This window comes from Bubalus bubalis, chromosome 8 (genome assembly GCF_019923935.1).
Source record: "Bubalus bubalis isolate 160015118507 breed Murrah chromosome 8, NDDB_SH_1, whole genome shotgun sequence".
NCBI lineage: Eukaryota > Metazoa > Chordata > Mammalia > Artiodactyla > Bovidae > Bubalus > Bubalus bubalis.
This window is the reverse complement of record NC_059164.1, coordinates 105,801,116-105,872,631: the sequence shown is the minus strand read 5'-3', so window position 1 is coordinate 105,872,631 and position 71,516 is coordinate 105,801,116. Positions and strand designations below refer to the sequence as shown.

At 44.1% G+C, this 71,516-nt stretch overlaps 2 protein-coding genes across 2 annotated transcripts; one reads left to right on the top strand and one right to left on the bottom strand.

The window, feature by feature from the left end:
- The first annotated feature begins 43,879 nt into the window (after nt 1-43,879).
- On the top strand, nt 43,880-69,166 carry KEL (Kell metallo-endopeptidase (Kell blood group)). The gene is made up of 18 exons (XM_006051540.4): nt 43,880-43,988; nt 44,299-44,443; nt 44,701-44,877; nt 46,827-46,951; nt 47,256-47,402; nt 52,631-52,690; nt 52,784-52,972; nt 53,203-53,351; nt 55,921-56,050; nt 64,450-64,560; nt 65,631-65,729; nt 65,965-66,042; nt 66,718-66,818; nt 66,973-67,083; nt 67,231-67,298; nt 67,531-67,700; nt 68,054-68,149; nt 68,882-69,166. The coding sequence occupies exons 1-18, from the start codon at nt 43,941-43,943 to the stop codon at nt 69,041-69,043; spliced, it is 2,166 nt and encodes a 721-aa protein (XP_006051602.3). The 5' UTR covers nt 43,880-43,940; the 3' UTR covers nt 69,044-69,166.
- Nucleotides 69,167-69,269: 103 nt separating this feature from the next.
- On the bottom strand, nt 69,270-70,676 carry LLCFC1 (LLLL and CFNLAS motif containing 1). Its single transcript, XM_006080872.3, has 2 exons — nt 70,447-70,676; nt 69,270-69,898 (listed from the first exon to the last, which is right to left on the bottom strand). Exons 1-2 carry the CDS (start codon nt 70,589-70,591, stop codon nt 69,720-69,722), a joined length of 324 nt encoding a protein of 107 aa, XP_006080934.2. The 5' UTR covers nt 70,592-70,676; the 3' UTR covers nt 69,270-69,719.
- Between the last annotated feature and the right edge of the window lie 840 nt (nt 70,677-71,516).

Below are 71,516 nucleotides of genomic sequence, written 5' to 3'. Positions count from 1 at the left end.
TCTATCCCTCACCATCTCCCAAAGTTTGCCCAAATTCTTATCCGTTGTATCGGTGATGCCTTCCAGCCATCTCATCCTCTGATGCCCTTTCTCCTTCTGCCCTCAATCTTTCCCAGCATCAGGGACCTTTCTGATGAGTTGGCTGTTCACATTAGATGACCAAAATACTGGAGCTTCAGCTTCAGCATCAGTCCTTTCAATGAGTATTCAGGGCTGATTTCCCTTAAGGATTGATTGATTTGATCTTGCTGTCCAAGCAACTTTCGGGTGTCTTCTCCAGCACCACAATTTGAAAGCATCAGTTCTTTGGTGCTCTGCCTTTTTTACCATCCCATTCTCACAACCATTCATGACCACTGGGAAGACCATAGCCTTGACTATACAGACCATCCTCGGCAAAGTAATGTCTCTGGTTTTCAATACACTGTCTAGGTTTGTCATAGCTTTCCTGTCAAGAAGCATCTGATTTCATGGCTGCAGTCACCGTCTGTAGTGATGTTAGAGCTCAAGATGAGGAAATCTGTCACTACTTCCACCATTTCCCCTTCTATTTGCCATGTAGGGATTACGTGGGAAGTAAAGGATTCCCTGGTAGCTCAGCTGGTAAAGAATCCTCCTGCAATGCAGGAGACCCCAGTTTGACTCCTGGTCCAGGAAGATCCACTGGAGAAGGGATAGGCTACCCACTCCAGTATTCTTTGGCTTCCCTTGTGGCTCAGCAGATAAAGAACCCACCTGCAATGTGGAAGACCAGGATTTGATCCCTGGGTTGGGAAGCTCCCCTGGAGAAAGGAACAGCTACCCGCTTCAGTATTCTGACCTGCAGAATTCCATGGATTGTATAGTCCTTGGGGCACAAACGTTGGGTTTGACTAAGCGGCTTTCACTTTCACTTTCAATGGGTGCCGGATCCCATGATCTTAGTTTTTTTTAATATTTAGTTTTAAGCCAGCTCTTTCACTCTCCTTTTTCACTCTCATCAAGAGGCTCTTTAGTTCCTCTTCACTTTCTGCCATTAGAGTGATATCATCCACATATCTGGGGTTGTTGATGTTTCTCCCACCTGTCTTAATTCCAGTTTGTAACTCATTCAGCCATCTCTCCTGATGTGCTCAGTTCAGTTCAACTCAGTTCAGTCGCTCCGTCATGTCCAACTCTTTGCAACCCCATGGACCACAGCATGCCAGGCCTCCCTGTCCATCACCAACTCCCAGGGTTTACCCAAACTCATGTCCATTGAATCACTGATGCCATCCAACCATCTCATCCTCGGTCATCCCCTTCTCCTCCTGCCTTCAATCTTTCCCAGAATCAGGGTCTTTTCCAATGAGTCAGCGCTCCCCATCAGGTGGCCAAAGTATTGGAGTTTCAGCTTCAACATCAGTCCTTCCAATGAACACTCAGGACTGATCTCCTTTAGGATGGACTGGTTGGATCTCCTTGCAATCCAAGAGACTCTCAAAAGTCTTCTCCAGCACCACAGTTCAAAAGCACCAATTCTTCAGCAGTCATCTTTCTTCACAGTCCAACTCTCACATCCATACCTGACCACTGGAAAAACCATAGCCTTGACTAGATGGACCTTTGTTGGCAAAGTAATGTCTCTGCTTTTTAATATGCTGTCTAGGTTAGCATATAGGAAAAACAAATGGTGACAGCAGATATCCCTGTCATACTCCTTTCTCAATCTGAATCAATCAGTCCTTCCATACAGGGTTCTAACTGTTGCTTTTTCACCCAAATACAGGTTTCTCAGGAGGCAGGTAATATGGTCTGCTATTCCCTTCTATTTAAGAGCTTTCCACAGTTTGTTGTGATACACACAGTCAAAGGCTTTAGTGTGATCACCTTTGTAGACCACCAAAAATAAAGTAAATAGACAATGACAAACCAAGAAACATGACAAACCAAGAAACCATATCATAGGTTAATTTGCCTAATATATAAAGATGTCCTACAAATCAATAAGAAAATGTATAACAATCTAGTAGAAAAAAATATTCAAAAAATAAGAACATGAAAGAATAACTTCATCTTCACTTAAAAAGGTACAGTGAAAATTAAAGCCACACTGAGATACCATTTCCACTTATTAAATTGGCAAATATCAAGGGTTTATAACATGCTGTGGGAATATAGGTAATGTAAAGTGAAATAACCTGCAAACAGGGCAATTTTGTAATTTGTAATCTATCAAAGTTACAAATGTACCCTGTGATTTAGCAATTCCTCTTCTAGGAATTGTTATTCAGCTATTCTGACATGAGGACATGAATTCTATATTTGATTATTAAATGCATTGGTTGTAAAGGCAACAAATTGAAAACAACTTAAATATTGATCAATAAGGAGATAAATAATGGCACATCCATATGGTGGAATGGTTTGGAACCATTGATAAAGGAAAAAGAAAAAGAGGGATCCTTCCATGTGTGGATATATAGTAATTTGCAAGATATGTAGCCAGATGTTTGCGCATGTGTGCTAAGTCACTTCAGTTGTGTTTGACTCTTTGCGACCCTACAGACTGTAGCCCACCAGGCTCCTCTGTCCATTGAATTCTCCAGGCAAGAATACTGATGTGGGTTGCCATGCCCTCCTCCAGTGGATCTTCCTGATCCAGGGATAGAACTGTTCTGTCTCCTGCATTGGCAGCTGGGTTCTTTACCAAAAGCACCACCTGGGAAACCCATAGCCATGTGTAGGACATATGTTTAATATACTGCCATTTATACAAGAAAGGAAAATGTGTTTGCATGTATTTGCATATATATGCTTAAAATATTTCTGTAAATGTACATTAGAACCTTGATAACACTGACGGACTATGGGGGATGGGGAGTCAAATGGATGGGGACAGATGGGAAGAAAAATTCTGAATTTTGAACCATGTGAATATATTATACTCTGATGCTTTAATAGTTGAATATGGTTATATCTTCCTTTGATATTCTGACACTTAAAAATTCTATGTTTGGTATATCCTGTAATCCTAGTTCTCTAGGTTTGCTAATTTATATGTATAGTAAGATCTTATTCATCCAAAATTCAACTATAGCTTCAGATTTGAGCTATGATCAGGAAATAGAAAAATAAGCCATCAAGCAGGCAAATTAGATGTCCGAGTCTGTGTACGAAATAAAACTGAGGCACGTCACTCACCAGAAGTCTATTAGGACTCCTTCATTCTATCAGTTTAATGTATTTCTTCAAGGTAATTATATCAAGCTTGATAATATGCTTTACTCATGGCAAATTGATAGAAAGGGACAGGGTCTACTGAAAGCCCTGAGATTGTTAGCTCACATTCCAAGAGGCGTGTTGAAAGGAAAAGCTCTACAAAGCTAATCTCAGGACCTAAGACAGCAACATACTGGTTCATTCTGTGCAGGGACAAACTTTGGAGATCAAATCTTTGTGATGATGAGCTTCTAATGGTGGTCATGAGAGACCAAATCACATTCAGGTACTCTTAGCAGGATCTGCTGAGACTGGTTTTCATACCTGCAGTTTAAGTGAAATAGAAAAGCTTTTGACAATAAAGAGTTTAAAAGTTAGGCTCTTTGGAAAATGAGATGGTAGATTTCATATTAATAGTGTTTGGAGTATATTATTTAAAAATGCTTATTCTGTCATCAGAAAGGCATAATAACTGGTCAGAGATTCCTTTTTATAATGAACACAAGAAAATTCTAACAGAAATTCTCAACCCTTGAAAGCATCAATATCTAAAATTCACAGTGGATGGGCTTCCCTGGTGGCTCAGCTGGTAAAGAATCCACCTGCATTGTGGGAGACCTGGGTGTGATCCCTGGGTTAGGAAGATCCTCTGGAGAAGAGAATGGCTACCCACTGCAGCATTCTGGCCTGGAGAATTCCATGGACCTTAAAGTCCATGGGGTAGCAGGGAATTGGACATGATTGAGCAACTTTCACTTTCATGCAAAAATGAGGCAAGAACAATAGTCTAGCACAGTAAAACAGCTGCATAATATGTAAGAGCCCAGAAGAAATTCTAACTTCTTTGTAATGGAATGACTTCAAAAATCATGAAAAGTGTATGCAATGGAAACCTCTGAGGAAAGATATGAGAGGAGTTGTAGCAGTCATGAAACCAGGGCAGGTTAGAGATAAGAAGCAGAAACATAATTATTAACTATCATAGGGTGATTAAGAATATTACTGGCATACTCTTTGACCTAACTATCCATTTCTAAGAATTGCTCTTTTAGATATACTTAAACAAGGGTGCAGACATATGGTCACAAGGATATGTGTGCCCTTGTTGGAAACATACATATCCTTTGCTTTGGAATAATGAATCTAGGATAACTCGGCTACTAACTGAAAAGGGGCTTTAAACAAGTTATGCTTTGCAATAACTTTCAATATGGAATACAATAAAATTGTATTGCAATATACAATACAATATATACAATAAAATTATACAATAAAATTCCATGTAGTCATTAAACAGGGAATACTGTATTTACACTGATGTATAAAACTAAGCACTTTAAAATCAAAAGATAAGTTGCAGAATATTATGTAAAACAGTAGTATGTTAAAAAGGTACATCTCTGTGTGTGTATTGTGTGTGTATGTGCCCATACACTTGTGTGTTAGGATATGAATGGGAAAAAACTTAGATACATACCACACTGTTACATCAGTTGATTGGAGATTTGGGAGAATGGGCAACATACCAGAAACTGTATTTTATTTTACCCATAGCAATACTATTTGATTTTTAAAAATTATTTTTAAGTGTTTAGAAAGAAGGATGTTGTTAACTCTTAAAAGTTCAATTGATGGAATAGATTAGGAAATTAAACCCAAACTATAATTATAGTAGGATGAAGTAATAAAAGCAACTGAGCTTGAGAATGGTGTATAATAATATGTCTTGGCTTTAAAAAGAATTCCTGAATAGGTGGTTTTAAATCAGTTATTGTTGTTCAGTCACCCAGTCATGTCTGACTCTTTGCGACCCCATGAACTGCAGCATACCAGGCTTCCCTGTCCTTCACTATCTCCCAGAGTTTGCTCAAATTCATGTCCACTGAGTCAAAGATGCCATCCAACCATCTCATCCTCTGTCATCCCCTTCTCCTCCTTCCCTCAATCTTTCCCAGCATTAGGGTCTTTTCCAATGAATCGACTCTTCACATTAGGTGGCCAAAGTATTGGAGCTTCAGCTTCAACATCAATCCTTCCAAAGAATATTCAGGTTTGATTTCCTTTAGAATTGACTGGTTTGATCTCCTTGCAGTCCAAAGGACTCTCAAGAGTCTTCTCCAGGATAATAACTTCTCCTTTAAATCAGTAGAAGTTATTATCATGAATAGGATTGTTTAGTCTGCCTAAAACTCCTCCCTCCTTTCTTTGAGGCAGCACCTCTTTCTCTTGGTAAATGTTTCTTTCCCTTTTGCAAACATTTGGCTTAAAAAATATGCAATTTTCTTTCCAACTTCAAGCTCCCCACAAACATAATAGTCAGTCCAAAAGGTAGGTATCTAATCCAAACTGAGTCAATCATGTAAGCAACCACCTCACCCCAATTATAATTAATCATATAGGTATCTAGCTGACCCTGGCAAGACCAATCACAGCTCTTTTTCATCACTTTTCAAACTGGACTTGGAGGAGGAGAATCACTCCTTCTTTGACAGTGAGAATTAAGAGACATGCATCCTTGGAACTGTAACTACCCATGTGAAGGAGGCCAGGCCGCACAAGATCACGGAGCCAATATTAGAAAGAACCCATGAAGAAAGATGGAGAGCAAAGTAATCCAGCTATAACTACTGCTTTGCATTCCTTCTTACTGTTACATGGGGGAAATTTTTTCCTTTTTGATTAAGTTAGTTCAAGCTGATTTTCTGTCCTTCACAACCAAAAACATACCATTTTAACTAAAGCAAAACAAAACAAAAAAGAATGGGCACACTAATACATTTATTTGCTTCCAACTTCATTTCATTGACAGTGTAGTAATGCTAAGTTGCTTCAGCCATGTCCGACTCTTTGCGACCCCATGGACTGTAGCCCACCAGGCTCCTCTGACCACGGTATTTCCCAGGCAAGAATACTAGAGTGGGCTGCTATTTCCTACTCCCAGGGATCTTCCCAACCCAGGGATCAAACCCACATCTCTTATGTTTCCTGCATTGGTGGGTGGGTTCTTTACCACTATGTAAATCTTAAAAGGAGCTGATAATATTCACAAGTCTACAGATTTGGATAACTATAACTTTTAGAATCTAAATCATAAAATTCTGGAATAGGAGAGTATTTGTATATTCTTAAAGAATATCTGTTTCCCCAAAGAACATTTTTCTAGTTGAGTAATCAATCATTTGATGAAAAATAGTAGAATGAATATTCACAGGTTCAAAGACCGGGGAGAGATCTGACCACATATCTCATCTATAAATAAATTTAAAAGTTATTTTCAGCAGCTTACTGTGTGAAAAAACTAAGTTGAAAACAACTGCTAGGTGATTGCTATAATGCTGAGCTTTAAAGAATGTATGAGATCAAAAAAGGGAATAAGCAAAACACACATTTAGACATGGCACAGTTAGTGCAAAGCTTCGTGTCAGAGAATGGAGTCCAAAGTTCCTGTTTCTGGTGTTTAATGTGAATAGAGATAAGAATGTTTTTGTTGTTTAACCTTTTAGAATTGAATTAAATAAAGCTATCTTCAACCCCTTTTAGAAAATAGTACATGTAAATGCAGTCTATGTATAAAAAGGCATAATTGTTAAAGCAAAACAAAATGACAAGTAGAGAAGGGAGAAAAACAATTTAGTAGAGTGGATTTCTGGCTTAACTACTAATTTTCAAAAAGATAAAATTCACTTTTCAAGAAAAGTCTCATTCTATATTTAAAAGCAAAGCCAATTTATAAAGTTTAGAAATAGAAAATGCACTAAGACCTCACTACTAATTTATAGAAAAAGTGTAAATGGCATTCAATATACTAGAAGACAATGCATAAATTATTAATCATAATAGTCACTGAATACATAGTGAAAAGGCACAATAAAAAGAGAACATTTTAACAATTTTACATTCAGTCAATGTAAGCTTTAAAACATGTTGTTGTTCAGTTGCTAAGTTGCATCCAACTCTTTGCAACCTCATGGACTGAAGCATTCCAGGCTTCCCTGTCCTTCACTGTCTCCCAGAGTTTGCTCAAACTCATGTCCATTGAGTTGGTGATGCTGTCCAAACATCTCATTCTCTATCACCCTCTTCACCTCATGCCCTCACTCTTTCCCAGCATCAGGATCTTTTACTGGCACTTCAGCTTCAACATCAGTCCTTCCAATAAATATTCAGGGTTGATTTCCTTTAGGATTGACTGGTTTGATCTCCTTGCAGGCCAAGGGGCTCTCAAGAGTCTTCTCCAGCACAGTTTCACTAAAGGTAGCAAAATACCTCCAATCCAGCTCAGCTTCCTTATCAGACTAACTGGACCCCTCAGACTTACAAGTGGATCCCCCTTCAAAAAAAGGCTTGCCAATTTCGAGGAATAAATGCTATCACCCCATCAACTGTTCTATATATAATGTGCAGAATTTAATTTAAAAACTTGAGACTGGGATGTATTGAGAGAGTAGCATGGAAACATATACACTCAGTTCAGTTCAGTCGCTCAGTCGTGTCTGACTCTTTGTGACCCCATGAACCGCAGCACACCAGGCCTCCCTGTCCATCACCAACTCCCGGACCCATGGCCTCCCAAACCCATGTCCATTGAGTCGGTGATGCCATCCAACCATCTCATCCTCTGTCGTCCCCTTCTCCTCCACCCCTCAATCTTTCCCAGCATCAGGGTCTTTTCAAATGAGTCAGCTCTTCCCAGCAGGTGGCCAAAGTATTGGAGTTTCAGCTTCAAAATCAGTTCTACCAATGAACACCCAGGACTGATCTCCTTTAGGATGGACTGGTTTGATCTCCTTGCAGTCCAAGGGACTCTCAAGAGTCTTCTCCAACACCACAGTTCAAAACAATCAATTCTTCGGCACTCAGCTTTCTTTATAGTCCAACTCTCACATCCATATATGACCACTGGAAAAACCATAGCCTTGACTAGACGGACCTTTGTTGACAAAGTAATGTCTCTGCTTTTTAATATGCTGTCTAGGTTGGTCATAACATTCCTTCCAAGGAGTAAGTGTCTTTTAATTTCATGGCTGCAATCACCATCTGCAGTCATTTTGGAGCCCAGAAAAATAAAATCAGCCACTGTTTCCACTGTTTCCCCATCTATTTGCCATGAAGTGATGGGACCAGATGCCATGATCTTAGTTTTCTGAATGTTGAGCTTTAAGCCAACTTTTTCACTCTCCTCTTTTACTTTCATCAAGAGGCTCTTTAGCCCTTCATTTTCTGCCATAAGGGTGGTGTCATCTGCATATCTGAGGTTATTGATATTTCTCCTGGAAATCTTGACTCCAGCTTGTGCTTCATCCAGTCCAGCATTTCTCATGTGGTACTCTGCATATAAATTAAATAAACAGGGCAACAATATACAGCCTCCGTGTATTCCTTTCCCTATTTGAAAGCAGTCTATTGTTCCATGTCAAGTTCTAACTATTGCTAGAACAAGAAGACCTGCATACAGATTTCTCAGGAGGCAGGTCAGGTGGTCTGGTATACCCATTTCTTTCAGAATTTTCCACAGTTTGCCGTGATCCACAGTCAAAGGCTTTGGCATAGTCAATAAAGCAGAAGTAGGTGTTTTTCTGTAACTCTCTTGCTTTTTCCATGATCCAGCAGATGTTGGCAATTTGATCTCTGGTTCCTCTGTCTTTTCTAAATTCAGCTTGAACATCTGGAAGTTCATGGTTCACGTACTGTTGAAGCCTGGCTTGGAGAATTTTGAGCATTACTTTGCTAGCGTGTGAGATGAGTGCAATTGTGTGATAGTTTGAGCATTCTTTGGCATTGCCTTTCTTTGGGATTGCAATGAAAACTGACCTTTTCCAGTCTTGTGGCCACTGCTGAGTTTTCCAAATTTGCTGGCATATTGAGTGCAGCACTTTCACAGCATCAACTTTCAGGATTTCAAATAGCTCAACTGGAATTCCATCACCTCCACTAGCTTTGTTCATAATGATATTTCCTAAGGACACTTGACCTCGCATTCCAGGATGCCTGGCTCTAGGAGAGTGATCACACCATTGTGATTATCTGGGTCATGAAGATCTTTTTTGTATAGTATTTTGTGTATTCTTGCCACCTCTTCTTAATATCTTCTGCTTCTGTTAGGTCCGTACTATTTCTGTCCTTTATTGAGCCCATCTTGCATGAAATGTTCCCTTGGTTTCTCTAATTTTCTTGAAGAGATCTCCAGTCTTTTCTTATTTTCCTCTATTTCATTGCACTGATCATGGGGAAAGGCTTTCTTATCTCTCCTTGCTATTCTTTGGAACTCTGCACTCAGATGAATATGTCTTTTCTTTTCTCCTTTGCCTTTCACTTCTCTTCTTTTCACAGCTATTTGTAAGGCCTCCTTAGACAACCATTTTGCCTTTTTGCATTTCTTTTTCTGGGAGATGGTCTTGATCACTGCTTCTTGTACAATGTCATGAACCTCTGTCCATAGTTCTTCAGGCACTCTATCAGATCTAATCCCTTGAATCTATTTGTCACTTCCACTGTATAATTGTAAGGGATTTAATTTAGGTCATACCTGAATGGTCTAGTGGTTTTCCCTACTTCAATTTAAGTCTGAATTTGGCAATAAGGAGTTCATGATCTGAGCCACAGTCCACTCCTGGTCTTGATTTTGCTGACTGTATAGAGTTTCTCTGTCTTTGGCCACAAAGAATATAATCAGTCTGATTTTGGTGTTGACCATCTGGTGATGTCCATTTGTAGTCTTCTCTTGTGTTGTTGGAAGAGGGTGTTTGCTATGACCAGTGGGTTCTCTTGGCAAAACTCTGTTAGCCTTTGACCTACTTCATTTTGTACTCCAAGGCCAAATTTGCCCATTACTCCTGGTATCTCTTGACTTCCCATTTTTGCATTCCAGGGCCCTATAATGAAAAGGACATCTCTTTTGGGGTATTAGTTCTAGAAGGTCTTGTAGGTCTTCATAGAACCATTCAACTTCAGCTTCTTCAGCATTACTGGTCCAGGCATAGACTTGGATTACTGTGATACTGAATGGTTTGCCTTGGAAACAGAGATCATTCTGTCGTTTTTGAGACTGCATCCAAGTACTGCATTTTGAACTCTTTTGTTGACTATGGAGCTACTCCATTTCTTCTAAGGGATTCTTGTCCACAGTAGTAGATATAAAGGTCATCTGAGTTAAATTCACCCATTCCCATTTTAGTTCGCTGATTCCTAGAATGTCGATGTTCACTCTTGCCATCTCCTGTTTGACGACTTCCAATTTGCCTTGATTCATGGACCTAACATTCCAGGTTCCTATGTAATATTGCTCTTTACAGCATCAGACTTTACTTCCATCACCAGTCACATCCACAACTGGGTGTTGTTTTTGCTTTGGCTCCATCTTTTCATTCTTTCTGGAGTTATTTCTCCACTGATCTCCAGTAGCATATTGGGCATCTACTGACCAGGGGGGTTCATTTTCAGTGTCCTATCTTTTTGCCTTTCATACTGTTCATGGGGTTCTCAAGACAAGAATATTGAAGTGGTTTGCCATTCCCTTCTCCAGTGGACCACATTTTTTCAGAACTCTCCACCATGACCCATCTGTCTTGAGTGGCCCTACACAGCATGGCTCATAGTTTCATTGAGTGAGGCAAGGCTGTGGTCCATGTGATCAGATTGGTTAGTTTTCTGTGATTGTGGTTTTCAGTCTGTCTGCCTTCTGATAGAGAAGGATAAGAGGCAGAGAGGGTGACGAAACAATGCATTTGAATTGTATTTTATATTCAGTCAGTACTCAGTACAGTCAGAGTGCAAAGTGTCAGGACACAGGTGACTGGCAAGTTCAGTAGCAGGCATGCTAAAAGCTCCACGTGTTAGATGTGGCAGCAGAAGGCAGCGACTTCACAACCTAGTGACTTTCCAAGGTGGGTAGATCCCCAGGCAAACATAGATTTGGGGAAGCAGAGTTCAGCACTTTGAGAAGGTCCCAAATGGGGCCTCAAATGCAGGACATGTTAGCACCAGGTAGTAACCAGGGACACATAATGGTAATTGGCTCATCTATTCATTGAGAGCTGAGGGTTCAGGGAGCAGGATCAAGCTTCCCAGGGAACAGCAGTCTTAGTGGGGGGAGGATCACAGACAGAAATAGACACAGAAGTTCTATGGTATTGGTCATTGTAGAGGTCACAGTAGGAAAGTGATGACCCAGGAAGCTCTGTTAGGAGCACTCCTCACAAACTCTCATAGTACAAACACCTGTATGTAATCTTATTGGTTAGGATTACCTCACAGGATGGTGATTCTTAGAGACAGGAAAGGCAGAGATGGACAATACCAACATTATAAAATAATAAATGAAAATATTAAAGATGTAGAGGGTCCAATTATTCAGGCAATTTAAATAAATGCTTATGAAATTAGATGAGAAAATGCAGAATACACTTCTATATACTGTCACCAAAAAAACTGTAAACAAGCCATAGATGTATTTTTAAAATATCAGCCACCAACTTCCTAACAGAGGGAATTTTGCTAAGAAATTCTCTAACCATAATCCATTTGAAGAAGAAATGAATAATAAAAATATTAACAAATTGTTTAATTTCTTGGCATACTAAAAAATACTTTTAGTAAGTAGTAATTGGCTTAGAAAAGAAATTAAGAATGCAATAAAAACTATTTTAAAGTAATAATAAACATAATATTCTGTATTTCAAAATGTGCTGGGATGTGGCCAGAACAGTGTTTAGAAGAAAATGTACTCATTTAAAGGTCTTTAATAAGAAGAAATGTTTAAAAAGAGATATTAAGGGAAAAACCATGATATGGTAAAATTCTAGAACAGAATGAAGTTTCCATTTAAAGCAAGATAGAAAAATAATGTAAAAGTATAAATGAATAACATGGAAAATAATTGGTGTAAATTATTTATAAAATTAAGAACTAGCTATTTGAAGAGGGGAAAATTAATAAACTTCTGATAAATTAAGACATAGACTAATTCTAGTGCATAGAGAAATCTGGATAGATGCCCACACATCTCCTGTCCCATCGCTTAGATTGTTCCAACATCTACCTATTAAAAATACCAAAGCACACATACACACGAGGGCACAAGCACACACACAGATGAAGAATCATAACATTCCCCCCCCAATTAATCTTCTTTGTTGGCTTCTTCTCTTTCTGGTCAGCAAGTATTGGAGAGGCCCGTGCTCTCATCTCTTAGATCGATCCCTGTGTGATGTCTTCTAGTCTCTTGGCATTAAAGGTAGTCTTTTAAAATTCAAATTTCCAATGTGTTATCTCTATCTTTGACTTTTCCGTAGATCTCTAGATGTTTATATTTAATTCCCTACTCAACATCTCAACTTCTACGCCTAATATCTTTCTCCAGGCACCCACTCACAGTTTGTTCCTCTCTCAATGCTCTTTCCCTTAGGAAATGACACCACGATTCATCCAGCTATTCTGGTATCAGACTTAGGCATTATGCTTGATACATCTCTCTCTCTCTCTCTCATTTCATTGCACATGGAATCCATCAATTCATCTTATTGGCACTGTCTTAGAATATATCTAGATTTCAGCTGCTTCTTACCACCTCCATTGCTATGACTTTAATCCATATCTTCAGCATCTCTTGCCTGGAGTTTGCAATGATTCTAACAGCCTCCTGTTTCTATTCAGCACCACCTCCCCCTGGAGACTGGGTGACTCTTTAAAAAACTTTCCAATGTCTTCCCATCAGACATAAAGGAAAATTCTAAGTCTTCCTTCCAGTTGCACAAGCTGACTGACTCCTTCAATCTAATGCCAGAACACATTATCAAAAAATGGAACTTCATCATCACCCCCCATCTCTCTCCAATCCCTTTTCCTGCTTTATTTTTTCTCACAGTTATAGCTACCAAAAACAGTAATAACAGTTATAACTACCTACAATTGCAGTATTTACTTGTATATTGTTTATTGTCTGGCTGGCTGTCCCTCTGGGTGCCATAGCATTGCACACACCCTGCCTCTGCCCCATCTTTAATACTTAAAAAAAAAAATCTAGAAACAGCAATTTTCAAAAACAGGCAGAAGGGTGGCATGGAAATCTAGAAGGTAGTATATGGTCTGCAGCTGTGGGAAGCCTCCATGTGTCATGGTCAGCAGCTGGTGAAATGAGCACAGTAGTTTCAACACACTCTAGAGGTTAGAGTTTTTACACAAAATTAAGAAGCTATGACCTCAGTTGAAAACAAGTGTAGTAATGAATACCTGCTAGAAATATAGGCAAGGCCTGGAAGTGCTCCCTGCAATCCATAAATAAGAGACTTGGAGCTGAAGGTCATTGGCTTAGATTTTCTAGTTCCTAGGTCACTTCATGGCAAATAGATGGGGAAACAATGGAAATAGTGAGAGACTTTATTTTGGGGGGCTCCAAAATCACTGCAGATGGTGACTGCAGCCATGAAATAAAAAGACACTTACTCCTTGGAAGAAAAGCCATAATCAACCTAGACAGCATATTAAAAAGCAGAGACATTACTTTGCAGGCAAAGGTCCATCTAGTCAAAGGTATGATTTTTCCAGTAGTTATGTATGGATGTGAGAGTTGGACTATAAAGAAAGCTGAGTGCCGAAGAATTGATGCCTTTGAACCGTGGTGTTGGAGAAGACTCTTGAGAGTCCCTTGAACTGCAAGGAGATCCAACCAGTCCACCCTAAAGGAAATTAGTCCTGAATAGTCATTGGAAGGACTGATGCTGAAGATGAAACTCCAATACTTTGGCCACCTGATGCAAAGAAGGAAAAGACCCTGACTCATTGGAAAAGACCCTGATGTTGGGAAAGATTGAAGGTAGGAGGTGAAGGGGATGACAGAGGATGAGATGGCTGGATGGCATCACTGACTCGATGGGCATGAGTTTGAGCGAGCTCCGAAAGTCAGTGATGGCCAAGGAAGCCTGGTGTGCTACAGTCCATGGGCTCGCAAAGAGTCAGACATGACTGAGCGACTGAACTGATTGAGGTAGACCTAGAATGGGTATATTTCTCTAAGTGCATCTCAAGGTGTCAACAAGTGTGCCAGCTTTAACCCACATTTTAGGGGAGAAACTTAGATCAAAGAAAGAATGAGAGAATTATTTTATGACTTCTCAGTACTCCAGGGACAGACAATATATGGAAGTGCTGGGAGAGAAGTTTGGGGGTCATCGTCCTGATGGTCTGCACACCCTCCAGGAAGTTGGCTGTATGTTTCACGAACCTCAGGAAGCTCAGGAGTAGTAGCCTGCACAGAGGTGCCTGTCCTGTGGCTTCAAATATCCACAGACAGGTAGCCTCTGGATCACCTCTTTTCAGGAGAACCACAGGGTGTAGTTATGACCCTTATCAAGAGTGGCTAAGCATTCCAAGCACAGTTTAACTCACTAGTCTTTTAAATATAGACTGTAAAAATCTAGCAACACTCTTGCATTTCAAACATAGCATTGGCACCAAAAGCCAAGCTGCTGTACTAAAATCAAGCTATATCCGCCAGTTCTATATTTATGGACCACAGGCTTTAGAAAATGTAGAGGACAATCTGGAAAGCAAAGTAAGATAATTTTATGTCAGAATAGCATTTGGTTGGGTGACTCCAGTCGCCAGGAAAGAGTTGTCCTGAAGAGCCCTTACCAAGATAATCAATCACACAAGTAGATCTAAAGCAGCGATGGAGGCAAAATACACATTTTCTTGTTGTCATATGACAAAGCTGAAAATCTTATTTTGTTGAGAAGTAAAAACCACCTGGGAGTAGACTTATGAGAATCTGGTCAAATGGTGGGATGAGGACACTTTTTATCTCTCTACTTTTAACTCCATCCCCTGAATATAAGCTCTATTTTCATATGGGCTTCCTACAGCTCTGGGGCTATGTGTTTTCTGCATTACACTAGTCAGACCTGGATGGTAGTAGAAGGAAGAAAACTTAAAACTGGACCAACTTAGGTCATATGCTCACTCTTGAACCAATCTGTGGCCAGAAGAATGTCCAGCACTGTTTGATTGCTGCTGCTAAGTCACTTCAGTCGTGTCCGACTCTGTGCGACCCCATAGACGGCAGCCCACCAGGCTCCCCCGTCCCTGGGATTCTCCAGGCAAGAACACTGGAGTGGGTTGCCATTTCCTTCTCCAATGCATGAAAGTGAAAAGTGAAAGTGAAGTCGCTCAGTTGTGTCTCACTCTTAGCGACTCCATGGACTGCAGCCTACTAGGCTCCTCCATCCATGGGATTTTCCAGGCAAGAGTACTGGAGTGGGGTGCCATTGCCTTCTCCAACTGTTTGATTAGAACTGAAATAATCACCTTGGTGGGACTTTGGAGTGCGTGTGTCTGTGTGTGTGTGTGAAATCATTCTGATTGCTTTAGGTCAAATAGTATGGTGGTAGAGTCAATTTCCCCTAAACTGCACTTATCATGGGATATGAGTAGAATAGGTATTGAGGAATTCATTGAAGTTATTACTGGATGCTAAATTTCAAATGATTTTTGTCTTCTTTCTTAGGGCTTTTTTTGATTTTCAAACTGGCTCCAATGAACTTGAATTTTGTAATAAAAAAGAACTGAAATAAAAAATAAAATTAGAAGTAAAGAGAATCTGTAGCAATGGAAGAAATGTTGAAACTAAGAAATGTTAGGCACACTGAAATCAATCGAAAAGGTCAGTGAAATGAATGACTTGTTAATAAAAATACAATATATCAATACTGAATCAAGATATAAGGAATAAAAAGAAATGAAAGGGACAATATGTAGCTTCCTTCCTCCACCTACCCTGTTCAATAGAATTTGAAAATTTTCTTTAAATTTTCAAAAAGTAAATGATCCCTTTTTGGCAGAACATGGTGTTATGACTGGGGTAGACATTTGCCATGTTTGGGTCTGACAAGTATCTTTTGAACACCTTACTATTCGGGGAGAGTTTCCCATATTATAAACCCCTCTTCTCTTGGGTAGTACCGAGGTCATGCTCCCCGAGACTCTCCTGCAGTCAGGCCCAGCAGAGACACCCGTACCAGATATTAGTGGCAAAATAAATAACAGGAGAAAGAGTGCAGAGTGTGGATCAATTTGGGGCAAATGCTGTGTAGAGTTTCTGCTGTCTGTCCCCAGCATCGCTCATGGTGACCACAGGGTCCTGGCAGCAGTGATGGCAGGAGGGGGTACTTTGGCCAGAGCATGGTGATCCTAGCGTTTTTGCTGCATAGACTCTGACTCTGCTTATCTCTGATATCGCAATATCTTTGAATAGATTTTCTTTCTGACTAAATGATCTAGGATAAATTCTGTTGCTTGTAATAAGGAATCAAATTGCTTCATTATCCAGTTTGTTCTATGGGACAACTTTGGACCTATCTTGCAACTTGGCAATCATCTTAAAATTAAATTTTATATTTTAAGATATCTCAAGATTCACAAGTAGTGGTATGAATAGTATAGAGAAATTCATGTACCCTTTACTTAGTTTCCCACAATGGTAATATCTTGCAAAACTGTAATAAAATATCACACCCAGGAGATTGATGTTGGTATGACATTGATACAATCAACATATATAACACATCCATCACCACAGTTCAGGTCAGTTTAATCGATCAGTTATATCTGACTCTTTGCAACCCCATGGACTGCAGCACGCCAGGCTTTACTGTCCATCACCAACTCCCAGAGCTTACTCAAACTCATGTCCATTGAGTCAGTGATGCCATCTAACCATCTCATTCTCTGTTGTCCCCTTTTCCTCCTGCCTTCAATCTTTCCCAACATGAATCAGTACTGATTCTTTCCAATGAATCAGTTCTTCACTGATGGCCAAAGCATTGGAGTTTCAGCTTCAGCATCAGTCCTACCAATGAATATTCAGGACTGATTTCCATTAAGATTGACAGGTTTGAGCTCCTTGCAGTCCAAGGGACTCTTAAGACTCTTCTCCAACACCACAGTTCAAAAGTATCAATTCTTCGGCACTCAACTTTCTTTATAGTCCAGCCCTCACATCCATACATGACTACTGGAAAAGCCATAGCTTTAACAAGATGGACTTTTGTTGGTAAAGTAATATCTTTGCTTTTTAATATGTTGTCTAGGTTGGTCATAACTTTTCTTCCAAGGAGTAAGCGTCTTTTAATTTCATGGCTGCAGTCACCATCTGCAGTGATTTTGGAGCCCCCCAAATAAAGTCTCTCACTGTTTCTATTGTTTCCCCATCTATTTGCCATGAAGTGATGGGACCAGATGCCATGATCTTAGTTTTCTGAATGTTGAGTTTTAAGCCAACTTTTTCACTCTCCTCTTTCACTTTCATCAAGAGATTCTTAAGTTCTTCTTCACTTTCTGCCATAAGGGTGGTGTCATCTGCATATCTGAGGTTATTGATATTTCTCCCAGAAATCTTGATTCCAGCTTGTGCTTCATCCAGTCCAGCATTTCTCATGATGTACTCTGCATATAAGTTAAATAAACAGGGTGACAATATACAGCTTTGCTGTACTCCTTTTCCAATTTGAAACCAGTCTGTTGTTCCATGTCCAGTTCTAACTACTGCTTCTTGACCTGCATACAGATTTCTCAGGAGGCAGGTCAGGTGGTCTGGTATACTTATCTCTTTAAGGATTTCCCACAGTTTTCTGTGAGCCACACAGTCAAAGGCTTTGGTGTAGTCAATAAAGCAGAAGTAGATGTTTTTCTGGAACTCCCTTGCTTTTTCGATGATCCAATGGATGTTGGCAATTTGATCTCTGGTTCCTCTGTCTTTTCTAAATCCAGTTTGAAGATCTGAAAGTTCACAGTTCATGTATTGCTGAAGCCTGGTTTGGAGAATTTTAGCATTACTTTGCTAGCGTGTGAGATGAGTGCAATTGTGTGGTAGTTTAGGCATTCTTTGGCATTACCTTTCTTTGGGATTGAAATGAAAACTGACCTTTTCCAGTCCTGTGGCCACTGCTGAGTTTTCCAAATTTGCTGGCATGCTGATTACAGCACTTTCACAGCATCATCTTTTAGGATTTGAAAGAGCTCAACTGGAATTCCATCACCTCCACTAGCTTTGTTCATAGTGACGCTTCCTAAGGCCCACTTGATTTTGAATTCCGAAATATCTGGCTCTAGGTGAGTGATCACAGCATCGTGGTTGTCTGGGTCATGGAGATCTTTTTTGTATAGTTCTGTGTATTCTTGCCACCTCTTCCTAATATCTTCTGCTTCTGTTAGGTCCACACACTTTCTGTTCTTTATTGTGTCCATATTTGCATGAAATGCTCCCTTGGTATCTCTAATTTTCTTGATGAGCTCTCTCGTCTTCACGTTCCACTTTCACAGCTGTGCTCACTTCCATACTATGTCTACCCTCCTTAACCCCTGGCAACTGCTAATTTGCTCTTCTTTTCTATAGTTTTGGCGTGTAACGTGTGTTATGTAAATGGAATGATATAGTATGTAATATCTTGGGATTGACTTTTTCCACTAAGCATAATTCTTTGGAGATTGATCCAGCATGTTGTATGTATCGGTAGTTTGTTGCTTTTCATTGTTGATAAAATTTCCATGATGTGGGTTACTATAGTTTGTTTCATCATCCACCCACTGAAGGACATCTGAGTTGTTTCCAGTTTATCTATTATGAATAATGAGCCACAAGTATTTGTATACAGGTTTTATGTGAATATAAACTTTTATTTCTCTGAGATCCATGCCCAGGAGTACAATTGGTGTGTCATTTAGGAGTTGCATATTTAGTTTTTTTACGAACTACCAACTGCTTTCTAGAATTGCTATACCATCTTACATTCATGGGTAACGTATGAGTGATATAATTTCTCTTCATGCTCACTAGAATTTGCTTGTTGCTATATGTTTTAGCCACTCTGATATGTAGTACTGATATCTCATTTAAGTTTTAATTTGCATTTCTCAAATGACTAATGATATTGAACATCTTTTGATCTGTTTGTCATCCTTATATCCTCTTTGAAGAAATACCTTTCCATGTCTACTGCCCATTTTCCTTTTTTAAATTAATTAATTTTTTCTTTCTTTTGTTTCAAATTATGAAAGTATGATAACACATTTACAGGAGACTTACAGGAAAATACAGAACAAAGTTACATATAGTTCCACTATGTGTGTGCTAAGTTGCTTTAGTCATGTCTGACTCTGCGATCCTATGGACTGTAGCCTTTCAGGCTCCTCCATCCATGGGATTCTCCAGGCAAGAGTACTGGAGTGGGTTGCTACAGCATCCTCCAGGGGATCTTCCTGACCCAGGGATCGAACCCCCACCTCTTACATCTCCTACATTGGCAGGTTCTTTACAACTAGCACTACCTGGCGATGGCACCCCACTCCAGTACTCTTGCCTGGAAAAATCCAATGGACGGAGGAGCCCGGTAGGCTGCAGTCCTTGGGGTCGCTCAGAGTCAGGACTGAGCGACTTCACCTTCACTTTTCACCTTCATGCATTGGAGAGGAAAATGGCAACCCACTCCAGTATTCTTGCCTGGAGAATTCCAGGGACAGGGGAGGCTGGTGGGCTGCCATCTATGGGGTCGCACAGAGTCGGACACGACTGAAGAGACTAAGCAGCAGCAGCAGCAGCAGCAGCAGCACTACCTGAGAAGCCCAGTTCCACTACATATATTGCCCATCTGCTAACTGGGTTGTTTATCTTTTTAAGGTTGAGCTTTGAGAAGTTTTAAAATATGTGTGTGTGTGTGTCATGTGTAGATGACTTCCCTGGTGGTTCAGATGGTAAAGAATCTGCCTGCAATGCAGGAGCCGTGAGTTCAGTCCTTGGGTCCAGAAGATTCCCTTGGAGAAGGAAATGGCAACCCACTCCATGACTTAGCAACTAAAACAACAACAAACAAAGGATATTTAAATCTACTCTCAACAACTTTCAAATATTTAATATGGTATTGTAAACTATAGTTACCATAATAGATCCCCCACATTTATTCATATTATAACTGCAAGTTTTTACCGTTTGACCAACATCAACCCATTTTTGCCACCCTTTGTCACTGGCAACCACCATTCTAATCTCTGTCTCTATGTGTTCAACTGTTTTTTAGTATCCACATGCAAGTGGTATCGTATAATATTTGTATTTCTCTGACTTACTGCACTTGGCATAATACCCTCAGTGTCTATGCATGTTCTCACAAATGGCAGAATTATCTTATTTCTTACAGCAGAATAGTATTCCACATATTTTACCACATTAATATATACTATGTATATATTTATGGGCTTCCCAGATGGCTCAGTGGTAAAGAATCTGGCTGCCAATGCAGGAGCCATGGATTTGGTCTGTCTTTTTGGTAGTAGCCATTCTAACAGGTGTGAGATGATATCTCACTGTGATTTTGACTTTCTTTTCTCTGATGATTGCTGTTGTAGAATGACTTCTCACATATCTGATGTCCTTTTGTGTGCCTTCTTTGGAAAACTGTCTATTCCATTCCTCTGCCCATTTTTAATGAAATTATTTATTTCCTTGGTAATGAGTCACATGAGTTCCTTACATATTTTGCATATTAACCCTTTATCTGATATACCCTGGTGGCTCAGACCATAAAGAATCCACATGTAATGCAGGAGACCCAGGTTCAATCCCAGGGTTGGGAAGATCCCCTGGAGAAGGGAATGGAAACCCACTCCAGTATACTTGCCTAGAAAATCCTATGGACAGAGGATCCTGCTGGGCTACAGTCCATGGGGTTGCAGAAGGTTGAACACAACTGAGCAGCTAACACTTCCACTTTGGAAATATTTTCACCCATTCTATAGGTTGTCTTTTCATCTTGTCAATTCTTTCTATTGCTGTGCAGAAGCATTTAAGGCTGATGTAGTCCCATTTACTTATTTTTGCTTTTATTATCTGTGTTTTTGGTGAAATGTCCATGAAATCTGCTGAGACTAATGTCAAGAAGTTTCTAACCTATATTTTCTTCCAAAAGTTTCACAGTTTCGGGTGTAAGATCTGAAATTAAAATTTTAACTTATTTTACATTGATTTTTGTGTGTGGTTTAAGGTAAAGATCTAATTTCATTTTTTTTTTTTTGCTTGTGGATATCCCATTTATTGAAGATACTATCTTTTTCCCATTGTGGATTTTAGACTCCATTGTCTATGATCAGTTGACTATATATGTGTGGGTTAATTTCTGGCTTGCCTATTCTAGCCCATTAGTCTGCATGTCTGTCTTTATTATGCCAGTATCATACTTTTTTTTTTTTTAGATTGTATTTTGTTAGAGCAGTTTTAGTTTTAAGTTCGCAGCAAAATTGAAACTACAGTACAGAGATTTCTCACAGTTCCCTACCCCATCCAAGCAAAGCTTCTCCGTTTTTGACATCCCCTACCAGAGTGATATATTACCATTGGTTAATCTACATTGACACATCACAATCACCCAAAATCTGCAGTTTACAAGAGTTCACTCACTGTATATTATATGTGTTTGGACGATATTATAATGACATGTATTCATCAGGGTTGTTTCACTGTCTCCAAATTTCTCTTTGTTCCACTTATTAATCCTACCTTCCTCTCCTGAAATTCCTGGCAACCACCGATCCTTTTACCATCTCCATAGTTTTGCCTTGTCCATAATATCACATAGTTGGAATCATACAGAGGGAAGCCTTTTCAGATTGACTTCTTTCACTTAGTAGTATATATTGAAGTTTTTCATGACTTGCTAGCTCATTTCTTTTTGACACTGAATAATATTCCATTGACTGGATACACTACAGCTTTTTAATCCATTCTCCTACTGAAGAACATCTTGGCTGCTTCCATGCTTTGTCAATTATGAATAGAACTGTTATAAACATATGTTGTGCAGGCTTTTGTGTAGACATAAGTTTCACTGACTCAATGGACATAAATTTGAGCCAAAGCCGGGAGGTAGTGAAGGACAGAGGAGTCTGGTATGCTGCAGTCCATGGAGTCACAAAGAGTCCGACACGACTTAGCAACTGAACAACCACAAAATTTTTCAACTCCTGAGTAAATACCAAGGAGCATAATTGCTGGATCATATAGTAAGAGTATGTTTAGTTTTGTAAGAAACTGCCAAACTGTCTTCCAAAGGGCCCTTCAAACCAGCAGTGAATGAGAGTTCCTGCTGCTTGGCGTCCTCACGAGCATTCAGTCTTGTCAGTGTTCTGGATTTGGGCCATTCTACTAGGTATGTGGTGGTATCTCACTGTTGTTTCAATTTGTATTGCCCTAATGCCTGGAAAATCCCATGGATGGAGGAGCCTGGTAGGCTGCAGTCCATGGGGTCGCTAAGAGTCAGACACAACTGAGTGACTTCACTTTCACTTTTCACTTCATGCATTGGAGAAGGAAATGGCAACCCACTCCAGTGTTCTTGCCTGGAGAATCCCAGGGACGGGGGAGCCTGGTGGGCTGCCATCTATGGGGTCACACAGAGTTGGACACAACTGAAATGACTCAGCAGCAGCAGCAGCAATGACATGTAGTCAATAAAGTCCATCCTAAAGGAAACAAGTCCTGGGTGTTCATTGGAAGGACTGATGCTGAAGCCGGAACTCCAATACTTTGGCCACCTCATGCGAAGAGTTGACTCATTTGAAAAGACCATGATTATGGGAAGGATTGGGGGCAGGAGGAGAAGGGGACGACAGAGGATGAGATGGCTGGATGGCATCACTGATTCGACGCACATGAGTTTGGGTGAACTCTGGGAGTTGGTGATGGACAGGGAGGCCTGGCGTGCTGCAATTCATGGGGTCGCAAAGAGTCAGACATGACTGAGCGACTGAACTGAACTGAACTGGATGATATGTAATGTGAAGTATCTTTTCAAATCCTTGTTTGCCATTTGTATATATTCTTTGGTGAAGTGTCTTTTAAGATTTTGGAACCATATTTTGATCGGGTTGCTTGTTTTCTTAAGCATTATTTGTACATTTTGGATAACAGTTCTTTGTTGGATGTGTCTTTGGCAAGTATTTACTCCTAGTCTGTGGCCTATCTTTCCATCCCATTGACATTGTCTTGCACAGAACAGAAGTTTTAAATTTTAATGAACTCTGGCTTAGTCAACTACTTCTTTCATGGATCATGCATGCCTTTGGTGTTTTAGCTAAAAAGCTTTTGCAAGGCCATAGTCTAGGTCATCTAGGTTTTCTCCTATGTTATCTTCTAGGAGTTTTATAGCTTTAAATTCGATATTTAGGTCTGTGATCAATTTGGTGCTAACATTTGTGAAGAGTATAAGGTCTGTGTCTAGATTCTTTTTTTGTTCTTTTGCATTTGGATATCTACTAGTTTTATCATGATTTGTTGAAAAGACTCTACTATATAGCACAGGGAACTCTGCTCAATATTCTGTAATAACCTGAATGGGAAAAGAATTTGAAAAGAATAGATACTTGTGTATGTATAGCTGAATCACTTTGCTGTATACCTGAAAGTAACATAAAGTTGTTAATCAATCAACTATATTTCAATATAAAATACAAATTTTTTTTAAAAAGAGTCTCTTGCTACATTCTCTTGCCTTTGCTCCTTCATCAAACATCAATTGGCTGTATTTATGTAGGTCTTTTTCTGGGCTGTCTATTCTGTTCCATTGATTTATTTGTCTATTCTTTCACCAATACCACACTGTCTTAATTATTGTAGCTATATACTAAGTCTTGAACTGTGTCAATCCTTTAACTTTATTCTTTTCCTTCAATATTATGATGGTGAGTATTTTGCTTCTCCATATAAATTTAAAATCAATTTGTCAATCCACAAATAACTTGCTGGGATTTTAATTGAGATTGCACTGAATTTATAGATCACTTGGAAAGAACTTACATCTTGACAATGCTGAGTTTTCCTCTCCATGAAAATGGAATGCTTTTTCATTTATTTAGTTCTTCTCTGATTTTATTCATCAAAGTTTTGTAGTTTCCCTTATATAGATCTTGTACATATTTTGTTCTATTTATACCTATGTATTTATGTGGCAGGGGTGGGGTGGAGTACTGATGTAAATGTTATTGCATTTTTAATTCGAAATTCCACTTGTCCATCGATGGAGTGCCATGATGTTTTGAATATATTTTGAAGTCAGGAAGCATGATGCCTCTAGTTTAGTTTTTATTTCTCAAGATCACTTTGATACTCTGGGTCTTTTGTAGTTCCATGTGAAATTTGGGATTGCTTTTTCTATTTCTGTAAAAGAAAATGTCATTGGAATTTTGATAGAGATTGTATCTAATCTGTAGATTGCAGAGTATCAAAGGAATAACCATGTTCATCCAAAGGACGCTGTTTCTAGATGATGAAAAACATGTAAATCTCAAGATACTCATGAGATCTGCATAAGAGAAAATAGGATTTTCTTCCCAGCTGTGAGTCAACGTGGATTATCTGGGCCTTGAAGCAACAACGCATGTGCCCAGTGCCTTGCAAAGCCAAATACCCTTCAAATCACTTGATTCTGTTTGCAGATCAGTTACCTGACGTCTTCTGTCATTCTCTGTATCATAAGGATCTAAGTTTCTTAAGGCTCCCTCCTCTGTGAATTTTAGGGAAATTCAGCCAAGAGGAAGAGGGTGGAGGTGGAGTTAAAGCCAGGGTGTTTACCCTTCTCATTGTGCTTCAGGTAGCACCTCCAGTGCCAGTTGTATCTCCTCTGTGGTTATAGCTCCCACCGGACTGCTCTTTCTTCTACTGTCCAAGCTTGCTGAGCAGATCCAACATGACTTCATCTTTGCTGGGCAGCCCCAACTCCAAATCTCTGGTAGCTTTCATCCTTTTGTTCTCCAGGCCTAAAGGATCGTAGCAACTTCTTGATGTTAATTTTTGGGTTGTCTCTCCCCTCCCTCCCTCCATTTGACTTCTCAACTCTTGCATCATCTGTGCATCCATTTACATGTGTCACATTTCCTGTTTGGAATATCTAGAGTGGTTTCTGTTTTCCTGGGAGGACTCCAAGTATTAAAGGCTCTTATAAAAATAATGCCAAGTTTGAACAAGGACACCAAGGTCTCTTGGTGAACCATGAAGCCGTATGGGAATAACACGGCGATATGAGATCTACTTCCTCTTTCACATTATGTTAGTTGTTAAGTATAGAGTTGCCTTGTGACACAATGATATGAAAAACCATTCTATTCCATATACCTGGCATTCCTTAGCATTGTGCAGTTCACAACATGGTCACCTGTAGCTAACAAACTTGGGTAGGTAGATACTGCCCAAACATCATTTTGCTTGGTTAGTGACATTTGGTTATTAGTAGGACTAAAGTCAACTCTGAGAGATAGATAGGAAAAAAAAAAAACAGTAATCTAAATAAAACAGTAATTTTCTCACATATAAAAGTGTGTAGGGTGAAGGATGCAAATAGAAAGTGGATGTCATATTATAAATGTTTCCAGTGGGCAGTATGAAGACAGATTGTGAGGACCCATGGGAACAAAGAGCTGTGGAAGACGAACAAACAAGTTGTGTTTTTCAGTAGTTGTGAAATGGAAATGGATTATTTTGTTAACTGAAGTTAAAAAACAGCAGCAATGATAATGGAGCATTTTTCAAAATTATCAACTACTTTGGCGATTTCAACATATTTCTTTAAAAATTTGACGGGTTTTTAAATTTTTATGTATTTATCTACAGCTGTGCTGGGTCTTTGTTGCTGCATGGGTTTTTCTCCCACTGTGGCGAGCAGGGGCTACATTCTAGTTGCCATGTGCGGGCTTCTCATTGTGGAGCACAGGCTCTAGGGCAGGCGGGCTTCGGTATTTGCAGCCCTGGGTTCTAGAGTACAGGCTCAGTAGTTGTGGTGCATGGGCTTAGTTGCTCCACAACATGTGGGATCTTCCTGGATCAGGGACTGAACCGGTATCTCCTGCATTGGCAGGTAGATTCTTCTCCACTGAGTCACCAGAGAAGTCCCTAAACAATTTTTAAAGTAAAGTAAAAAAAAAAAAAAAAGATATAAATAAACCCATGTGGGTGTGCTAAGTTGCTTTAGTCATGTCCGATTCTTTTCGACCCTACAGACCCGTAGCCCACCAGGCTCCTCTGTCCTTGGGATTCTCCAGGCAAGAATACTGGAGAGGGTTGCCATGTCCTTCTCCAGGGGATCTTCCAGGCCCAGGGATATCAAACCAATGTCTCCTATGTCTCCTGCATTGGCAGGCGGGTTCTTTACCACTAGCGTCACCTGGGAAGCCCCAAATAAACCAATATTCAATATTAAAAAATAAGTCTGTAGGGATGCAGTTCAGGGCTGGTATGGATTGTCATCTCCACAAAGTCCACAGCCACCCAGACACTGGATTCCTTCTAGTTCACCGATTTGCTGTGTCTCAAGTGTGAAACTTATTCCTACTATCCATGAAGCATGTCACTTCCAGACAGCAGACTGGAAGGAAAGACCAAAAAAAGCAGGAAGAGGAGATAAGCAATGGGAAAATGCCAAATATCTTCTAAGGAAGATTTCAAATAGCTACCACATGACACTTCTGCTTGGATAACCTTTGGCCAGAACTTCCAAGAGTCGGGGTGGGAGAGCCTAACTTGTTCCTTCTCTGGTTTCTGCTTATTTTTAAGGGGAAAATATAAACAGTTCCCATAAGCTGCTGATGCTGCTCTGACCTTGTATCTATAGAGACTTCTAAGACCTCCAGAGAAGGAAGAAAGAGAGACTAAAATAGAAACCTAGACTCACAAACTTTGAGTATTAGATTTTACAGTTGTGGAAATTTAGGTAAAAATCACACAGCTGGTTTATAAGAAATATAGATTGAAAACCAGGTTTTTTGATCCCTAATTCAGTGATCTCTTCATCATGTATCGCCTCACGGGGAAGGCTGTTCTTTGTTTTCCCTGTGGCATGTCGTTCCAGTGCTCAGTTGTGTCTGACTCTTTGGGACCCCATGGACTGTAGCCTGGCAGGCTCCTCTATCCATGGAATTTTCTAGGCAAGAATACTTCAGTGGGTTGTCCTTTCCTCCTCCAGGGGATCGCCCAACCCAGAGATAGAACCTGTGTCTCCTGTGGCTCCTGCCTTGGGCAGGTGGATTCTTTATCACTCAACCACCTAGGAAGCCCATAGCCTCAAATCCAGCTACAGGTCCTCTCCTCAGCTGGTGGGGTTTACTTTTCTATTCCTTGAGTCTGGGCAGGCATTGAACTTGCATTGGCCAAGAGAATACGGCAGAAGTGATATATGAATTTTAAGCCTAGGTCTCTGGAGATTTGCAGCTTCCCCTCTAGTTTTCTTGGAATCCAGTTGCCATGGGGCCTCTAGAGGGGTCCCATGGAGAAGATTAAAGATGCCTTGGTCAACAACCCCAGCCAACCACCAAATAGGTGAGTGAGACCATCCTGGACAAGGCAGCCTTGAGCTGCCATTTGAAACCAAACACATAAATGAACATAGCTGACACTCTAACTGTACCTAATTTACCAAGCCAAAGAATGGAGAGACAATACATTTTTTTAAGGTACCAAATTTGGACATTGTTTATGGAACAACAAATAACTGGTATATTTCTGAACGAGCCAATTGATCATATTTCTTGTGGATTTTTTTTTAAGCTTCACAAAAGAAGACCACATAATATGTTCCATTCTCCTATTTTCTGTTGTTCCAAGTGGGAAAATCATTGTTAACCAATCCTTTAAGCAAAACAGAATACTCACTGAGCATTAAATAGGACCAGTCCATGCTAAATGCTTTATAGCATTCATATTATTAAGATAGATCAATGCATAAATGTGTGCTTCCCTGGTAGCTCAGCTGGTAAAGAATCCGCCTGCAATGCGGGAGACCTGGGTTCCATCCCTGGGTTGGGAAGATCCCCTGGAGAAGGGAAAGGCTACCCACTCCAGTATTCTGGCCTGGAGAATTCCATGAACTGTATAGTCCATGGGGTCACAAAGAGTTGGCCACGACTGAGTGACTTTCACTTTCACTTTTCATGTATAAGTATATGCTATGCTATGCTAAGTCACTTCAGTCGTGTCCGACTCTGTGCGACCCCATAGACAGCAGCCCACCAGGCTCCCCTGTCCCTGGGATTCTCCAGGCAAGACCACTGGAGTGGGTTGCCATTTCCTTCTCCAATGCATGAGAGTGAAAAGTGAAAGTGAAGTCGCTCAGTCGTGTCCGACTCTTAGCAACCCCATGATTGCAGCCTAACAGGCTCCTCCATCCATGGGATCTTCCAGGCAAGAGTACTGGAGTGGGGTGCAATTGCCTTCTCCTGTATAGTTCTCTCATTCTTCACATGATAAGAAAAGTCAATTTCCTTGTCCTTGATCATGCAGTTAATGCAGTTGGTTTAATAAAGGAACTAGAGTCCTCAAGGCCCAAGACCAATTGCCTTTATTATCTCTTACAACTGTTCCCATAAAACCTGCTCTATTTAGCCTTTTCATAACAACTGAGTGAAAATTTTCACTTCTGGGTAAAATCCTGGGGAAGTCCAGTAGCTTTTCAGTTACTTTAGGTAATAAGAAGCTCTCCAGTTATTTTTAGCTAATAACTGGTGCATTCTTGTCTACCCCCAAAACTTTGGACAGTTGTTGCTTTCAAAATTTTTCCCCTTCCCAAGTTTGCATTTGCCTCGAGCTTCATGGCTACAGTGGCAAATGCAGGTCATGGTCAGGTTATGGTCTCTCTGCCTGTCTTCTTTCTAACTTGCAACTGCAGCTTTGCTTACTTGCAGGCTGATGCTTGGGAAGGAAGGAGAAGTAAGGGATGGAAAAGGGTTCACTTTTTTTTTTTTGGAATAAGGGTTCACTTTTCATCTGGGGCTAGAGCCCTCTGGATGAGGCCGATATCCCAAGCTGTCTCTCTTATGGATTCCTTTGTGGGCTTTTCAGAGTTATTTTCACTAAAAACACCTGCCTCAAATCATCCAAACTGAATTACACTTCCCCTGGCTTAAGGAAGTAAGTCTAAGAGAAAGTAGCTCAGTCGTGTCCAAATCTTTGCGACTCCATGGACTATACAGTCTATGAAATTCTCCAGGCCAGAATACTGGAGTGGGCAGCCTTTCCCTTCTCCAGGAGGTCTTCCCAACCCAGGGATTGAACCCAGGTCTCCCACATTTCATGTGGTGTCTTTACCAGCTGAGTCACCAGAGAAGCCCCAGAATAATGGAGTAGGTAGCCTATCCCTTCCCCAGTGGATCTTCCCGACCCAGGAATTGTACTGGGGTCTCCTGCATTGCATGCGGATTCTTTACCAACTGAGCTTCCTGCCTTTCATAATTTTGCCTTTATTTTTAATTCCAAAGGTGCCTGTCCATCCTCTTCCTTCTGGGTGGGCCCTCTTCTGGCAGGAAGCCCTGCATTATGCACATTTCATATCAGCTCCTGGCCAGCTCCTTTCCACTGGATCCACAGAGCACAGATGGTGCCCTGAGTCTGTAACAGTGTGCCTGTGTCCACGGCAGTGTTCTTTGCTGTACAGGTATCCAGACAAATTCTTTTGTCTTTATAATGTTCAGGCACAAGTCATTTGCTACTTCCTGACATTTCAAGTTCTTCAAATCATTCTCTTTTATCTCCATATTTGGCTCAAAGTAAGTGGCAAACATGATTCACGGTGAGGCAAGGAAAAACCCACAGTGTCCCCAAACCCTTTTTAGAGAAAACATTCTCTAATGCCTTCAAGCTTTCAGCAAATTCTTAGCCTTGTCTGATATTCCATCAGGATCTGAGACAAACCAGAAGTGGAACAAGCAGGTTCAGAATCTTCTATCCTTTACTGCACAGATGATCTGATACTATTGCATTGCTCTTGGAAACTCTGAAATGGTATAAACAAACACATACAAGTGGTGATACCAGTCATTTGTTGTTGGTCTACAATTTGCAAGGCAGTGTACAAAACACACCTTTCTTTATTTAGTCCTATGGTAATCTGTCATGAAAGGTGTTGTTGTTGTTCAACTGCTAAGTCCTGTCTAGCTCTTCGTGACTTCATGGACTGCAGCATACTAGGTTCCCTTGTCCTGCACTATCTCCTGGAATTTGCTCAAACTCACATCCATTTTATTCAGTGATGCCATCCAACCATCTCATCCTCTGTCACCCCCATCTCTTCCTGCCCTCAATCTGTCCCAGCAACAGGGTCTTTTCAAATGAGTCAGTTCTTCACATCAGGTGGCCAAAGTATTGGAGCTTCAGCTTCCGCCTTCTCCTTCCTTCCCATGACAGATCCAGCCCCAGTCATGGAAGGTAAGATGATTTACAGGAATTAGAGGTACGGATTCATTAAGAGATTTTCCCAAGATTGCATGACTGTAACCGGTAGAACCCAGATTCAAATCAACTCCTGCATGTCTAGAGCTAAAATTCCTGCTTTACACTAGACCACATCATTTCCATTGCAAAATACACTGAATGTATTTACTAAGGCTATCAGGTGCAGAATGATAGAAGCAAGATAAACAGGGAGATGGGGGAGGTTAGACCACAGGAGAGATGTGACATATTGAGATGTCAACCTCTCTGCCCTGCTGCTGGGAAGGAAAAAGGGAGAGAAGATCTAAACAGTCTGTCAACAGTTCCAGCTAAAGGCAGATCTTTAAAAATAAAGGAAACAGAAAACTACAATCCAGGAAATGATATTTTTTAGATGATGTTCTGTGTGTGTGCCTGTATGTGTTTCAATAGAGGTAAAGGGATTAACTGAATTTTGGGAGAAACAAAGGAAGAGAAAGAGTAAAGGGAATAGCTTCCCAGGTTGGAAATATGACTGTGATTCTCAATTTCAATTCAGAGTAAACTTCCCCTTTTGGGTGACAAAACAGTTAATCAACAGCTAGTAAATGATATTGGTAGCAGATGCTCTAACTTAAGAATAAGGTGTCAGTAAAAAAAAAAAAAGATGCAGCATACACATGCACATATGTAGCTGTAGCTGTATATAGACATATATATGTATATATACACATATATCTCAATACACACACACACACAATTGGGTATTACTCAGCCATTAAAAGGGCTTCCCTGGTGGGTCAGTGGTAAAGAATCGCCTGCAATACAGGAGACATGGTTTCGATCCCTGGGTCAGGAAGATCCACTGGAAAAGCAACCTACTCCTGTATTCTTACCTGGGAAATGCCATGGACAGAGGAGCCTGCTGGGCTACAGTCCATGGGGTTGCAAAAAAGTCAGATACAACTTAGGGACTAAACAGCAACAAAACAGCCATAAAAAAGAGTGAAATATTGCCACTTGTGACAACATGGATGGAGGGTATTATGCTGAGTGAAATAAGTCAAAGAGAGAAAGGCACATACTGTATGATGTCATCTACATGCAGACTCTAAAAAACAAAACTAATGGAACAAACTTAACAAAACAGAAACAGAGTTACAGATACAGAGAACAAACAGGTGCTTACCAGAGAAGAGGGGTTGGGAGGAAGAAAAAAAGTGGGTGAGGGAGATTAAAACACACAAACTTCTAGCATGAGTCACGGTATGAAATGTGCAGTGTAGGGAATATAGTTAACACCTAGGTAATGTCTTTGTGTGGTGACAGGTGGTAACTAGACTTATCATGGTGATCATTTTGGAATGCACAGAAATATTGAATTACTATGTTGTGTAGAAAAGGAGCTAACATAGTGTTGCAGGTCAATTATACTTCAAAAACAAACAAACTAACTAATTTAAAAAGAGATTGAATTTCTGGTTACCAGAGGCTGAGGTAGGGGAGGAGAAATTGGATGAAAGTAGTTGAAAGGTACAAACTTCCAGTTATAAGGTAGATAAGTACTAAAGATGGAATATACACTATGAGAAATATAATTAACACTGCTGCATATTATATATAAAAATTGTTAGGAGAATAAAAAATCCAAACAGTTCACCTCGCAAGGCAAAACTTTGTTTCCAATTTCTGTATTTTTTCTTTTCCTTTTATTTATTTTTTAAAAACTTTTTATTTTGTATTGGGGTATAGCTGATTAATAATGTGATAGTTTCGAGTGAACAGAGGAGGGACTCAGCCATAGGTATAAATGTATCTGTTCTCCCCCAAACTCCCCTCCTGTCCAGGCTGCCACATAACATTGAGCAAAGTTCCATGGGGTATACTGTAGTTTCCTGTTGTTTTAATTCTGTATCTGTGACATGAAACATTTTCTGCTCTATGGTCTACCAGTAAAGAAGCCTTTTCAAAATGTAAATTTCTGAACCCAGGTTAAAAGAAGCCAGCTACTTTGGAAGCCATCAGCTACTTCCTCTCCAATAAGTGCTGAGAGTTGGGAGGATGCGAGTCTCAGCCAATCTGCCACATCAGCCATCTTTTACAGTAAACAAGGAATTAGGAAGTGAACAATAAAGAAAGCAGGATTGGCCCCAGATAGGTAGATGCATATGAAAGAATGATTTCACCAAGCCTGGACACTTGCATCTTCCCAGATATAGAAGATCGTTGAATCTCTTCGTGTGAGAGATTTAGGTTTTCTTACTTAACCTTTCAATATTCAGATTACCTGTCCCTTGCTGCAAACTTATATATAGCCTGGCTCCTCCCTTGCTTCCTCAGAGTCAGCTCTCTCAGGGTCACCTAAGATACTGTCTCCCGGGCCCAAGTCCTAACATTTCTGCTGAATAAAACCAAACTCTCAACTTTTAGGTTGTGTGTATCTTTTTCCGGTTGACATATCTATATGAGATGATGCATATTTACTAAACTTATTGTGATAATCATTTCATGACATATGTCAGTCAAATCATTATATTATACATCCTAAACTTAAGAGAGTACTATATGTCAGTTATGTATCAATAAAAAAACAAAAAAACTGGAAGTGGGGTTGCAGTGGGAACCAAGTCAGGGCATCCGGCCAGACAAAGGGGATTGTTTGGACACCAAAGACACCATACACAGCTGACTGCTATCTATGCAAATTTTCCCAGGCTCTAAAGTTAGACACTGTTTTATGTTGTCCCAGCCTATCAATAACTAATGTGGTTAAACCAGGTCTTGTGGTGCTTACTGTGATGGTGAGATACCTTTTAGCAACAACTACCAGGAAGCTCTGAACAAAATAAAGGTTTATTACTTACAAAACCTGGAAATTACATAGCACACATGGGGCCACACAGTGAGGTTGAGATTAGGAAGAGAGAGAATGCAGGAAATTGGGGTTCTGCTTTTATTTGGGTCAAGGGCGGGGGCTTGTTCCTTGTTCTGGCTTGCTCTTTATTTGGTGAATTTAAAACATAAGAGGGAGAATTTAAAGCATGGGAAGAGGAATAAAACAAGTAGCCCAAATGGTCAGTTACTGAAATCAACCAGGATCTCTAATACAAAGCATCCTCAGTAGGGGAGTCGGCCTAGCCCTTCATCTATGGTTGGTGGTAGTTGGCTTTGAAGTGGACACCACTTGAAATGGACACCTAGGCAATGTTAACTCAGGCACTTGCATCACAAAAAAGGAGTTACAAAAACCAAGAACCACCTGTCAGGATACCTTCTTCTGGAGCCTAGTTTCCTTGCCAACCCCTGGCAGCTTCATTCCATCTCTAGTTCTTGAACTCAACACAGCTTACTGATGACTTGGCCTCAATTTTGGAGTTTTTCTACTCATGTTTTCCAAAGGATCTCCACCATCTGTAATCCTCATTTATGGTCCACCTGGGGTATTATCCAACCAGGGCTGCAGACTGAGAATAAAGCTGTCTGGGTATGGAGTAGACTATAGGACCTTTCCTGATTCTGCTGGCAACTGAAGATCCAAGGCATGAATGTAAGCCCAAATTCTCACAGTTTGTACAAGTTTAAATCTGCATAATCAAGCTCAGTCAACCCTGAATACTCATTGAAAGGATCAATGGTGAAGCTGGAACTCCAACACTTGACCCACCTGATGTGAAAAGCCAACTCATTGGAAAAGACCCTGATGCTGGGAAAGATTGAGGGCAGGAGGAGGGGGTGACAGAGAGAGAATGAGATGGTTAGATAGCATCACCAACTCAATGGACATGAATTTGAGCAAACTCTGGGAGATAGAGAAGGACAGGGAAGCCTGGCGTGCTACATCCGTGGGGTCACACAGTTAGATATAACTTAGTGACTGAACAACAACAGCAAATCAAGTTCAAGGATCAGCGGTGAAGGATGTGTGCTAGACCTAAAAGAGGGGACAGAGCCGAGAGTCAGCGGAGAACCAGAAAGAAATTAAGTGATCCAGGTCTAAATTAAATTGGGAAGTTTTGAAGAAGTTTTTTTCTGTGGAAGTAGGGTGGCGTTTGCATGAGTGGACATGCTGGCGTAAGGTTTCATGGATGAAGGAATGCCACATCACCATGTGTCCTGAGATGACCTTCAGTGCCTGAGGGCAGAACAAGAGCCACCATTTATGTCTGTAGGCTTTCTCACGTAGAAGGCTAGCCCATTTAGATTCCTGCCATTTCTTTCCTGGATAGTTTTTGCTGGTTTCACTTAGGTGTTAATATTTCTGCTACCACACAGGTGAACCAAACCCTCTCACACCAGCTAGAAAGTATGTGAGGTTTTCAATAAAGCAGGTGCAATGGTTTGGACTATTATTTAGCTGATATTAATTATTCTTCCCCTCCTATGTGCAAAGTGTTCTCCCTCCTGGTCTGTTGATGTTGACTTTGGCCATATGATTAACTTTGACCAAAGGAACCCTGATAAACATGATAAAAACTGATTCTTAATTGTTGTTGTTGTTTAGTCATTAAGTCGTGTGTTGCAACCTGCATGGACTGTAGCCCACCAGGCTCCACTGTCCTTGGGATTTCTCAGGCAAGAATACTGGAGTGGGTTGCCATTTTCTTCTCCAAGATCCCTGCAATCTTCCCAACCTAGGGATTGAACCGCATCTCCTGCATTGCAGGCAGATTCTTTACCACTGAGCCACCCACCCGGGATGCCTGAGTCTTAATTGCTTGTGTGGTTTGGCTTGAACCTTGCACTCTGGTGATTCTTTATGGGAAAACATGGCTTGTTTAGCTTCTGCTCCTTCAGCCTGGGCCCTGGAAGAAACACATATGCAGCAGACTTACATAAACATATAGCCTAGATCCAGGCCCATCCCAAATGCAGCCCAAAGCACAGATGAACATGGTTTACATCAGTGGAGACACAGTAGATCTTTGATCATGAGAACAAATGCTTGTTTTTGCAACCACTGAATTTTGCATGATTTGTTATCAGGCATTATTATGGCATTAGTTGACTAAGACAGTAGACTTAGCAAGATCTTATGCAAATTCTTTTTGAGGACATATATATTGAATTGAAACCTGTGTTGATTAGAGTCTCCTACATCCAGAGTATTGCCCTGGACATCTGTTGAATTGCAAAGAAGAGAGGGGTGCACACATGCTAAGTCACTTCAGTCATGTCCGACTCTTTGTGAACCCATGGACTGTAGCCTACCAGGCTCCTCTGTGCATAGGATTCTCCAGGCAAGGATACTGGTATGGGTTGCCATTTCCTTCTCAAGGGGATCTTCCTGACCCAGGGATCGAACTTGCATCTCTTTTGTCTCCTGCACTGGGAGGTGGGTTCTTTACCACTAGTGCCACCGGGAAGCCTGAAGAGAGTGGCAGCTTGGAGTAGATACCAAGAAAAGTGAGGATGAGGATCCCCCTTTTGAGATGTGTCAACTTACACGTAACAAACTTCAGGCTTTGGGTTGTTACCTTCAAGTTTTTGCCATATTCAATACCAACCAAACTATTACTGTTAAATATATTTTGGTTGATTTACTATTTTATTTGAATAGGGATTATGTATTCTAAAGTGAAAAGCGAAAGTGAAAGTTGCTCAGTCATGTCCTACTCTTTGCAACACCATGGACTATACAGTCCATGGAATTCTCCAGGCCAGAATACTGGAGTAAGTAGCTGTTCCCTTTGCTGGGGAATCGTCCCAACCCAGGGATCAAACCCAGGTCTCCTGCATTGGAGGCAGAGTCTTTACCAGCTGAGCCACGAGGGAAGCTGAAGAATATTGGAGTGGGTAGCCTATCCCTTCTCCAGCAGATCTTCCTGACCCAGGAACTGAACCGGGGTCTCCTGCATTGCAGGTGGATTCTTTACCAACTGAGCTATCAGGGAAGCTGTGTATTCTGCTGCTACTGCTGCTAAGTCACTTCAGTCTTGTCCGACTCTGCGATCCCATAGACGGCAGCCCACCAGGCTCCCCCGTCCCTGGGATTCTCCAGGCAAGAACACTGGAGTGGGTTGCCATTTCCTTCTCCAATGCATGAAAGTGAAAAGTGAAAGTGAAGTCGCTCAGTCATGTCCGACTCTTCGCGACCCCATGGACTGTGGCCTACCAGGCTCCTCCGTCCATGGGATTTTCCAGGCAAGAGTACTTGAGTGGGTTGCCATTGCCTTCTCCGTATGTATTCTAATCATACCTATAAAAGAAAATATATGTAAATAAATTAGAATAGTAAGAGCATTCCATCTACTTGCCACTTAAATTGTTTTAAAAGCCATAAATTCTTCTTTACCAAATGTGATCCTCAACCCTCAATAATGGCTTTTTTTTGAAAGAGCAGTTCAAAATGCTCCATACTGACCCAGGAATGTGTTTCTTCCTTGTCTTATCAAACTCTTCGGCATTGCCTATAACATCAAGGCTTTCTCTGGCTCATTCAGAAACAGGTTTATTGCCCCTTAGGAGGTAGCTTCTTAGTTGTTAGTGCCAAAATCAAGCAGTCTTAGAAGATAATTGCCACTGATGGATACACCTGAGAGTTCCATCATGTGTAGTCAAATGGCGCATTCTTGATTTTGATCCCTTAACCATTGTGGATGGTGGCTGATTGCGGACACACAACAAAGACCATGTATTTCCAAATGGGAGATTAGATGTTTGAGTGTTTGGAGAATAACACCCCTCAAGGCAGCCACAGAATAAAGTTGGTCAGCAAGGATAGATAGTTCAAAGAGTTTAGACAAAAAACCGACTAGGAAGAGATTTCCAAACACTAAATCTTAGTGATGAAGAGATTTAATTGTTAAGGCTTTGGTTCCATTCCCAGCTCTGATAATTATTGACTTTATAACTCTGGGTAAGTTTATTGTACTGGGTAAGGGAATGGCAAACCACTTCAGTATTCTTGCCTTGAGACCCCATGAACAGTATGAAAAGGCAAAAAGATAGGACACTGAAAGCTGAACTCCCCTGGTCAGTAGGTCCCTTACGATTATACAGTGGAAGTGAGAAATAGATTTAAGGGACTAGATCTGATAGACAGAGTGCCAGATGAACTATGGATGGAGGTTTGTGGCATTGCACAGGAGACAGGGATCAAGATCACCCCCAAAAAAAATAAATACAAAAAAGCAAAATGGCTAACTGAGGAGGCCTTACAAATAGCTGTGAAAAGAAGGGAAGCCAAAAGCAAAGGAGAAAAGGAAAGATATATCCATTTGAATGCAGAGTTCCGAAGAATAGCAAGGAGAGATAAAAGACGTTCCTCAGTGATCAATGCAAAGAAATAGAGGAAAACAACAGAATGGGAAAGACTAGAGATCTCTTCAAGAAAATTAGACATACCAAGGGAACATTTCATGCAAAGATGGGCTCAATAATGGACAGAAGTAGTATGGACCTAACAGAAGCAGAAGATATTAAGAAGAGGTGGCAAGAATACACAGAAGAACTATACAAAAAAGATCTTCATGACCCAGATAATTACGATGGTGTGATTACTCACCTAAAGCCAGATATCCTGGAATGTGAAGTCAAGTGGGCCTTAAGAAGCATCACTACAAGCAAAGCTAGTGGAGGTGATGGAATCCAATTGAGCTATTTCAAATCCTAAAAGATGGTGTTGTGAAAGTGCTGCACTCAATATGCCAGCAAATTTGGAAAACTCAGCAGTGGCCACAGGACTGCAAAAGGTCAATTTTCATTCCAATCCCAAAGAAAGGCAATGCCAAAGAATGCTCAAACTACCACACAATTACACTCATCTAACATGCTAGTAAAGTAATGCTCAAAATTCTCCAAGCCAGGCTTCAGCAATAGATGAACTGTGAACTTCCAGATGTTCAAGCTGGTTTTAGAAAAGGCAGAGGAACCAGAGATCAAATTGCCAGCATCTGCTGGATTATTGAAAAAGCAAGAGAGTTCCAGAAAAACATCCATTTCTGCTTTATTGACTATGTCAAAGCTTTTGACTCTGTGGATCACAACCAACTGTGGAAAATTCTGAAAGAGATGGGAATACCATACTACCTGACCTGCCTCTTGAGAAATCTGTATGCAGGTCAGGAAGCAATAGTTAGAACTGGACATGGAACAACAGACTGGTTCCAAACAGGAAAAGGAGTACGTCAAGGCTGTATATTGTCACCCTGATTATTTAACTTATATGCGGAGTACACCATGAGAAGCACTGGGCTGGATGAAGCACAAGCTGGAATCAAGATTTCCAGGAGAAATATCAATAACTTCAGATATGCATATGATAACACCCTTATGGCAGAAAGTGGAGAATTAAAGAGTCTCCTGATGAAAGTGAAAGAGGAGAGTGAAAAAGTTGGCTTAAAACTCAACATTCAGAAAACTCAGATCGTGGCATCTGGTCCCATCACTTCATGGGAAATAGATGGGGAAACAATGGAAACAGTGGCAGACTTTATTTTTCTGGGCTCCAAAATCACTGCAGATGGTGACTGAAGCCATGGAATTAAAAGACACTTACTCCTTGGAAGAAAAGTTATGAACAACCTAGACAGTAGACATTACTTTGTCAGCAAAGGTCCGTCTAGTCAAGGCCCTGGTTTTTCCATTAGTTATATATGGATGTGAGAGTTGGACTATAAAGAAAGCTGAGCACTGAAGAATTGATGCTTTTGAACTGTGGTGTTGGAGAAGTCTTGAGAGTCCCTTGGACTGCAAGGAGAGCCAACCAGTCCATCCTAAGGGAAAGCAGTCCTGAATATTCATTGGACGGACTGATGCTGAAGCTGCTGCTGCTGCTAAGTTGCTTCAGTCGTGTCCGACTCTGTGTGACCCCATAGACGGCAGCCCACCAGGCTCCTCTGTCCCTGGGATTCTCCAGGCAAGAATACTGGAGTGGGTTGCCATTTCCTTCTCCAATGCATGCATGCATGCTAAGTCGCTGAAGGTGAAGCTCCAATATTTTGGCCACCTGATGTGAAGAACTGGCTCATTCGAAAAGACCCTGATGTTTGGAAAGATTGAGGGCAGGAGGAGAAGGAGACAACAGAGGATGAGATGGTTGGATGGCATCACCGATTCAATGGACATGGGTTTGAGTAAACTCTGGGAGTGGTGATGGGCAGGGAGGCCTGGTATGCTGCAGTCCATGAGGTCACAAAGAGTTGGACACAACTGAGCGACTGAACTGAACTGACCAAAGTTTACTGTACTTCCATGTAGCTCAGTTTTTTCACCTACAAGATGGGAGGGGAAAAAAGATCTTATCTCCCTCATGGAATTACTTCGAAGACTGAATGGGAACATATATGGAAACAAAGCAGTTATTGTAGCCCCTAAACGGTAGGAAATTAAAAGACGCTTACTCCTTGAAAGAAAAGTTATGACCAACCTAGATAGCATATTGAAAAGCAGAGACATTACTTTGCCAACAAAGGTTCGTCTAGTCAAGGCTATGGTTTTTCCTGTGGTCATGTATGGATGTGAGGGTTGGACTCTGAAGAAGGCTGAGCGCTGAAGAATTGATGCTTTTGAACTGTGGTGTTGGAGAAGACTCTTGAGAGTCCCTTGGACTGCAAGGAGATCCAACCAGTCCATTCTGAAAAAGATCAGCCCTGGAATTTCTTTGGAAGGAATGATGCTGAAGCTGAAACTCCAGTACTTTGGCCATCTCATGTGAAGAGTTGACTCATTGGAAAAGACTCTGATGCTGGGAGGGATTGGGGGCAAGAGGAGAAGGGGACGACAGAGGATGAGATGGCTGGATGGCATCACTGACTCGATGGACGTGAGTCTGAGTGAACTCCGGGAGTTGGTGATGGACAGGGTGGCCTGGCGTGCTGAGATTCATGGGGTTGCGAAGAGTTGGACACGACTGAGCAACTGAACTGAACTGAAATGGTAGGAAGTGCTCAGTAAAAACTGTGTTCTGAATGTGGCTGCTCTGATTTTTGACATCATTATGGTATCAAACAAAAGATCCTGGGATTGAAATGCACAGAACCATGAAAGCAATCCGGAGGCAGCATCAGTGAAGATATGTGAGCGTCTGCTCTCTGGGCCTTGCATTGGTTGTGAGCTGGAGCTGCCTTGCCTTGGAGTTCAGCCGGGGGTGTGGAGTGACTGGGTGTGGCCAGGGAGGCGTGGATGCTGATGATGATGCAAGGTGGAAGATAAGGTGCTTTAGGCTCCAGAGGCGGCAGCCAGAACAGAGGCTTCTCCGCCTTCACTAAGGCCGCGGGATGGGGAGGGTTGGCCTGTCAGTCTTATCTCTGAGGTTGGCCCGGAGCCTAAGTGGCTGTTTACAGGGCTGGTTATAGGGCATGCTTGTGCCTCAGCTTGCTCTTATCTAATCTGAATTGTCCTTCTTATCATTTCCTAGAGAAACTGCAGCCCGGAGGACTTGGTTGGTGGAAAAGGATCAGGGAGGGGGGGTAGGTGTGAAAGAAGCTAGAAGTCCATCTGTAGAGAATTGGACTTTGGGGGAAGGGAAGGGAACAGAGAAAGCATGGTGGATTTGTATCTAAACAGACCGAAACCTCTCAAAGTCCTGAGTCATCATTTGGTTCTCAATCCTTAACCTGCTGGCATGACTGTTCTACAGCTGTGCTCAGGCATTCAGTTGTCTGACTGTGAACCCATGGACTATAATAGCCAGCCAGGCTCCTCTGTCTATGGGATTTTCCAGGCAAGCGTACAGCTGTGGGTTGCAATTTCCTCCTCCAGGGGATCTTCCCAACCCAGGGATTGAACCTGCATCTCTTGCGTCTCCTTGCATTGGCAGGCTAATTCTTCACCACTGAGCCAGCTGGGAAGCCCCCTAATATAGACAATGTTATTTTAAGAATCAACTCAGTGGATCACTGTTCTCTTAGACATTCAGGAAAAAAACGGGGAAGCTCATACATGGCTGCTATCCGCTGACTCCCACCCCACCCCACCCCACCCCCATTCAATTGGTTTCCATGACTTTGTTTTCCTCTGTAAATGTTTTCTCTCCATGTGTTCTCCCCTCTGCCCTCACCCAGGGCTGGGCCTCTCTATATCACTCCTGTTCCATAGAACCAGCACTGTGTCTCTTGTCTTTTATCAATCCAGAACCCCAGCACCAGCCATTTGTAGGGATTATTTTCATCATGTCATACTCTTCCTCAAAAGCCTTTGGTCCCTTTTTTTCTGACGTTGAAGTTGTGACTTTTCTTCAAAACTTTCATGATGCTTCACAATCTGGTGTCCGTCAACATAGGAGCTTTATTCCTCATCTCCAGCCATGGAGCCGACCGTCCTTACCCACATTCCAACAAATACACCATAACACAGTACTGGCCAGGAAATACTGCTGAGGTATCATTAGTGTGACTCTCCTAGTGAATCCCATTTTGCCTGAGATGGAGAAACAAAGAATGATGGTGAAATACTTTCTTTCAGAAATGTGCTAAGACCCCAGGTGAGGACTCAGTATGATGTGGGAAAGAGAATTTTTGGCTTAGAATTCAGTTCATTCCTAAAAGTGTTTACAAAATATCTTATGAGGCTGTGAAAGAGAAAGGAACCTTGTTCCTGTTACCAAAGAGTTTGTAATCAATAGAGAGATGATACACAAGTTTGCAAAGTAACTTCGGTCATATCAGACTATTTGCAACCCTATGGACTGTAGCCCACCAGGCTCCTCTGTGCGTGGGATTCTCCAGGCAAGAATATTGGAGTGGGTTGCCATACAAGGCAACTGAGTAATAGTATAAGAGGGTTAGTCATGCCTCTCTCAATTGGAAAAAAAAAATGCACACCTTGAAAGTTGAGAATTAAGTTTTATCGGGTGGACTTAATGCGGACTTAAGTCCAGGGTACAGCCTCTTAGATAGCTCTGAGGGACTGTTCCAAAGACGTAATGGAGGAGCCAGGTTATATGAGTTGTTGCAAAAACAGCAACAACATAAAAGGTAGTAGAATATCAAAAGTATCTTAGTCACCCAGTTGTGCCTGACTCATTGTGACCTTATGGACTGTAGCTCGCCAGGCTCCTCTGTCCATGGAATCCTCCAGACAAGAATACTGGAGTGGGTAGCCATTCTTTCTCCAGTGGATCTTCCTGACCCAGGGATCGAAACTAGGTCTCCTGCATTGCAGGTGGATTCTTTACCACTGAGCTACCTGGGAAGCCCATCAAAAGATTACTGCTAATTAAAGAAAAAACCATACATCTCAAGTTCATGACTTTAATGCTTGTCTATGTATGGGAAGATGCAGTCGTCAGGACTTATTGACATTATTCCTTTGATATGTACTGTACTATCTAGGGCCGGTATCCTGTTTTTCCTCTGTCCTGAATCCTCTCAGCATGCACCGTTGGGGCAGCTACAGTGGCTGATGGCTTGATGGCTGAAGCATCCTTTGCTTACCAATATGACAGGCAACATTCTTTGTCCACACTTCATTCTTTGTGGAAGGTGTGAGACCAGGTGAGGTATTCAAAGGGAAATATCATTCCTCATTTTCCAAATGGTGAAACTTACCTGCCTGAGAGTTTAAGTGGTCATTCACAGTCACAGAGCTAGGAATGAGCAGATTAGGGTCTCCTAGCTTGTTGTTCTCTTTCCTGGACTGTTCTGCCTGCAACCTGCAGGGCTGTGATGCTCCCAGGGAAGCCATTAAGCATGCTTGGGAACAGAGGGAATGGGCATGGAGCTGGAAGACCTCCCACGGGAGGGGACGTTTGACCTGAGAATTAAAAGGCTCAAGATGTTTCCATCATATTAGAAAGGAGAGAAGAAAGAATATTCCAGAAATAAAGAAAGTCTGTGAGCAGAGGCATAGAGCAAGGCAAGAGGAGCCACCCAGGGCAGGATTGCTTGGGGAATGGAGACTGACTCCCTTTGCCTCCCCTGAGAGGCTGAGATAAAGGAGCCAGGAGAGGCTGGGGTGTCTCCAGACCGATAAACAGGCTCCACCCAGAGGCCAGTAGCATGTGTGTGGGGACAGGGACTGCGGGTGGCACATGTGCCCTTTCTTTAGGAAAAAGGAACTGGGGTGGGGGTCAGAGCGAGGTTATTTCCTGAATCCCCGTCCTCAGACTCAGCACCTAGAGCAGAAGCAGGACGCATTCTGAGAGCAAGAGAGACGGCCAGACAGACGGCAAGTCCCCTGGAGAAGGCCATTCCCTTTGGGAGTCAGATGCCTAGGGTGGGAGGTGGAGCCAGCTGGTGTGTGTGTGTATGTGTGTGTGTGTGTGTGCATTCTCTGTCCCCCTCCAGAGAGGAGGAATGTGGGACTTGGAGAGTAGGAACTGGGGAGGAGAGGCAGGTGATGGGAGACCGAGGAGGGGGGGAACCTCAGGAAGAGAGGTTCATTCTGAAGCCCACCTAGGAGCACTGCCCTGGTATGAACATACATGTATGTGTGTGTGTGGCGGGGAGGGAGGGCGGGGAGCACAGGTAAGGGGTTAGGTGGGCAAGAGGAGGTCTCAAAATGACCTGATACAACTCTCTGTGATGTACCCCCTTCCTGAACCAGCTTCTCTGTCCTGCCTCCTCCACATCCAGTTCAGGAAGGTGGACACAAAGAGTCGGTGGGGAGAGCCATGTGGACTGAGCAAGCGAGTGGATCGGGGACACGTAGGAGACGGGAGGTAAGTGCGCAGGGCAGCGTTCTGACAGCCCTTCCAGCTCCCAGGGGTCCAAAGAAGGCTGGGTTTGGGAGAATAAGGGACATTATCTCTGTACCAGGGGGTCCCAGCACCAACTAGCGGGGCAGAGCTCTGACAATCCTTCCAGCTCCCAGGGGTCCAAAAAAGACTGGGTTCGGGAGAATAAGGGACGTTATCTCTGTACCACGGGGCCCCAACACCAACTAGCTGTTCCTTCTTTTTCCTTTCCCCCTCCCTCCCCCATCCCAATTCTCTCCATTGTGTGTTTTTTATTTCCCGGTTCTCGGCACAGAGATCTCCAGAAGAGGAGCCGCACACCGCACAGGATGGATGGTGGCAAATGACCTTGCGGGTGCTAAGGACCCTTCTGCTCTTCAGTATAATCCTTGGTCTTTCTCTGCTGCTTTGGGGCTATGTGTTCCAGGGCTGTGGTCCTTGTAAGCGAGATCCTAGATCCCCCCACAGCCCACTCTCCATCCACCCATCCATCCTCCCAAGACCCACCACACATCCTGACCCCTGGAGGCCCTGGGTTCCCAGCCTCATGCCCCGTGAATCCCTCTCCTGCCCGTCAGTCAGACCATTTCCTCCTCAGGGTCCCTGTCCCTTTCCCTAACCAGACACTTCTTTGCTTCGCCCCTTTCGGGGAGTCCTCATCGCTTCCTCTTTCGCAGCTCTGAGCTTTACCCCACAGCCCCTTGCAAGACATCCGTGTGTCAGGACCTCCTGGATCTCTACTTGGCCTCTGGGAACACCAGTGTGGCCCCCTGCACTGATTTCTTTAGCTTCGCCTGTGGAAACATCAATATGACTGGCAGTCCTTTTCAGGCTCTTGCAGAGGAGAACAAGCGACGAGTTCGAAGAATCCTGGGTAAGGGAATCAGGATGGACGGTTCTCTTGCTGTAGGTGCCACGGAGCCTGAAATGATCATGACTGTCCCTCCCAAGCCTGTGTGGCTGGGGAACAGCCAGCTTGTACCATGCTCCACTAGCTCCTAGGGAACTGCCAAGTTTGCTTCTCCATCGCCATACATTTCACGGCAGATCCTGCCTCTCTTCCATCTCTTCTGGTCCCTCTCATCCTCATTTCTTTACCTGGTCCCTATCCCCTCACCTTTCCCATCCATCCACAGATATCTGTGTTATCTCCCTTAAATTTTCAGTCTCTACCTTGTGCCCGATGTCTTCCCACACTGGCATCTCCTCAACACCTATTGCACTTTAATCTTTCTCTCCATCGCCCTCATTTTCCAGCCTTCAAATCCTTCTTGTCCCCTAATGCTCTCTTGTGGGTGTTACCCTCTCACTCTCATCATTCCCCAGATCCCCGCTCTCACTGTTATCTCCTGTCCTCCATGAAACCTTAGACCATGGTGTGCCAGTTGAACTGGAAGGAAGCTGAAACTGAGGTGCCAGAGATGGGTGATTGGAAATGATGGTGGGAGGAAAGAAGTGACAGAGTGGGTGAGAAGTGATGGAGGGGCTTTATCTGGTTGTGTGTAAGGGAAGAAATATAGAAGGACACAAAAGACATGCTGGAGGAAGGGGAGGACCAAGTTAAAAACCCTGGAGGTAGGAGGATTTCTGTAGATGGTGGTTCTGTTGAAAAGAACCGAGAGGCGAACTGTGAGGCAGGAACCCGGGCCACCCAGGAGGTAGGAAGGTGATCCCAGGATGTCGGTGGACAGTGACGAGGACTGAGGAATGAGAGTGCAACCAAAGAGATGCATTTTCTCTATCAGGGAGCCCAGAGATCCTGTTGACAGCATCAGTCGGAATTTGGAAGAAATAAATGTATCCCTTTGCCCTCCTTCTTTTGATGGGAAGGAGTGGAGGTGGGTATTCCCTGCATAGCAGAGGGCCAGGCTTTCAGGTACGGTACAGAGATAAAAAGAAAATGTACCCTTCAGACAGATTCTGTGGCCCACAATAGAACAAAAAGATATCAGGGGGCCTGAGTGAGTGGGGTTAGATAGGAGAGGGTGGAGGGTTCCAGTGGTGTGTGTTTGGGTAATTGTCATGTGTGTGTTTGTTTCCTGGGATCAGAGAGAGGGGAGAGTCTGGGCTAGGGGAGCCCACACTGGTTTCTTGGCTTTGCCAAACCCTTCCTCATGCTCTTCTGCTCCAATCCCTTGAAAGTTCTCTGATTTCCCCAATTTTTCTAATTCCTTCATTCATCTCCCTCTTACCTCTCGTTTCTACTCTTCTGCTTTTTCCATACTCCAGTTATTCCATCTCTTCCCCCTACACCCTTGTCTCTTCCTCTTTATTGCCCTTCTTACATTTACTTTCCTTTTTTTCTTTTTCTTTTTTTTTGTGGTAGCCATTCCACTCGTCTTGTGGAGTATGAGATCTATCTTACTCACACCCACCCCCCAAACCAAGGATTGAACCTGGGCCCTTGGCAGTGAAAATGCAGAGTCCTTACCAGGGAATTTCCTCACCTTTCCTTTATCTTCCTCTTTGTCTTCTCCATGTTCTTATTCTTTCAGCAAATTGATCCAGCTCATGACTTGCCTGGTGGTACAGTGGTAAAGAATCTGCCTCTCAAGGCAGGAAATGTGGGTTCAATCCCTTGTTGGGGAACTAAGATTCCACATGCCACAGGGCAACTAAAGAAGCCTACATACCTCATGAGCCCAGCAGAGCAAAAAAGAAAAAAAAGAAGTTGTTCCCCTTATCCTCATGCCTGGGTTCCTCCCCTTCCCTCCTTTTCCCTGGGAATCCTCCCTTCTTTTCTTATAACCTTTCCATCTCCCACCTTCCCTGCTTGTTTCCAAGCTGCCTCACTCCTTTAATTCTCCCCCGCTTCCTTTCTAGAAACCCCAGGTTCCTGGCGCCTGGCCCCTGGGGAGGAGAAAGCCTTTGAATTCTACAACTCCTGCATGAACATGAGTGCCATTGAGGCAGCAGGGGCCAGTCCCTTCAGACAGGTTATTGAGGAGGTGAGACTGGTGCATCTACTTTTCTGGATGCAGAAAGCACACAAGACCAGTGTGTGCTCAGGGCTGCCATTTTTTATTCCCCATAGAGGATGGATCTCTTTCCTAGGAGTTTGGGAGGGAGGTGGACATGGCAATGATCTGTGGACATATCAAGACCTTGGCTGAGGGTAGGAAAAGGGGGACAAAGCTGGAGCCCTAGAAGGGGCAGGGGACTCAGGGTAGAAGTCAGGATGTAGCAATGGTGGTGAGGGATGTGCTCTGAGAGACTATATCCCTGTGCTGAGCACTGTTTCTTTTCTTCCAGCTTGGCGGCTGGTCGATCTTCGGTAACTGGACTCCGTTAGATTTTAACCAAACTCTGAGCCTTCTGATGAGTCAGTATGGTCACTTCCCATTCTTCAGAGCCTATTTGAAACCTCTTCCCACCCCTCCATACCTGCCAGTCATCCAGGTGAGGGATGTGCTGGCAAAAATGCAGACCTGCCTCAAATTTGTTCTTAGACCAAAAAAATGTGCGATTCAGGAAAGCGACCTAACTTTGTTGTTGTTATGGTTCAGTCGCTATGTCCTGTCTGACTCTTGGAGACCCCATGGACTGCAGCATACCAAACTTCCCTGTCCTTCACTATCTCCTGGAGTTTGCTCAAACTCATGTCCATTGAGTCAGTGATGCCATCCAACCATTTCATCCTCTGTCATCCACTTCTGCTGCCTTCAATCTTTCCCAGTATCAGGGTCTTTTCCAGTGAGTCAGCTTTTCCCATCAGGTGGTCAAAATATCAGAGCTTCAGTTTCAACACCATCCTTCCAATGAATATTCAGGGTTGATTTTCTTTGGGATTGACAGGATTGATCTCCTTGGTGTCCTAGGGGACTCTCAAGAATCGTCAGCACTGCAATTCAAAAGTGTCAATTCTTCGGCATTCGGCCTTCTTTATGGTCCAACTCTCACATCCATACGTGACCACTGGAAAAACCATAGCTTTGACTATATGGACCTTTTTTGGCAAAGTGATGTCTCTCCTTTTGGTTTGGCAGAGCTTTTCTTCCAAGGAGCAAGTGTCTTTTAATTTTGTGGCTGTAGTCACTGTCCAGTGATTTCAGAGCCCAAGAAAATAAAACCAGTCACTATTTCCACTTTTCCCCTTTCTATATCCCATGAAGTGATGAGGCCAGATGCCATGATCTTAGTTTATTGAATATTGATTTTTAAGCCAGCTTTTTTACTCTCCTCCTTTACCGTCACCAAGATGCTCTTTAGTTCCTCTTCACTTTCTGCTATTAGAGTGGTATCATCTGCATATCTGAGGTTATTGATATTTCTCCTGGCAATCTTGATTTCAGCCTGTGATTCATCCAGTCCAGCATTTTGCATGATGTACTTTGCACATAAGTTAAATGAGCAGGGTGACAATATATAGCCTTGACATATTCCTTTCCAAATTTTGAACCAGTCAGTTGTTCCATGTAAGGTTCTAACTGTTGCTTCTTGACTTGCATACAGGTTTCTCAGGAGATAGGTTAGATGATCTGGTTTTCCCATCTCTGAGAATTTTCCACAGTTTATTGTGATACACACAGTCAAAGAGTTTACCATAGTCAATGAAGCAGATGTTTTTCTGGAATTCTCTTGCTTTCTCATTGATCCAACGAATGTTGGAAATTTCATGTCTGATTTCTCTGCCTTTTCTAAATCCAGCTTGTACACCTGGAAGTTCTCAGTTCTCATACTGTTCAAGCCTAGCTTGAAGGATTTTGAGAATTACCTAGCTATCATGTGAAATAAGAGCAATTGTACAGTAGTTTGAACATTCTTTGACATTGACCTTCTTTGGGATTGGAATGAAAACTGACCTTTTCCAGTCCTGTGGCTGCTTCTGAGTTTTCCAAATTTGCTGACACATTGAGGGCAGCACTTTAATGGCCTCATCTTTTAGGATTTTAAATAGCTCAGCTGGATTTCCATCATCTCCACTAGCTTTGTTGATAGTAATGCTTTCTAAGGCCTACCTGACTTCACATTTCAGGATGTCTGGCTCTAGGTGAGTGACTGCACCGTTATCTTTAGGGACATTAATGTTAGAACCAGGGACTTGAGGTGAGATTCGGGGAGTTCTGGGAAGACCGTCTTTCTGGTCTTCCTTGTTGCTTATCTGAATCATCGCTGAAACACTGGACTCGTTCCCCCTGTGGCCTGTACTGCTCTTCTCTTATTTACTTTTCAGTTTCCCCAGAGGGAGCTTTTTAAACCAAGAGCTAATTATGCTATTGTCTCTGTTTAAATGCCTTAAATGGCTCACTGGGTCTTCAGGATCCAGTTCTTAATCCTTAAGGAAGCCTTGCAAGCCTCCCTCTTACAAACTCCTCCAACCTTATCTCCTCCTTATGCCCCAAGGCAAGCTTGTGCACTTAAAGCTCCAAGGATAGTTCTCAGTTCTTTGTGTACATGGCTTCCTTTGCCATGCAACACCACTCCTCAATTTGCACACTTAGCCTGGAAAATTCCTATTTTTTGCATTTTGGTTTTGACAACTATCCCTTCCAGGATGTCCTCCCCCTCCCCCTGGCTGCAATGGAGGTGGGCCTCTCTGTTCTCTCATTTCACATGCTCTCAGCCTTGAACCCTGTTTTGAAGACTAAGCCTCTTAAGGACAGGCTCACACTTTATTCATCGCTGGTCCTCAGAACCTGGCACAGGGCCAGGCAGCTAGAGGCCCATGCCAGGTGCTTGTTGAATGGGTTAATAAAACCTTGGAGGCATCGGTATTGTGGGAGGCAGTGTGATGCTATATATTTGGCCCTTACTTTCCAAAATTCTGCAAAACTACACGAGCATGAATATATAAGAACTGATAATCCTTGTGAGGTATTCTCAAGTTCAGCTCTCAGGGTGTGCTGAGGAGTGTAACTGGTGCAGCCTTGGGAAATTAGTTAAGATCTGAAATGGTTAAGGAGAAGCTTAGAAGGGAGAACTGGACTGAGCTCTGAAGCCTGGTTGATTCACCTAGGTGACAGTGAAGCTAAAGGGACTTAAAAGGGCTGTAGGGAAGTCCTGAGATTAGGGAGGAGCCAGGAACAGTGTGACCCCTCTGTGGGTCAGCGAGGAGGCTGGTCTCTTGAGTAGAGGATTTGGGGTGGGGTGGGGTGCGGTGGGAGGCAAAAGTGAAACTGAAGACATGAGGTTGAGCCTGACTATTCCCAGCCTACATCATCAGACTGAGGTGATAACTTTTGACATGATAAGGGGGGGCAGGGGGCAGCGGAAAGAGAGAGCTATGGAGGCTTTTCAAATGTGATGGTTTTACATAATGCCCAGGTAGAGTCAGCGGTTTTTGAGGTCAGCCTGTTGGTGCTGAGGAACCTAGTTGAGCAACCTTAATTCCAAATGGAGATGATTATGACAGAAATGGAAATTGGGGCCAGGAGGACGTAGACAACTTCATCCTAGTGGTGATTCATGGTCCATGGTGATTCAAGAGGACCTGGTGACAGACTGAATATCAATAAAAGAAGTGGAGAAATTAGAAAAGGACCCCACAGAGTTGGTTTGGTGTGCATGGAAGGAGGGTGGCTCCTGTTGCCTTGAGACTAGATGGTCTCTGAGGGGAAATGCAGGTGGAGAAAATGACTTGAAGAGGGACACTCCAATGAGGTGGGGCCAGAGAGGAGGAAGAAGGGCCAGGAAGTGGGAGTCAAACCAGTTCCACTGAGTCACAAAGAACAGGGGAGAGGCCAGTTCAGGAGGGAGGAGTTATCTTTGATTCCAGAGACTTCTGAGCTCAGAAAAGTAAGGAATGAGGAGACACCACTGGAAACCTTCTATTGGTTGTTGTTCAGTCCCTAAGTCTCATCTGACTCTCTGCAACCCCATGAACTGCAGCACACCAGGCTTCCCTGTCCTTTCCCATCTTCCAGAGTTTGCTTAAACTCATGTCCATCGAGTCAATGACGCCATCCAACCGTCTCATCTTCTGTTGCCCCCTTCTTCTCCTGCCCTCAATCTTTCCCAGCATCAGGGACTTTTCCAATGAGTTGGCTCTTCCTATCAGGTGGCCAGAGTATTAGAGCTTCAGCTTCAGCCCTAGTCCTTCCAGTGAAATATGCAGGGTTGATTTCCTTTAGAATTGGCTGCTTTGATTTTCTAGACATAACATCAAAACAATCATGAAAATGGATTCAGCTTGTATGGAGTTAGGAAGGAGGGAAGTTGAAGTAGACGCATAGATGACTTTTAGTTTTTTAAAGTTTGGACATGAAATGTGACAGAAGAGTCAAGTGAAAGCTTTTTTCAAGATAGCAGAAAAGTTTATAGCTCCAGGTAGAAGTAGGGGATTGAAGTCAGATAAGACAAGCCAAAAACATGGGAGAAAAACCCTTCAGGACAGAGATAAGGACACACCAGTGCCAGAACTAGGGTGAGCACACGAGGGGAGTGGGCTATTTTCCTGGGGTGCAGAACTTAAGAGGGTACCAAAGACTCACTAATCAAATAGTATTTCAATAAATATTTTTTAAATGTCAAAATCAATGCAAAAACCCATGATGAACAAAATATCACTTTTTTGTTCACTGTAAATTAAAAAAAAATTTTTTTTTCCTTCCCAAAATGGATCAAAACTCAATTGCAGACTTTTGGGGAGATATCTATGATTTTAAAAAATGATAAAAAAAATACATTGTGGATTTTATGGGGAAATGCATGATGAGCAACGTTTTACTATTACATTTTGGGTTTTTTTAAAGCATTAATTTAGATTTTTAAAATTTCAATAAAAATATGATTGATCTTGATTACTGAGTTTTCAGTACCTCTCTTTTTTTATGGAGCATAATTGCTTCACAATGTTGCATTAATTTCTTTACAAAAAAGTGAATCAGCTGAATGTATACATATGTCCCCTCCCCCTTGAGCCTCCCTCCCACGGCCCCCATCCCATGAGGTGAGCTCTCTGTGGTGTGCAGCAGGTGCCCTGTAGCTATCTGTGTTCCGCATGGTAGTGTATTTATGTCAATGCCAGTCTCTCCATATGTCCCATCCTCCCCTTCCCCCACCCCGTCAGTATCCGCTTGTCCATTCTCTATGTCTGCATCTCTGTTCCTGCCCTGAAAACAGATTCATCTGTAACAGTTTTCTAGATTCCATATATATGTGTTCATAGATGATATATTTTTTTTTCTTTCTGATTTACTTCACTCTGTATGACAGACTCTAGGTCCATCTACATCACTACAGATGACCCCATTCCATTCCTTTTTCGTGGCTGAGTAATATTCCATTGCATATATGTACCACTTCTTCTTTATCCATTCCTCTGTCCATGGACATTTAGCTTCCTTCCATGTCCTGGCTATTTGCACCCGATATGGGCATCTCATACCATTTATCCTAGACCTGGCTCTGGCATAGGCAACAGTTCCCTACAGGACAAGGGTCATTATGCTTCTCTCTTGCTGAGCACCCCCAAACTAGTTGAAATGCCTTCTTTGCACATTTGCATGTTGGTACTTTTCCCCTTGTCCCTTAGCCCCAGTCTCTCTCTTTTTTGCCTTTCCCGATCCTTCTCTTGGCCCCCCACAGTCCGTTTCCTGAGTCTCCCTTCCTGGTCCATCCCCATAGCCCCACACCTGGCCTCTCCTTCCTCCACATTCCCCACTTCTCTCAGCCTCTCTTGTGTCCAGATAGACCAGCCAGAGCTTGACGTTCTCCTCAAGCAAAAACAGGAGCCGAACTATGCCCAGGTAAGATGGTGCCGCAGACCAAGGTCCTGACCTCTGACGCTGGAGAAAGGCAGGGGTCAATGGTGGCTGTGACTGAGGTTGCCTTTCCCCCAGATCCTGCGGGAATACCTGAATTACCTGAATCGCCTGGTAACCTTGCTGGGAGGAGACCCAACCAAAGTGGGAAACGACGCCTCCTATTCCCTCTTCATTAACTCACAGCTGAACCTGTTCCTGAGGCCTGGGGAGCAGCAGCAGGCCCAGGGCAAGGTCTTCGAGATGGTCACGATTGACCAGTTGCAGGTGCCTCGAGCCAAGGGCTGGGGAAGATGGGCATGAAGGTCTTGCTCCCAAACTTTTTTGATCTTCATGTCTTCTTTCTCCTCACTTCCTTAATTCTTAGTCCACCCCCTAACTTTCCTGACTCCATCCTTTCCCCAACCACCCCGCTTTCCAATCCCTCTCTATCCCAAGAGAGGGGAACCCCCATCTCTTTTCTGGTCCCCCCTCAACCTCTGTCTCTCTCCTTTAAGAGAGAGGCCCCTGCCATCGACTGGTTGTCCTGCTTGCAAGCAACGTTCGCACCGATGTCCCTGAGCCCCTCTTATCGCGTCGCAGTCCATGACCTGGAGTATTTGAAAAACATGTCACAACTGCTTGAGAAGGACCTGTTGAAGCACAGGTTTGCCCCACGTCGGGGGTGCTGATAGAAAGAAGGTCTGAGGACCTGGAGGTCTCAGAGACAAAGGACACTGGAGAAGGCAGGCTAGTAAGGGCCTTGCAGGAAGATGGGAGCGATCCAGGGCCATGTGAGGGCAGGGAGAGGGTGGGATGGACAGCCTAGGAGGGCATAGAGGAAATAGGAAGAGGGGCTTGGAGGGCATGGGTAGGGAAAACGCACACGAAACAAGAGATCCAGGTAACCAACGAGACACAGGGTGTGCTGAATGGAGCAGAGGACAGTTGTGGCATTTGTGTCTTGTCAGCCCCTGAGGGGTGTGGGCGGGAGAAGGAGGCACATGGAGGAGTTGGTGGAGGAGATGAAGGCTGGGAAAGCTGGGGAAAGGCTGCTCCCCAGCTGTATTCGAGGATTCTGGGCTCCTTGTAGGAAAGATCAGGAAGGTCTTGATGGACCCTGAAGGTCAGGAGAGGCAGGGTGAGGCTCCATGTTGGGCTCACTCCTGGCCCTGAGACTGTGTGGCCACCCCTTGGATACAGTGGCTTCCTCCTGGGACCTTGGACTCAAAGCCCTTCTTCATAGTAACTCAGTGGCAACAACATCTAGAAGCTCCTTCAGAGGGAAGCAAACAATCATTCACATGGGTGCCAACAGGTCTGTAAGGATAAAAGTCAAACCCAGTGAGGAAGTTGCCAGCAGGGCAGAGAAAAGTCCTGGGTCCCAGCTTTGGTGTTCTTAGAAGATGCCTCTTAAGAGGAGCTGAGGTGTCTTGGTTGTGGAAGTATTTGAATCTGCTTTGTTAAATCGAACTCCAGCCTTCTCCCCACTGTGACTTGAGAGGTCTCCCTCTTCATTTGGTTCTTTCTTCCGTCATTCTCCACCGCCAAACCAAACCACAGCAAGCAAGTGTTAGTGCTAGTCATTCAGTCATGTCTAACTCTTTGTGACCCCATGGACCGTAGCCCACCAGCTCCTCTGTCCATGGGATTCTCCAGGCAAGAATACTGGGGTGGGTAGCCATTTCCTGCTCCAGAGGATCTTCCTGACCCAGGGATCAAACCCAGGTCTCCTGCATTACAGGTGAATTCTTAATCATCTGAACCACCAGGATAGAAAAACTCTTTTTAAAAGAGACACAAGTTTTGAACAGTGGTTGCCAGAGGCTGAAAGGTGGAGAAATAGAGAAAGGTTGGTGAAAGGGTGCCAACTTTCAGTTATAAGATGAACACTCTCAAGATCCAGTGTATTCAGTTCACTTCAGTCGCTCAGTCGTGTCTGACTCTCTGCGACCCCATGAATTGCAGCACACCAGGCCTCCCTGTCCATCACCAACTCCCAGAGTTTACTCAAACTCACGTCCATCGAGTCAGTGATGCCATCCAGCCATCTCATCCTCTGTCGTCCCCTTTTCCTCCTGCCCCCAATCCCTCCCAGCATCAGAGTCTTTTCCAATGAGTCAACTCTTCCCATGAGGTGGTCAAAGTACAGGAGTTTCAGCTTTAGCATCATTCCTTCCAAAGAAATCCCAGGGCTGATCTCCTTCAGAATGGACTGGTTGGATCTCCTTGCAGTCCAAGGGACTCTCAAGAGTCTTCTCCAACACCACAGTTCAAGTGTATTGGGTAGATCAAAAAGTTTGTTCTGGTTTTCCTATAAGATATTATGGGAAAGATTGAGGGCAGGAGGAGAAGGGGGCGACAGAGGATGAGATGGTTGGATGGCATCATTCATTCAGTGGACATGACTTTGAGCAAACTCTGGGAGATAGTGATGGACAGGGAATCCTGGTGTGCTGCAGTCCATGGCGTCACAAAGAGTTTGACACGGTTGAGCAACTGAACAACAACCCATGGAAAAACCTGAACAAACCTTCTGGCCAATCCAATGTAATATGGCGACTATGGTTGATAACGTATTACAGGCAGAGCTCATCTAATTTTGCTTTGCTGTATTTCACTTTGTAGATACTGCTTTTGCTTTTTTTTTTTTTTTTTAACAAATTAAAGGTTTGTGGCAACCCTGTGTCAAGCGAGTCTGGGGGCACCATTTTTCCAATAGCATTTTCTCGCTTCATGTCTCTGAGTTACATTTGGGTGATTCTCATGATATCTCACCCTTTTTCAGTATTATTTTAATGGTTAAAGTAATCTGTGAGCTGTGAGCTTTGATGTTACTATCCCAATCATTTTGGAATATTTTTTGCAATGAAGTGTTTTTAAATTAGGGCAAACAAGAAAAAAAGAAAAGCTCTTCTTGACGTGTTCACATGTCGAGCAGTTATTCTCTATAAATAAGGTTTCCCTCATAGCTCAAATGGTAAAGAATCTGCTTGCAGTGCAGGAGACCCAAGTTCAATCCCTGGATCGGGAAGATCCCCTGGAGAAGGAAATGGCAACCCACTCCTGTATCCTTGCCTGGAAAATCCCGTGGACAGAGGAGCCTGGTGGGCTGCAGTCCATGGGGGTCACAAAGAGTCGGGCACAACTGGGCGACACACACATACAGAGGGAGGGTTTTCTGGTGGCTTTCCCAGAGCCTGGGGGTATATCGTTGGTCTCTTTTCTCTCCACAGGGACTTTCTGCAAAGCCACGTGATCTTCGGGCTGGTGAAGACACTTTCTCCAGCCCTGGACAGTCAGTTCCAAGAGGCACACAGATCGCTGAACCAGAAAGTGGGGGAACTGACAGGACGCCCACCCATGGTGAGGAGAGCAGGGGAGGAATTCTCCCAAGTGGGGCGCTAACGGAGCATCTGCCATCTGGGGGGACACATGTGGACACAGCTCCCTCAGGAAGGGGCGTGGGAACTAGATGTCCCCCAACATCTGGGCCTCCGGCAGAAGCCCTCAGCGCTTACACTGAGAGCTGGGACGCCAGGGAAGGGACCCTTGGGCACATGTCTGGCTACCTCCAGGGACTTTTTGCTGAGTATTAAAATCTAGATAGAAAACTCCAAGCTGCTCAAGAACTGCTTTTCCTTTGTCATGACCCCTAAACTATTTGCTGGGTTATCCTGAGCATTGTGACTTGAGGAGCTGGACATACAGGGTTCCTTAGAGTGAGACGCGGTGTGACGGGCAGGAGGTTCCCTAGAGTGAGACGCGGTGTGGTGGGCAGAAGCCTTCGCTCTGTCCAGGTGATTCCAGTGTTCCGTGTCCAGATGTGCTTCATCAAAAGCTCATCCTTCATATCCCTGGGGTCTGTTGGCTGCACTGTGGGCTTCGTGGTGCCGATTCTGATATATCAGAGCACAGAGCTGTGTACCAAACGTGCTCCACTAACCAAAGTCCACTCTGACCGTACTCAGGACTGTGAACTTTGAAATCCTAGGTGGACACATCCCAGTGTAAGCGGAAGCATCTAGAACATTAGATGCCCTCCAGCCTCTGTGACGCTTCAGGGCAGTCTTGTTCATCACTGGGTTTCTTTTTTTAGTAATTTGTGGATCATTTCTCTGCCTTGGAGGAATTTGTGGCTTTGGCAAATCTGAACTATCTATAGAACTTGAAGAAGGGAATTGTAAACACAGGGACTGGAATGTAGTTATTGCCTATGGAGACTTTAAACTGTGCTAAGCATTTTTCTAAGCCCTTTAAATGTAGGAGTTGATTTGATCCTCACAGCAGTTCCACGAGGAGGGCAGACCATGCCATCCCTGTTTTATTGGTAGGTAAACTGAGACCCAAAAGTTAAGGATCTCATTCAAGGTGGTATAGCTGCTAGGTTATTAGAGCTAGGATTTGAACTCTGGCTTCAGCACCTGTGTGCTTAATCTTTGCAACAAACAAACAAAAAACCCCACAAAACACAAAACAAAAAAAAAATTCCCTAGGATATTCTCTCAGGTGGGTAGTCCCCAAGAGCCTTCTGCCCAGTCTTTCTCTTGACTCAGATGAGACAGAGCCCCAAGCCCTTGTAGTTGGGGTTGCTAGAAAATCCCTGGCAACAAACAAGTTCATGTAAATTCCAGAGGCCTGTACTTTTGGAAGGGTATAAGAATGCCAACGTTGACATTCACATTTAAAAAATTTAGAAGGCTTACAAATTTCTAAAGTCATCACCCTTTATACACACATATATCCTTTATATATATATTTTATAATCCTTATCTCTCCGCATTTGCTGTTGGTTAGTTACTAAGTCATGTCCGACTCTTCGGTGACAGCATGGACTGTAGCCCACCAGGCTCCTCTGCCTATGGGATTTCCAATGTCAGAATGCTGGAGTGGGCTGCCATTCCCTTCTCCAAGGGATCTTTCTGACCCAGGGATGGAACCCATATCACCTGCATTCAACAGGTGAACTCTTTACCACTGAGCCACCAGGGAAGCTTTTAGGATGTGTAATTGTCCTTGGACTTAAAAGCTGAGTCAGACTCTACCAACAGATAGTTCTATGACTTGATGAAGCCCCTTCCCTGGTCTGGAATGGTACCAAATATGATGCATAATAATAATAGCTGAAATATGTTGAGTAGTTACTCTATATCAGGCAGTGCTTATTTTATTTACTACTCTCAGAAATACTCTGAGGTCCTCAAAAGGACAAGTAACTTTCCCAAGACCAAACACCTCATAAGTGAAGAAACAGACTCCAAAACAGGTCTACCTGACCTGTGAGGTCACATTTTTAACAACAAACTGCAGGGTTGAGAAATAGTGGGTGGTAACAAAAAATGCTTTGGCAAATTCTTTCTATAAAGATCAAGATAGTACATTTTTTTGGCTTAGTGGTCTATGTGAGCTGTGTTGCAACCATTCATCTCTGTCCTTCTAACATAAGACCAATCATATGCTCAGTAAATGAATGGGTGTAGCTGTGTTCTAAGAAAGGTCTTGTTTAGATGCTCTCTGAATTTCCAAGATGGAGAGATCAGGGTTTAAATGGTCAGTGAGATAGCTGAGCAGGAGGTAGGCCGTAAGGAAGCAGTGTCTAGGGAGAGGAAAGGGTTTTCTGGGAAAGGAAAGAATGTCATCTCATTGCGACAAGGGAAGCCTAGTTGAGGCTTGGTGCAGTGTGAGGGACCCTCTTGGTGGCTCTGGCTGAGAAGAGGTGACAGGGCTTGCTGGAAGGCTGTCCTGCTTGCCTAGGGGGTTGAGAATCAGCCTGGAAATCAGTGCAACTGAAGCAGAGAGAGCAAAGAGAGTAAGAATAGGGAGGAAATCAGTGCTTCCTGGGTGGCTCAGTTGGGTAAAGAATCTGCCTGCAATACAGAAGACATGGGTTCAATCCCTAGGTCAGAAAGATCCCCTGGAGGAGGGCATGGCAACCCACTCCAGTATTCTTGCCTGGAGAATCCCATGGACAGAGGAACCTGGAAGGTTACAGTTCATGGGGTCGCAAAGAGTCAGACACGACTAAAGAGACTAAGCATTGTAGGGGAGGGGGGGTGGAGGTAATGGAGGGAGGAGGAAATCAGAGAGGGCTGCTGCTGCTGCTAAGTCGCTTCAGTCGTGTCCGACTCTGTGCAACCCAGGAGGGGATTATACCAGGCCCTGGTCAGTCACTGTAAGGTCTTGGGTTTTTCTCTTCATGTAACAGGAGCCTGTAGAAGGATTTATCTGTTTTATGTTTTAAAAGAACATATTCTGTAGGTAAGCAGCAGTCTCCTGATGGATGTTTGGTGTGAGAGGGGGAGTGGAGTCAAAGACACCACGGAGCTTTTGGCCTTAATTGGACCAAAATGTGTATTTCTATCCGATGGTCATGAATTACAGATGTCTCACCATGTTCTTCTGAATGAATTCCAATTTGTAATGCTCTTATTCAAAAGGACTGTCAGGTCTCATCTGACCATATTTTGTTTATTAATTTTGGGTATATGTAGTCAGTGAAAATGGCTGTTAAGCCGAGTTTTTCTCTTATTAAACTCGAGAAGCTGAGTTTGGGAAATTAAAAGCAGAACTTCACATTTGTGTCTGTTAAGGGTAAACTATTTACAGTCACGCCAACATGTGTGTTTACTCAGGGGATTTTAGCCCTTGTTTCAGTGATCTGTGATTTCTGCCTTGAGTCATTTGTGGTTTTATTTACTGAGTCTGCATCTAGATTACTGGTAAGATTCTGCAGAGGAAAGAGTATTGATTCAGGTTATTGAAGACCAGTGTAGGCAGTAATCCATTTATGCAACAAATATTAATTGAGTCCCTATTATATGCCAGACACTTCTCTAGACTCTTCAGATTCTTCATGAACAAAATAGATATAAATCTCTGTCCTCAGATGCTTCTATTCTAATGGAGACAGAAAGACTATAAACTAAATAAAATACATTGGATGGTATTGGAAAAAAAGTGAAAGTGTTAGTCGCTCGGTCACGTCCCATTCTTTGTGACCCTTTAGACTTGCCCTCTGGGCTCCTCCATACATGAAATTCTCCAGGCAAGAATACTGGAGAGGATAGCCATTCCCTTCTCCAAGGTATCCCGACTCAAGGTTCAAACTCAGGTCTCCTGCATTGCACACAGATTCTTTACCATTTTAGCCACCAGGGGATGGTATTAAGTGTTATGAAAAAATAAAAAAAGGAAAGAGGGAGAGAGATACCCAGGGTGGACATGTTACAATGTTCAGTGGGGCAGTCAGGGAAGCTCATACTAAATTGGAGACAGTAATCACTGGCATTCCCTTCTGGGTCAGCCAGTTCAGAATCCACTCAAACAACACTGTTATTTAACATGGATTTTTCCATCGATTTCACAAGGACATAACTTATGGTTGTACCAGATGGTATCTTGAAATCAAGATAGCACCAACAGAATGGAGTAGAACTTGAGAGTTTTCAGAGCGCGTTCTGTGTGGTATTTCCCCTGTTATCCCAAGCAGCTCTGTGAGCTAGGCGGAACAGGCATTAGGCTCCTACATACAGCTTGTGTAATTGAAGTGCGAGGGTGTAAGTTATTATAGTAATTCACATTTAGTAAATGCTGAATTGTCTATGCAGAGGGAGAACCACTGTGATCCTGGAGGATGAATCTGGCTCATGGGTGTGTTTCACTGGACTCTAAAGATTTTTACAAATTTTTCATGAATGGCTGACTTTCAAAAATTAGGCGCTGACACACAAAGAGAGTTCCAGCCCTTTTGGTTGTTGTTTTCAACGTGAGTGCTGAGTTAGCCTCCTCCCAGGGCAACAAATGACTGGAACTCAGGGATGCAGCCAGTAGGCCTGGATATGGGGTTGCCATCACCCCTTCTGGTCCTGGGGTTCTGATGTTGGGCTGCTTCTGTTATTTATGGTACCTCACAGCTCCTATTTGAGTTTGTGACTCTTGATCTACTGTTCATTCTAATTTAGTGACCCTTTAAAAATGATGACATTTATTTTTAGTGCTAAAATATATATTTATTCATATAGTCACATTACTTTTAAAAACTGTTTTATTTTGAACTATAGCTGATTAACAATGCTGTGATAGCTGATTAACAATGCTGTGATAGTTCAGGGTGAACAGTGAAGGGACTCAGCCATAGATACACATGTATCCATTCTCCCCAAACCCCTCCTCCCATCCAGGCTGCCACATAGCACTGTTCACACTTTCCTGTTCTATACAGTAGGTTCTTGTTGCTCAGCTGCTCAATCGTGTCCGATTCTTTGCAACCCTGTGGACTGTGGCCCGCCAGGCTCCTCTGTCCACGGGATTCTCCAGGCAAAGACACTAGAGTGAGTTGCCATTTCCTCTTCCAGGGAATCTTCCCAACCCATGGATCAAACCCATGGGTTGAATCCACATCTCCTGTGACTCCTGCATTGCCAGGCAGATTCTTTACTACTAAGCCACCTGGGAAGCCCTCAGGTCCTTGTTGATTACCCCTAAAAATGATGACATTTGAAAATAATTTTGACATTATTCATCCCCAGTTATCCTACACTGGCCCTTAGAGTGTTAGTCACTCAGTCGTGTCCTGAATACTGAAGCGGGTTGCCATTTCCTTTTCGAGGTAATCTTCCAGATCCAGGGATTGAACCTGGGTCTCCTGCATTGCCAGTAGATTCTTTACTGTCTGAGTCACCAGTGAAGCCACCAGGGGCCCCAGAAGTTACACATTATTTTCCAGGTGTTCAAAAATAATCGGTTTAATGATTCATTCTAGAATTGTGTTTCAAAATGCGCATTAAGGATTCCTGGCTCACCTGTAATCTCTAAAATCTACTTTCCCCTTACTGAAAATTGCACAGAAATCCACTTCCCTCCAGACTCTTGGAGTTTTTCTTGATTTCTGTCATGTTTGTCATTACTCATGGTTCAAAGGTTCTATCTGCAAATATTTTTCTTTCTTTTTTTTTAATTTTTTTTATTCAAGTAGAGTTGATTTAGAGTGTTTGTTAATTTCTGCTGTACAGCAAAATGATTTAGTTTTATATATATATATATATATAAAATTTATAGAGCACGTTCTGGGTAGTATTTCCCCTGTTCCCCCAAGCAGCTCTGTGTGCATATATATATATATATATATACATATACATACACACATATTGTTTTTCATATCCTTTTCCATTATGGCTTATCACAAGATGTTGAATATAGTTCCCTATGCTATACAGTAGGACCTTGTTTATACACTCTCTATATAGTAGTTTTCATCTGCTAATCCCGAACTCCCAATCCATTTCCCTACTCACATCCCTACAATTTTTTTCTCTGTTTCTTGATCTATTGAGCCTCATTATCTTGGATTTTAAGTATTTCTTTCATCCTTTATATTTTAACAGTGATTTTTTTTCTTTCTCTATGACTAATATGGTATAGTCTATCATCTCATGTCTCGAGAGACAACTCAGATACTGATAACCCCCAGCAGATGAATACATAACCTGTCAACCTCCACCCCTGAGACTTAACATTCATTTATAGATCCTGGAAGTTACTTTTCTGCATATAGAACATACGACTCAGCACAGTTGTGACCAGAAGAGTCGCAGAGTGGCACAAGGACAGCAGTGAGTGGTCCAAGGTGGTCTCCATATGCTTCAGGAACCAAGTCAGGGTCTACCATGGCCCAGGCTATGGGCTGTGGCATGGAGCTGACAAAGGCTGCTAAAGGCAAGTATCGGCAAAAGGGATCAGGAAACAACTTAAGAAGCAGGAGGGGCAGACAGGGCAGGCAGATCCACATTATCAAGCTCAAGGCTCATGTGCTCGCTGCTGTCTTGGGTGCAGCCCTCCATCGCCTTCAGCTGTCTGCTGAGAAGCAGTCTCAGAACTGAGCTTGTCCTCAGGAGGCTGCAGGAGATGAAGCCAAAGCAGAGTCTGCCCCTGTCCCCGGCATTGCTGTCAGACCCATGGGCCTTTCTGTTTGTTTTTCATGTTTGTGAGCTTCAGAGCATCAACTAATACAATATCAAAAGTTTCTGAGTCCCTACTCACCAGGAGAAGGTCCTTAATAGACCTCATGGCGAGGGGGCAGACAGGAACACAGAGACGTGGGCAACTGGGTCTGGAGCAACCTCCAAAAAGGTAACCATTCTAATAGGCAGGCCCAGGAGTGTCTTCAACAACAGCAGTAGTGGCTTTGCTTTCTCTTTCCTCTTCCATTGGAAGCCCCGTAAGCAATCTCCAACCTTAGGACCAGAATGTAGGGTAGCAGCCTATGTCACTTTCCTGCCAGGAGGCCCCGGGGGGTAAAGAAGTAACAGGAATGAAGTCTAGTGACTTCATCCCACTCGACCCTAATTAGCATATTAATATGTTTTTCCTAAGTTCCCACTCAGCTTTCCCTACTCTCGCTTCCTTGAATTTGTCTCTCACCTGCCCTGTGTCATTTCTGCAACGCCATCCACACCAGCATCTCTCTCTTGTTCATTATTCTTTCCACCCTGCTGTTTAAAACCACCCTGATTGCCAAAGTCCTCTTTGAGTTCTTATCTATCTGTTTCTCCACCTTTGAAGGTGTCCATCATCTCATCCTATATTCTTTTTTTAAAAAAATATGTATTTTGTTTTACTTAGTTGACTGTGTCAGATCTTAGTTGCAGCGCACGGGATCTTCATTGCATGATGTGGGATCTCTAGTTGTGGCATTTGGACTCTCTAGTTACGGTGTGGGCTCCAGAGCAATTGGGCTCGGTATTTGTGGTATGGACTTCATTGCTCTGTGACATGTGGACTTTTAGTTCCTCAACCAGGAATCAAACCCCACGTGCCCATCCCCTGCATTGCAAGGCAGAGATTCTTAATCACTGGACCACCAGGGAAGCCCCTCATCCTATATTCTTTACCCTGATTTGGCAGAAAGCTCCTTAGCTCTCCGAATTGCATATATTTCCTCTTTTCTTTTTTCCTCTTCTCCTACCAAGCAATATGGTATCTAAAACTCAATTTTGCTCTGATAACTTTCTTCTTTATAAGAGAAGGTCTTACCATTTGCAGAGTGGGGGAGGAAGGCAGGAGGCAGGGAAAAATTTCCTTCTTCAATTCCTAGTTTAGGTAAAGAAGCTTGGGAGGAGGGGTGTCTTCACTGGGATCCCTGAGCCATGCACATGGTGGGAGGGGTGTGTGGTAGGCAGGGACGAGGTGGCAAGCAGACCTGCCAAAGTCAGAGGGTTGGCTCTGTGTGAGTGTATTAGCCGCTCAGTCGCATCTGACTCGTTGCGACCCCATGGACTGTAACCTACCAGGCTCCTTTGTCCATGAAATTCTCCAGGCAAGAATACTGGAGTGAGTTGCCATTTCCTTCTCCAGGGGATCTTCCTGACCCAAGGATCAAGCCAGGGGACTTCTTCATTGCAGGCCGATGCTTTACCGTCTGAGCTACTAGGGTTGAATCTAGTCCTGTCCTTCCCAGGAGCCCTTTAGTTATCCAGAAGGATGCTTCCCAGAGGCCTTGCTTTCAAATTCATTAGGCAGTAAACAAGGTTAGTTTGCCCAGCCCAGGCTCATGACTAATGCTGGAGAAGTTCTGAGCCCCTTTGTGCTAAGAAGCAAACTCCCCATGTGTGTCACCAAAAGGGTTTATAGACCAAAGGGAGACAGACCCAGAGAGTCCAGAAAAGAGAACGTCCCCTGGGAGAGAGGGTCTAGGCAAGACTGGCCTGGAAAAGTGGATGAGGAAGAACCCTTGACAGGAGCCGCTCATTCCAGCTTTGTCTCTGCAGCCGGTCCACCCTCGCTGGATGACGTGCGTGGAGAAGACAGAAGCTTTCTTCGAGCCCACACTGGCCACCTTGTTCATCCAGGAGACTTTCAGACCCAGCACCCATAGTGCTGTACGTGAGAGCTCCTCTTCAGCCGACGTCCTCCCACCCCTTCCCACCCAACCCATCTTCTCGACTTTGCCCTTCTTGATGGTTTCCGTGGTCAGAGAACCAGGCAGTTAGAGAATCCAGAGAGGGACATGCGGAACCCCTAGAGTCTGCATGGTTTAGCTCTGAGACAGAGTCTGCGCGGCACATACCAACCTGAACAAGCCACCCGGCTTTACTGCTCATGTGTTTCTTCAACCATAAAATGAGAAAACTGAACTCCGTGACCTCTAAGCCTACTCCTTATCTGTCTATGATTTTTGAACAACTTGTGAAACGATGTAAGAATGGCATGCTATCACTGTAAGAAGTACCCATGGTAACTCCTGAATGCCTTGCAGAGGCTACCATGTGCGTGGTCCTCTTGCAAGCAATTTGCAAGCACTGCTTTAATTCCTGGTATCACAGAGGGGTGAAGTGATTTGCCCAAGACCACACAGCTACCCCAAATAGTGGAGTCAAGGTTTGAACTCAGGTTGCCGATGCTGTCATCTATTTTCCTCCATCTAGAAAGGAAATACACAGGATGGTAGACGGTAGAGAAAGTGATAACTCCACAGTCAGGGTGCATGGCTGGGACGGCTTTAGCTTGTTGGGAAGCGGACGAAGCTGGGAAGATGGGGAGAGGAAATGCAGGCCTTCAGGAAGATGGCTGAGGAGGGCAGAGAGCAGAGAAGGGGATGGTGGTCCTCTTCCTCCCCCAGCTTTCTGAATGGATTGCCTGGCCAAGAGGATGGTGTCTCCCCTGCAGGCTGAGGTCTCCCCTCAGACAGGAACTATCTCCCCCGTCAGCTGTTAGGAGTCACCCATCCCCACCTTCCTGTTCTGTGCTTGGTACTGCCTTTCCATCACCACAGCTCTCTGTGCCCTGAGTTTTTGCTCACCTAGCAGATACCACTTCCTCTTTCTGAGGTCTTCCTCCCCCGGGCAGCTCCTCAGGGCCAAGGCCCCTTCCTGAAGGGCTGGCGGGCAGGACCCAGGACTAAGACTGATCCTGATCCTGTTTTCTTCTCCCTGCGCCCTCCTGCCTGCAGGCCATGGAATTATTCAGTACCATCAAGGATACCTTCATCTCTCACCTTCATACAGTTCCCTGGATGGATAGAGAGACCCGGGCAGAGGCCCAGGACAGGGTAAGGCCAGGAGGAGACAGCATGGGGATGTGTAGTGGGAGTCAGCAGAGGTGGGATCAGGACAGCACAGTGACTGGGGAAGGGTGCTCAGGGCACGAGGCAAGTGTAACCACCAACGTGCCCCACGGACATCCTGGTGACACTACCAGAGGAGGGGACAGGGCAGTGAGCAGGAGAAAGTCCTTATGATAGACGTGAGGTCGCTAGAGTCCTCTACCTTCATGTCTCTTCCCAGCTTACCCAACTGCAGGTGAAGATGGGGCCCTCTGAGTGGGCCCTGAAGCCAGACCCGGCCAGACAGGAATACGACGATGTGAGTCCTCGCCCTTGCCAGGCCCTTTCTAATCCTCAGCTTCCTCATCCTCTGCGCTATCTGAGTAGCAGACAGTCATTTTCCCTGGTTGACCCTAACCCACCCCTTCCCTGCCCTGGTGCTGACTGGGCTCGATGGGCAAGCAGCCACACAATGGGGCTTCCCTGGTGGCTCAGTGGTAAAGAACCTTCCTACCAATGCAGGAGACATAAGAGACACGGGTTTGATCCCTGGGTGTGGAAGATCCCCTGGAGGAGGGTGTGGCAACCCACTCCAGTATTCTTGCCTGGAGAATCCCATGGACAGAGGAGCCTGGTGGGTTATATAGTCTGTGGGGTCGCAAAGAGTCAGACACGACTGAAGCGACTTAGCATACACAGCCACACTGTAGGTTTTGCCAGCAGAAGAACAGAACTTTTTCAGGTAATGGTGAGTCTGTGTGCACTCTCACACCCATGCATTTGTGTGATTTGCTTGAGTGTGTGTGTGTGTGCTGATATACGTGAAGCTGGTTTGCAGTAACACACGGTGGTGTCCTGGCGCCAGCTTTCCACTGTTGTGGGGATGTCTCTGAGTCAGGGCTTATCTGTCTGGTTCAGACAGCCACGTCAGGGTGTATCAGTGTGCGCCTGCATTTGTCTCCATGTATTTGAGTCATGTCCTGGCTCCTCCCAGGTGCAACTTGGACCCAGCTTCCTCCAGACCTTCCTGAGCTGCGTCCGCTCCCGCCAAGCCAGAGTCATCCAGGGGTTCTTGCAGCCTTTCTCCAGTCACAGGTATGAGAGCCAGGGAGACACAGACACCACATCCCAGAGACAGCTGTCCACAATTCCCAGGAAAGACACAGAGGTTCGAGGGAGCAGCAGCAGTCCTTCAGGAAGGACGTTGGGTAAATGATGGAGCTGGAGTTTGGGTGTGCTCTTCCCGCAGGTGGCAGGTGCTCCCCTGGGACCTCAAGGCTTCCTATTCAATACCTGACCACGTGATGGTCTTCCCAGCCGGACTCCTTCAACCCCCATTTTTCCACCCTGGCTATCCCAGGTATGGGCCATTCTCTGAGGTGGGCAGGAAGTCTCCTGAGAGTCATGGACCAGTGTTATGATGAATGATGGACAGGACTTGTGGTTGGAGAACTGGGGCCAAACCTTGGAAGGACTCTGAGAGTCAGATGAGCCCTTGTCTCCCTAGAGCTGTGAACTTCGGCGCTGCTGGCAGCATTATGGCCCGTGAGCTGTTGCACATCTTTGACCAGCTCTGTGAGTAGCAGCGGGCCACTGGGAGGACTGGCAGGTGGGGCCAAAAGGAAGGCAGGTGAGGTCCCCAAAGTTGGCCCAGAGGAGGAGGCAGGGAGGCTGTGCCAGGGCTCCAGGTGGGTGTGTCCTGGAGCTTTTGCAGCTCTCCCAGGAGTCAGCATGGTTTGCAGAAGCCCCACGTCTTCACCCCGGCATCACTCCTCACAGTTTCCTCCTCGTGCCCCATTTTCAACAGTACTCCCCGGGGGCTGCCCAGCCTGTGACACCCGTGCCCTGCAGAAGGCGCTGCTGTGCCTGGAACGCCTCTATGCTGCCTTACCATCACCCAAGGGAACCTCCTTTGATGTCTCCCACACGCTCCTGGAGGATGCTGCAGACGCGGGGGCACTGGCCATCGCACTGAAGGTAACACATCCCAAGGGCTGGGATCTAGTTTTACCAGTAGAATAGACAGCCTGTCGCTAGTGTTTCCTTCCACCATCCCTCATGCAAACATGGCAAAGCTTTCTGCCCTTCACATCCCTACTGAACAGCTGGCAACTTGAGGACTCCCCACCCCCACTCCACAAGCCCTCTTTTCGAGGCTATCCATAGATCTTACAGCAAAGATGTCTTCTCCTGGTTCAGATTAGTGTGTCAGGGCTGAACTTGGGAAGGATCAGGAGCTGGCTTTGGATATTGTATATAGGGCATCAGACTTCCAGTTGGCTACGGGTCTGGAGCCTAAGGGCAACTCTCCATCCCACCCCCATATCCAGGCATACAAAAAGAGGCTAGTACTGTTCCGTGGGGAAACCATCCTGCCCAACCTAGACCTCAGCCCCCGGCAACTCTTCTTCCGAAGCTATGCCCAGGTAAGCCGCCACCATCTCCCACCAGGGCTTAATCCACGTCAGATAAATACCCTCCTGTTATTGCTCAGAGAATCTCTCCTGCCTGAAACATCTCTCCCCAGTGTCCCCAACCCTCTGCTGCACAAATCCACACTGTCGCCCTTTCACACATGTGCCCAGGGGACCATCCTTCATCCTACTATAAATTCTTCTACCGAGTCTAGCACTCCCTTCAAAAAAAAAGAGGAAAAAAAAAAATTCCTAAATTCCTCCTTGAGATGAGACCAACTTTTGTCTTCTCTCATTTCTTCTAGAAATACTGACCCCTTCCAAAAGAGTCTTAACAGACTATCCACTGATCATATTCCTCCTTGGAGACCCCGCCCCTAGGTGGGGTCCCCACCTGACATACCCCCCCCCCGCCCAGTGCCATGTATTCCCTCAAAAGACACTGTCCCCAGTCCCCCAGGACACTTGAAGACCCCCACAGAGTTCTCACAACAGACCTGCCTCTAGGGCACTTTTAGATGTTATCATGACACAGTTCCACCCTCACCAGATACCTGCTGCCGGATTAAATGACCTACAAATGGCAAATATCTTCTTTCTCCCCGAGGCCCTTGGAGCACTGCTGTCCCCGCTTTTCTCTTTGTCTGCTCCCTTGTCATCACCTGGTCACCAGGTCTGCTGCGTCCTGCTGATCTGAGGCTCTGCTGTTCTCCTCACCCCGTGTGGACCTCTTTTTCTCCCCAGGTGATGTGTAGGGACCCCAGCACCCAGGATCCTCAGGACATTCACAGCCCTCCTACCCTTCGAGTCCACGGGCCCCTAAGCGACAGTCCAGCCTTCACCAGACACTTCCGCTGTCCCCAGGGGGCCCTCCTGAACCCCTCCAGCCGCTGCCAACTCTGGTAACCTGGCCGGTTCCCAATGAGATCTCAGTACAGGTGTATCGGCATCTCTGCGCCCCATCCCTGGAATCAGGGCAACACCTCCTCTGCCCTTCCATTCCAAAAATAAAAGCTGGCCCTTGGCTTCTGCCTGTCTCCTAAGAACAATTTCCTGCTATGCCTTGTGCCTAGAAGTCAGAAAAAAACGAAAGCAGGCCAAGCAGAGTTCCATGGACGTGAGCTAAAGCAGCAATCACTGAGCTGAAGGTTGGTGGGCCAAAGGTCTCGTGACTAAGCAGACTGCTTAGAAACAGAATGAAGCTGCCCCCAGCTGCTTACAGGTGTTGATTACTACTTTCATTGTTGCTGCCTCCTCCCCCTGGTCTGTTGAATAGAGCCAGGAGAGGCTAGGGGAGAGAAGGGCAGGGGTCTGGTGTCTTAGCTCTTGAAGATGGCACTCAAAGCCTGGGGAGGCAAGTGGGCAGTGGCCGTGGATGATGCTCAGACAGCAAGGGCTCTGTCTGATGCTGCGACCTCTGGGAGAGGGCCGCTGGTGGGAGCCAGAAAGCCACGTGTTCGTCTCCCTTGGGAGAAGCGCCCTGGAGCCCTTGGGGGAGAGGGTCAGTAAGCTATCATAAAGCGGAGGTAGATGTCCAGGTCCTCATCCAGGAACCAGGCCACCACCTCCGCCTCAATGTCCCTCATAAAAAAACCATGATGCTGGCCAGGTTAAAGCAGAAGGCGAGGTCAAACAGGTGGTCACGGATCGCCGCCACCTCTGAGGTCTTGTCATCCTCCTGCTGGGCCATGTCCACCACCTGCCACATCTCGCCCACTGATGAGGCCATGAAGTGCTCTTCAAACTGTTCTCGATCTTGGTCTGGAATGGGGCAAGGGGACAGCATGAAAGGAGGGGTTCTGACTGCCCTCCCCCTGCCCCTGCACTGCCCTGGAGACGAGAAGGAGTTGGGGAACGTGGGTACCCCTTGACCCACACCCTTGTCCTTGACTACAGAGGTGATGCTCCTGGTGGGGGGTGGGGTGCAGTCTCTCTGGTCTGTATGCGATCATAGTCCCCACTCAAGGACATGCATATCCCACTGCCAATGCAAACTGCCTCCTCCAAAGTGTTACCTCATTTGGGGAGTGAGGGGCCATCTTAGAGAAGGATGAACTTCAAAGACCCTCTTTCCATTTCCACAAGGCCCCATGCACATCAGCTGGCCCCAGAGTGCCCAGAACATGGCTCTGGCCAGGAACCATGGCTCTAGACCCTTTATAGGACACTCCACTGCAGCAGTACAACAGGGCCCGGGGCGATCGCTCATAATCCAAACCTAGCTCAGCTTCCCCTCCAGCCTGACAAGTGATCTGGCTCCACAGAGGTCTGATCCCCAGCTCCAGGGGTCCTCCTCCTTCTTCCCCTACCTGTAGAGGGTGTCTTCTCCTTCTGACTCCTCTCATCTAGGCCTGGGCTCCCTCTCTGTGTCTTCACCCCCTTGACTCGCAGCAGCAGCAGCAGGAGGGCGCCCAGGAATGCTGCCCTGCAGAGCTGGGAGCCCAAGGAGCTCATGGGCCTGCCCAGCCGCTGCCCTTGGTCTTCACTCGTCCCAGTGCCCTGCTGGCTCCCCTGCCTCCTCCCTCCCCTGTCCGTTGTCCCGGCCCTTCCCCCTTCCCAGCACCGTTTTCTCCCTTCCCTTCCAGAGGACCTCTGATGTCATGAGCTCTGTGACATCACAGCCGTGGGCTCAACTCTCATCCCAGCTCCCTAGAGAGTTCCACTGGCAGGCAGGAGCATGGAGAGTAGTCCACAGGGGACAATAGAGGCTCCGGGGAGGACCGCCGTGGACCTCAGCAGTGGAGGACCACGGCAGTGACCGAAGAGTCTGTGCAGTCCTTTCAAGGCCATTATGTCATGAGATCCATGTGGCAACCAGGACTCAAAGTCATGGCATCACCGTACCCATTATATAGATGAGGAAACCGAGGTTCACAAGAGAAATGACTTGCCCATCGAAGGTCACACAGATAATAAGGTGCGGAGTAGGGCTCTTGCTGATTCTTTAGGTTTTAAAGATCACACCTTCCCCCCTCCTCCTCTGTGTGGCCTTTCTCAAAGGAAAGCAACTTGCATGAACTGAGGCCCAGACCCATGTCCAAATGAGTCTCTTCAAGTCCTGGGCTGTGCGTGAAACTCAGTCCATCCAAAATGAGGGCAAGGGAGGACCTAATTGGAGGAGGAGGTAGGTACCTGCTTTGGGTGTGAGAGCAGAGTACTCTGGACCCAAGTGGAACCGCCCTCTCATTCCTTGTCCTCCCCTGGACTAGTTCTAGCTTTGCCCTCTTGTACTGACAGACGAATGCGTCTTGCCTCATTTCATATCCTTCTGTACTCAGACAAAGCTCTTAAAGACTCAGTGTCTAAACTCAGTCTCTCAAGGGTGGGAAGAAGAGAGTCTTCACAGAAAAATCAGCATGGCAGAGGCGAGGATCCCAAG

Bases quoted from the DNA above. Each gene is read 5' to 3' on its own strand.
- KEL (XM_006051540.4), top strand. From the start codon at position 43,941: ATGTGGACTGAGCAAGCGAGTGGATCGGGGACACGTAGGAGACGGGAG. The intron at 44,878-46,826 runs GTAAGGGAATCA...CTTCCTTTCTAG, and splicing joins ACGAGTTCGAAGAATCCTGG to AAACCCCAGGTTCCTGGCGC. The intron at 56,051-64,449 runs GTGAGGAGAGCA...TTGTCTCTGCAG, and splicing joins TGACAGGACGCCCACCCATG to CCGGTCCACCCTCGCTGGAT.
- LLCFC1 (XM_006080872.3), bottom strand. From the start codon at position 70,591: ATGAGCTCCTTGGGCTCCCAGCTCTGCAGGGCAGCATTCCTGGGCGCC. The intron at 69,899-70,446 runs GTAGGGGAAGAA...GCCCCATTCCAG, and splicing joins GGAGAAGACACCCTCTACAG to ACCAAGATCGAGAACAGTTT.